The 70,913-nt window shown below is 59.2% G+C and overlaps 5 long non-coding RNA genes across 9 annotated transcripts; all 5 read right to left on the bottom strand.

The window, feature by feature from the left end:
- Nucleotides 1–13,990: 13,990 nt before the first annotated feature.
- Nucleotides 13,991–15,347, bottom strand: LOC136304725 (uncharacterized). The gene is made up of 3 exons (XR_010724761.1): nt 15,231–15,347; nt 14,396–14,618; nt 13,991–14,234 (listed from the first exon to the last, which is right to left on the bottom strand). It is a non-coding gene; the product is annotated as an uncharacterized lncRNA (long non-coding RNA).
- A 1,222-nt stretch (nt 15,348–16,569) lies between these two features.
- Nucleotides 16,570–21,597, bottom strand: LOC136304727 (uncharacterized). Of its 5 annotated transcripts, none has more exons than XR_010724765.1 (8): nt 21,487–21,597; nt 21,067–21,237; nt 19,495–20,713; nt 19,341–19,395; nt 19,208–19,250; nt 16,944–19,009; nt 16,824–16,865; nt 16,570–16,733 (listed from the first exon to the last, which is right to left on the bottom strand). It is a non-coding gene; the product is annotated as an uncharacterized lncRNA (long non-coding RNA). The 5 variants fall into 5 exon arrangements; XR_010724766.1 differs by having other exon boundaries at nt 21,067–21,222; XR_010724764.1 differs by lacking the exons at nt 21,067–21,237; nt 21,487–21,597 and adding an exon at nt 20,794–21,060 and having other exon boundaries at nt 19,495–19,670; nt 20,596–20,713.
- Nucleotides 21,598–40,695: 19,098 nt separating this feature from the next.
- LOC136304731 (uncharacterized) lies at nt 40,696–41,660 on the bottom strand. Its single transcript, XR_010724771.1, has 3 exons — nt 41,634–41,660; nt 41,354–41,505; nt 40,696–41,239 (listed from the first exon to the last, which is right to left on the bottom strand). It is a non-coding gene; the product is annotated as an uncharacterized lncRNA (long non-coding RNA).
- A 3,166-nt stretch (nt 41,661–44,826) lies between these two features.
- On the bottom strand, nt 44,827–47,079 carry LOC136304726 (uncharacterized). The gene is made up of 3 exons (XR_010724762.1): nt 46,861–47,079; nt 45,475–45,697; nt 44,827–45,313 (listed from the first exon to the last, which is right to left on the bottom strand). It is a non-coding gene; the product is annotated as an uncharacterized lncRNA (long non-coding RNA).
- Nucleotides 47,080–51,966: 4,887 nt separating this feature from the next.
- On the bottom strand, nt 51,967–53,666 carry LOC136304733 (uncharacterized). The gene is made up of 3 exons (XR_010724773.1): nt 53,595–53,666; nt 53,207–53,382; nt 51,967–52,410 (listed from the first exon to the last, which is right to left on the bottom strand). It is a non-coding gene; the product is annotated as an uncharacterized lncRNA (long non-coding RNA).
- Nucleotides 53,667–70,913: the final 17,247 nt, after the last annotated feature.

The raw sequence follows: 70,913 nt of genomic DNA, 5'->3' as shown, positions 1-70,913 counted from the left end.
GTGCCCGGGAGTGGGCTTCTGCCACTTAGAATTCTGAACACTGCTGCACTTCTCCCATAGCCAAGCTCCCAGAAGCTGGAACCCTAACTGTCCTGCGAGTGCCAAATGTCTCCTACAACCTGACATTAGGAACTTCGGGGGGTGAGTTTAGCTTCCCACAGAAGAGAGCCACTGTTCCTGCACAGAGCTCTGTGCCCGGGAGTGGGCTTCTGCCACTTAGAATTCTGAACAGTGTACTTACTCCCACAACCAAGCTGCCATGAAGCTGAAACCCTAGCTGCCCTTAGACTGCCAAACATCCCCTGCAAACTGACATCAGGAACTTGGAGGGGTGAGTTTAGCTTTCCACAGAAAAGACCCACCGTTCCTGCACAGAACTCTCGGCCACGGAGTGGGCTGCTAACTGATAAAAATAAGTTCAGCACAGGACTTCTCCCACATCCAAGCATCCAGAAGCTGGAACCCTTACTGTCCTTGGAGTGCCAAATGTCTCCTACAGCCTGACATCAGGAACCTGCTGGGGTGAGTTTAGTTTCCCACAGAAAAGACCCACAGTTCCTGCACAGAGCTCTCTGCCTCGGAGTGGGCTTCTGCCACTTAGAATTCTGAACAGTGCACATTACTCCCAGAACCAAACTGTCAGAAGCTGGAACCCTAACTGTCCTGCGAGTGCCAAATGTCTCCTACAGCCTGACATCAGGAACTTCAGGGGGTGAGTATAGCTTCCCACAGAAGAGAGCCACTGTTCCTGCACAGAGCTCTGTGCCCGGGAATGGGCTTCTGCCACTTAGAATTCTGAACACTGCTACACTTCTCCCATATCCAAGCTCCCAGAAGCTGGAACCCTAACTGTCCTTGGAGTGTCAAATGTCTCCTACAACCTGACATTAGGAACCTGATGCGGTGAGTCCAGATCCCACAGAAAAGGGGCGACGCTTCCTGCACAGAGCCCTCTGACCCAGAGAGGGCTACTGCCTGCTGAAAAAAAATTCAGCACAGGATATCTGTCAGATCCAAGCTCACAGAAACTGGAACACTTACTATCCTGCGAGTGCCAAATCTATCCTATAAACTGACATCAGGAGCCTGATGGGGGGAGTTTAGGTTCCCAAGAAAGACAGCCACCGTTCCTGCACAGAGCTCTGTGCCCCGGAGTGGGCTTCTGCCACTTAGAATTCTGAACACTGCTGCACTTCTCCCATATCCAAGCTCCCAGAAGCTGGAACCCTAACTGTCCTGCGGGTGCCAAATGTCTCCTACAACCTGACATTAGGAACTTCGAGGGGTGAGTTTAGCTTCCCACAGAAGAGACCCACAGTTCCTGCACAGAGCTCTGGGCCCCGGAGTGGGCTTCTGCCACTTAGAATTCTGAACAGTGCACATTACTCCCAGAACCAAGCTGTCAGAAGCTGGAACCCTAACTGTCCTTGGAGTGCCCAATGTCTCCTACAACCTGACATTAGGAACCTGATGCGGTGAGTCCAGATTCCCACAGAAAAGGAGCAACGCTTCCTGCACAGAGCCCCCTGACCCAGAGAGGGCAACTGCCTGCTAAAAATAAATTCAGCACAGGATATCTGCCAGATCCAACCTCCCAGAAGCTGGAACCCTAACTGTCCTTGGAGTGCCCAATGTCTCGTACAACCTGACATTAGGAACTTAGTCGGTGAGTATAGCTTTCCACAGAAGAGAGCCACTGTTCCTGCACAGAGCTCTGTGCCCAGGAGTGGGCTTCTGCCACTTAGAATTCTGAACAGTGTACTTACTCCCACAACCAAGCTGCCCTTAGACTGCCAAACACCCCCTGCAAACTGACATCAGGAACTTGGAGGGGTGAGTTTAGCTTTCCACAGAAAAGACCCACCGTTCCTGCACAGAACTCTCAGCCACGGAGTGGGCTGCTAACTGATAAAAATAAGTTCAGCACAGGACTTCTGCCAGATCCAAGAATCCAGAAGCTGGAACCCTTACTGTCCTTGGAGTGTCAAATGTCTCCTACAGCCTGACATCACGAACCTGCTGGGGTGAGTTTAGCTTCCCACAGAAAAGACCCACCGTTCCTGCACAGAGCTCTGGGCCCCGGAGTGGGCTTCTGCCACTTAGAATTCTGAACAGTGCACATTACTCCCAGAACCAAGCTGTCAGAAGCTGGAACCCTAACGGTCCTTGGAGTGCCCAATGTCTCCTAAAACCTGACATTAGGAACTTCGGGGGGTGAGTTTAGCTTCCCACGGAAGAGACCCACAGTTCCTGCACAGAGCTCTGTGCCCCGGAGTAGGTTTCTGCCACTTAGAATTCTGAACAGTGCACATTACTCGTAGAACCAAGCTCCCAGAAGCTGGAACCCTAACTGTCCTTGGAGTGCCCAATGTCTCCTACGACCTGACATTAGGAACTTAGTCGGTGAGTATAGCTTCCCACAGAAAAGACCCACCATTCCTGCACAGAGCTCTGTGCCCCGGAGTGGGCTTCTGCCACTTAGAATTCTGAACAGTGTACTTACTCCCACAACCAAGCTGCCATGAAGCTGAAACCCTAGCTGCCCTTAGACTGCCAAACATCCCCTGCAAACTGACATCAGGAACTTGGAGGGGTGAGTTTAGCTTTCCACAGAAAAGACCCCGCGTTCCTGCACAGAACTCTCGGCCACGGAGTGGGCTGCTAACTGATAAAAATAAGTTCAGCACAGGACTTCTGCCAGATCCAAGCATCCAGAAGCTGGAACCCATACTGTCCTGCGAGTGCCAAATATCTCCTACAGCCTGACATCAGGAACCTGCTGGGGTGAGTTTAGTTTCCCACAGAAAAGACCCACCGTTCCTGCACAGAGCTCTGTGCCCCGGAGTGGGCTTCTGCCACTTAGAATTCTGAACACTGCTGCACTTCTCCCATAGCCAAGCTCCCAGAAGCTGGAACCCTAACTGTCCTGCGAGTGCCCAATGTCTCCTACGACCTGACATTAGGAACTTAGTCGGTGAGTATAGCTTCCCACAGAAGAGAGCCACTGTTCCTGCACAGAGCTCTGTGCCCGGGAGTGGGCTTCTGCCACTTAGAATTCTGAACAGTGCACTTACTCCCACAACCAAGCTGCCATGAAGCTGAAACCCTAGCTGCCCTTAGACTGCCAAACACCCCCTGCAAACTGACATCAGGAACTTGGAGGGGTGAGTTAACTTTCCACAGAAGAGACCCACCGTTCCTGCACAGAACTCTCGGCCACGGAGTGGGCTGCTAACTGATAAAAATAAGTTCAGCACAGGACTTCTGCCAGATCCAAGCATCCAGAAGCTGGAACCCTTACTCTCCTTGGAGTGCCAAATGTCTCCTACAGCCTGACATCAGGAACCTGCTGGGGTGAGTTTAGTCTCCCACAGAAAAGACCCACAGTTCCGGCACAGAGCTCTGTACCCGGGAGTGGGCTTCTGCCACTTAGAATTCTGAACAGTGCACATTACTCGCAGAACCAAGCTGTCAGAAGCTGGAACCCTAACGGTCCTTGGAGTGCCCAATGTCTCTGACAACCTGACATTAGGAACTTAGTCGGTGAGTATAGCTTCCCACAGAAGAGAGCCACTGTTCCTGCACAGAGCTCTGTGCCCGGGAGTGGGCTTCTGCCACTTAGAATTCTGAACAGTGTACTTCCTCCCACAACCAAGCTGCCATGAAGCTGAAACCCTAGCTGCCCTTAGACTACCAAACACCCCCTGCAAACTGACATCAGGAACTTGGAGGGGTGAGTTTAGCTTTCCACAGAAAAGACCCACGGTTCCTGCACAGAGCTCTGTGCCCGGGAGTGCGCTTCTGCCACTTAGAATTCTGAACACTGCCGCACTTCTCCCATATCCAAGCTCCCAGAAGCTGGAACCCTAACTGTCCTGCGACTGCCAAATGTCTCCTACGACCTGACATTAGGAACTTCGGGGGGTGAGTATAGCTTCCCACGGAAGAGACCCACAGTTCCTGCACAGAGCTCTGTGCCCCGGAGTGGGCTTCTGCCACTTAGAATTCTGAACAGTGTACTTACTCCCACAACCAAGCTGCCATGAAGCTGAAACCCTAGCTGCCCTTAGACTGCCAAACATCCCCTGCAAACTGACATCGGGAACTTGGAGGGGTGAGTTTAGCTTTCCACAGAAAAGACCCACCGTTCCCGCACAGAACTCTCGGCCACGGAGTGGGCTGCTAACTGATAAAAATAAGTTCAGCACAGGACTTTCGCCAGATCCAAGCATCCAGAAGCTGGAACCCTTACTGTCCTTGGAGTGCCAAATGTCTCTTACAGCCTGACATCAGGAACCTGCTGGGGTGAGTTTAGTTTCCCACAGAAAAGACCCACCGTTCCTGCACAGAGCTCTGGGCCCCGGAGTGGGCTTCTGCCACTTAGAATTCTGAACACTGCTGCACTTCTCCCATATCCAAGCTGCCATGAAGCTGGAACCCTAACTGTCCTTGGAGTGCCAAATGTCTCCTACAACCTGACATTAGGAACCTGATGCGGTGAGTCCAGATTCCCACAGAAAAGGAGCAACGCTTCCTGCACAGAGCCCTCTGACCCAGAGAGGGCAACTGCCTGCTAAAAATAAATTCAGCACAGGATATCTGCCAGATCCAACCTCCCAGAAGCTGGAACCCTAACTGTCCTTGGAGTGCCCAATGTCTCCTACAACCTGACATTAGGAACGTAGTTGGTGAGTATAGCTTTCCACAGAAGAGAGCCACTGTTCCTGCACAGAGCTCTGTGCCCGGGAGTGGGCTTCTGCCACTTAGAATTCTGAACAGTGTACTTACTCCCACAACCAAGCTGCCATGAAGCTGAAACCCTAGCTGCCCTTAGACTGCCAAACACCCCCTGCAAACTGACATCAGGAACTTGGAGGGGTGAGTTTAGCTTTCCACAGAAAAGACCCACCGTTCCTGCACAGAACTCTCGGCCACGGAGTGGGCTGCTAACTGATAAAAATAAGTTCAGCACAGGACTTCTGCCAGATCCAAGCATCCAGGAGCTGGAACCCTTACTGTCCTTGGAGTGCCAAATGTCTCCTACAGCCTGACATCACGAACCTGCTGGGGTGAGTTTAGCTTCCCACAGAAAAGACCCACCGTTCCTGCACAGAGCTCTGTGCCCCGGAGTGGGCTTCTGCCACTTAGAATTCTGAACAGTGCACATTACTCCCAGAACCAAGCTGTCAGAAGCTGGAACCCTAACTGTCCTTGGAGTGCCCAATGTCTCCTACAACCTGACATTAGGAACTTCGGGGGGTGAGTATAGCTTCCCACAGAAGAGAGCCACTGTTCCTGCACAGAGCTCTGTGCCCGGGAATGGGCTTCTGCCACTTAGAATTCTGAACAGTGTACTTACTCCCACAACCAAGCTGCCATGAAGCTGAAACCCTAGCTGCCCTTAGACTATCAAACACCCCCTGCAAACTGACATCAGGAACTTAGAGGGGTGAGTTTAGCTTTCCACAGAAAAGACCCACGGTTCCTGCACAGAGCTCTGTGCCCGGGAGTGGGCTTCTGCCACTTAGAATTCTGAACACTGCCGCACTTCTCCCATATCCAAGCTCCCAGAAGCTGGAACACTAACTGTCCTGCGACTGCCAAATGTCTCCTACGACCTGACATTAGGAACTTCGGGGGGTGAGTTTAGCTTCCCACGGAAGAGACCCACAGTTCCTGCACAGAGCTCTGTGCCCCGGATTAGGCTTCTGCCACTTAGAATTCTGAACAGTGCACATTACTCGCAGAACCAAGCTCCCAGAAGCTGGAACCCTAACTGTCCTTGGAGTGCCCAATGTCTCCTACGACCTGACATTAGGAACTTAGTCGGTGAGTATAGCTTCCCACAGAAGAGAGCCACTGTTCCTGCACAGAGCTCTGTGCCCGGGAGTGGGCTTCTGCCACTTAGAATTCTGAACAGTGCACTTACTCCCACAACCAAGCTGCCATGAAGCTGAAACCCTAGCTGCCCTTAGACTGCCAAACACCCCCTGCAAACTGACATCAGGAACTTGGAGGGGTGAGTTTAGCTTTCCACAGAAAAGACCCACCGTTCCTGCACAGAACTCTCGGCCACGGAGTGGGCTGCTAACTGATAAAAATAAGTTCAGCACAGGACTTCTGCCAGATCCAAGCATCCAGGAGCTGGAACCCTTACTGTCCTTGGAGTGCCAAATGTCTCCTACAGCCTGACATCACGAACCTGCTGGGGTGAGTTTAGCTTCCCACAGAAAAGACCCACCGTTCCTGCACAGAGCTCTGTGCCCTGGAGTGGGCTTCTGCCACTTAGAATTCTGAACAGTGCACATTACTCCCAGAACTAAGCTCTCAGAAGCTGGAACCCTAACTGTCCTTGGAGTGCCCAATGTCTCCTACAACCTGACATTAGGAACTTCGGGGGGTGAGTTTAGCTTCCCACAGAAGAGAGCCACTGTTCCTGCACAGAGCTCTGTGCCCGGGAGTGGGCTTCTGCCACTTAGAATTCTGAACAGTGCACATTGCTCCCAGAACCAAGCTGTCAGAAGCTGGAACCCTAACTGTCCTGCGAGTGCCAAATGTCTCCTACGACCTGACATTAGGAACTTCGGGGGGTGAGTTTAGCTTCCCACAGAAGAGAGCCACTGTTCCTGCACAGAGCTCTGTGCCCGGGAGTGGGCTTCTGCCACTTAGAATTCTGAACAGTGTACTTACTCCCACAACCAAGCTGCCATGAAGCTGAAACCCTAGCTGCCCTTAGACTGCCAAACATCCCCTGCAAACTGACATCAGGAACTTGGAGAGGTGAGTTTAGCTTTCCACAGAAAAGACCCACCGTTCCTGCACAGAACTCTCAGCCACGGAGTGCGCAGCTAACTGATAAAAATAAGTTCAGCACAGGACTTCTGCCAGATCCAAGCATCCAGAAGCTGGAACCCTTACTCTCCTTGGAGTGCCAAATGTCTCCTACAGCCTGACATCAGGAACCTGCTGGGGTGAGTTTAGTTTCCCACAGAAAAGACCCACAGTTCCTGCACAGAGCTCTGTGCCCGGGAGTGGGCTTCTGCCACTTAGAATTCTGAACACTGCTGCACTTCTCCCATAGCCAAGCTCCCAGAAGCTGGAACCCTAACTGTCCTGCGAGTGCCAAATGTCTCCTACAACCTGACATTAGGAACTTCGGGGGGTGAGTTTAGCTTCCCACAGAAGAGAGCCACTGTTCCTGCACAGAGCTCTGTGCCCGGGAGTGGGCTTCTGCCACTTAGAATTCTGAACAGTGTACTTACTCCCACAACCAAGCTGCCATGAAGCTGAAACCCTAGCTGCCCTTAGACTGCCAAACATCCCCTGCAAACTGACATCAGGAACTTGGAGAGGTGAGTTTAGCTTTCCACAGAAAAGACCCACCGTTCCTGCACAGAACTCTCGGCCACGGAGTGGGCTGCTAACTGATAAAAATAAGTTCAGCACAGGACTTCTGCCAGATCCAAGCATCCAGAAGCTGGAACCCTTACTCTCCTTGGAGTGCCAAATGTCTCCTACAGCCTGACATCAGGAACCTGCTGGGGTGAGTTTAGTTTCCCACAGAAAAGACCCACAGTTCCTGCACAGAGCTCTCTGCCTCGGAGTGGGCTTCTGCCACTTAGAATTCTGAACAGTGCACATTACTCCCAGAACCAAACTGTCAGAAGCTGGAACCCTAACTGTCCTGCGAGTGCCAAATGTCTCCTACAGCCTGACATCAGGAACTTCAGGGGGTGAGTTTAGCTTCCCACAGAAGAGAGCCACTGTTCCTGCACAGAGCTCTGTGCCCGGGAATGGGCTTCTGCCACTTAGAATTCTGAACACTGCTGCACTTCTCCCATATCCAAGCTCCCAGAAGCTGGAACCTTAACTGTCCTTGGAGTGTCAAATGTCTCCTACAACCTGACATTAGGAACCTGATGCGATGAGTCCAGATCCCACAGAAAAGGGGCGACGCTTCCTGCACAGAGCCCTCTGACCCAGAGAGGGCTACTGCCTGCTGAAAAAAAATTCAGCACAGGATATCTGTCAGATCCAAGCTCACAGAAACTGGAACCCTTACTATCCTGCGAGTGCCAAATCTATCCTATAAACTGACATCAGGAGCCTGATGGGGGGAGTTTAGGTTCCCAAGAAAGACAGCCACCGTTCCTGCACAGAGCTCTGTGCCCCGGAGTGGGCTTCTGCCACTTAGAATTCTGAACACTGCTGCACTTCTCCCATATCCAAGCTCCCAGAAGCTGGAACCCTAACTGTCCTGCGAGTGCCAAATGTCTCCTACAACCTGACATTAGGAACTTCGGGGGGTGAGTTTAGCTTCCCACAGAAGAGACCCACAGTTCCTGCACAGAGCTCTGTGCCCTGGAGTGGGCTTCTGCCACTTAGAATTCTGAACAGTGCACATTACTCCCAGAACCAAGCTCCCAGAAGCTGGAACCCTAACTGTCCTTGGAGTGCCCAATGTCTCCTACAACCTGACATTAGGAACTTCGGGGGGTGAGTTTAGCTTCCCACAGAAGAGAGCCACTGTTCCTGCACAGAGCTCTGTGCCCGGGACTGGGCTTCTGCCACTTAGAATTCTGAACAGTGTACTTACTCCCACAACCAGGCTGCCATGAAGCTGAAACCCTAGCTGCCCTTAGACTTCCAAACACCCCCTGCAAACTGACATCAGGAACTTGGAGGGGTGAGTTTAGCTTTCCACAGAAAAGACCCACCGTTCCTGCACAGAACTCTCGGCCACGCAGTGGGCTGCTAACTGATAAAAATAAGTTCAGCACAGGACTTCTGCCAGATCCAAGCATCCAGAAGCTGGAACCCTAACTGTCCTTGGAGTGCCAAATGTCTCCTACAGCCTGACATCAGGAACTTGGAGGGGTGAGTTTAGCTTCCCACAGAAGAGAGCCACTGTTCCTGCACAGAGCTCTGTGCCCGGGAGTGGGCTTCTGCCACTTAGAATTCTGAACAGTGCACATTACTCCCAGAACCAACATGTCAGAAGCTGGAACCCTAACTGTCCTTGGAGTGCCAAATGTCTCCTACAACCTGACATTAGGAACCTGATGCGGTGAGTCCAGATCCCACAGAAAAGGGGCGACGCTTCCTGCACAGAGCCCTCTGACCCAGAGAGGGCTACTGCCTGCTAAAAAAAAATTCAGCACAGGATATCTGCCAGATCCAAGCTCCCAGAAGCTGGAACCCTTACTGTCCTGCGAGTGCCAAATCTATCCTATAAACTGACATCAGGAGCCTGATGGGGGGAGTTTAGGTTCCCACGAAAGACAGCCACCGTCCCTGCACATAGCTCTGTGCCGGGGAGTGGGCTTCTGCCTTCTGAAAATAAGTCCAGCACAGGATATCTGCCAGATCCAAGCTGCCAGAAGCTGAAACACTAACTGTCTTTGGAGTGCCCAATGTCTCCTACAACCTGACATTAGGAACTTCGGGGGGTGAGTTTAGCTTCCCACAGAAGAGACCCACAGTTCCTGCACAGAGCTTTGTGCCCCGAAGTGGGCTTCTGCCACTTAGAATCCTGAACACTGCTGCACTTCTTCCATATCCAAGCTCCTAGGAGCTGGAACACTTATTGTCCTTGGGGTGCCAAATCTGTCCTATAAACTGACATCAGGAGCCTGATGGGGAGAGTTTAGGTTCCCACGAAAGACAGTCACCGTTCCTGCACAGAGCTCCGTGTTCGGGAGTGGACTTCTGCCATTTAGAATTCTAAACAGTGCACATTACTGCCAGAACCAAGCTGTCAGAAGCTGGAACCCTAACTGTCCTTGGAGTGCCAAATGCCACCTGCAAACTGACATCAGGAACCTACTGGGGTGAGTTTAGCTTCCCAGAGAAAAGACCCACTGTTCCTGCACAGAGCTGTGTGCCCCGGAGTGGGCTTCTGCCACTTAGAATTCTGAACAGTGCACATTACTCCCAGATCCACGCTGTCAGTAGCTGGAAGCCTGGCTCCCCTTAGACTGCCAAATGGCTCCTTAAAACTGACAATCGGATCCAGGGAGGTGTGTTTAGTTTCCCCAGAAAAGGGGTCCCCGTTCCTGCACAGAGGTCTGTGCCCCGGAGTGAGCTTCTGCCACTTACAATTCTGAACAGTGCACATTACTCCCATAACCAAGCTGCCAGAAGCTGAAACCCTGGCTGCCCTTAGACTGCCAAACACCTGCAAACTGACATCAGGAACTTGGAGGGGTGAGTTTAGCTTCCCACAGAAGAGACCCACCGTTCCTGCACAGAGCTCTGTGCCCCGGAGTGGGCTTCTGCCACTTTCAATTCTGAACACTGCTGCACTTTACTCCCAGGTCCAAGCTGGCAGTAGCTGCAACCTTGACTCCCCTTAGACTGCAAAATGACTGTAACCGAGTTGCACATAGTGAACAGCACAGAAAAATGAAACAACACGGATGTGAACGTCCAGAAAATCTAACTGTTAAGTAAGAACCATCTGTAAGCATCACTGTTTATTAACTATCGCTACCATTGTCTGTATACAGCTGTATGTTGCTTCTATAAAGACATAAGTGTGTGGAATGTATGTGTTCCTAGAGTTAGAATTCAATTTGTTTTGGTAAGTTTATGATATGGGGATAAGACATAGAATGCCCTAGGGTGAGTTTATGCCGCTTGTATCCCCAGTCGCTTGTTCTGGACCTTTAAGACTGATTTTGAGAGCTAAGCAAGAAAGAAAATGGGTGCAGTTTGTTTTAAGAAAATTACTTTCACTCCTCTGAATACCCTCTCTCATATATTCAGCTCAAGCACAGACAGACTGCAGCACAAAGATGTGCTTTGCTCTTAGTTTCAGCTAGTTAGGGCAGAGAAGTTCCCTCGCTATTTGTTTTCCTTTTTCTTAGGACTGTTTAAACCTGCTGCAGACTGAAAAACCCAGAGCAGCGCCGAGAGCTGGCACCTGCAGCCCACGGGGCCTGCACCTGAGCATTTTATCAACACCAGAACAGCTGATAAGAGACCAAAAGAGCTCAGCTACAGCCCACAGCAAAGACTTTCTGAAGTTACCATCTCGCTTCAAAATAACAAAAAGTTTTATTATTTCATATTATTCATTCTTTATGCTTGCGACCACTTTGTTTGTTAAACAAATAGGTTTTCCCACTTTTCTCCAAAGAAATTCTTTGCAAAAGCAGTTTAAAAGAAAGAGACTGTTTAGGTTTACTTTCCAGAAGAACCCCATTCAAAGGTTTCCTCTCAAATTTACCCTAAACCCCGACAGCAACAAACAAATCAAACTACACAACAAAGAAGTCACAAATAAATTTCAATTAAAAACACCAAAACAAATCATTCCTAACTCAAGAAACCCATAAACCTCAAACCATCAAAACAAAAATACCACTTATAAATACACACAAAACCAAAAAAATCAATGTAACTATAAACAATACCTTTCAAATGATCCATAAGTATAAAACATATACTGCAATCAAACAAGCCAAATAAATTAACCCCTATACTATAATAAACAATAATCCAATTACAAATATTAGGAAACACAAAAAATTACCTACATTCCACTACCTCAACCCACCAAAACAAACACTACATACTCACCATGATAAAAGCCACCGCTAAACAAATAACCTCCCCTATACCTCACCCTACAGCCACTTCCACCATTGTAAACCTTAGAAAACATTTCCTTTAAAAATACAATATCTCACCAAAAAAAAATATTTCAACAATAAAACTCAGTTCAAAAACAATCTGATCGACATGTAAACTAAGAAACCTACCACCAAATAAATAGACCGTATCCCTTAGCATACACCATCTACAAACAAAATAAAACTACACAAAAAATTATTGAAAACCACCTTAAAACAACTAAACAGAAAAAAACTTTTAAAAATATTAAAATTGCATCTAACAAAACCTCCACCGGCCAGGCTGGCCCTAGGTAATCTGAATCCCTACATACAATAAACAAAAACAAAACCCCAATCGCACGTATCAGAAGCCTATTTAAAAAAAAAAAAAAAAAAGTTACTTAAATTAATTCTACCTCAAATACAAACAAACCCATCCATACAGTTACCTTCGCTCAAAAACCAAATTACAGGCAATAAATAATACCAAAAAATAAAACAAAACACTATGTACCACCAAAGAATGCAATATTGAATAAAAGCACCATATAAGTAATAAAGTAATAAAAGCACCGCATAGAAGTACCACTATTTATTAAAATCCCAGGTGAAGGGGGATTCCCCCAGTTTGAACACAGACAATAAAAGGAGTTTCTTTCCTCAATTTAAACTCTTTTGTCCTCAAAACCCCCTTTTTTTTTTTTCTAGGGACGCCAGGGAAGGATTGGGAAGACAAAATTGAAAGGGAAAAGGAGAAAAGTCCCCCCTACAAATCCACACCGGCTCACCTGCTCCTGCTGCCCGGCACAAAGGTTTGTCCCTCGGCATCTCCTGAAGCAATACTCCATATCCGAGGGTTCCCCCAAACTCTGTAAGACGAGCTCGCCATCATCCCGTAAGACACTCCAGAGAGCCTCGCAGAAGCTGCTCCCTCCGGCAGCTCCACGCTAGAGTGAGCTGAGGCTCCCCGCGTAAGCAGCTCGGGCAGGAGCCACCCGCCCCTCATTATCCTTTACAGCTCACGCCTGCGGCTGCTCTGTCCCCTCGTTATCCTAACAGCTCACGCCTGCAGCTGCTGCCAGCCCGAGGGTGAGGGCGGGGCAGAGGGAACTTGCTGCAGACATTTCACTGTTTGCACCGACACACTGGGGCACCGGGCTTTGCTTGCTAGGGATAAGCAAAAATTAAAGAGTTGACTTTTCTTGTTGTCATCATCCTTGAAGAAAGGAAAAATATATCAGGACTCGTGTGACTTCTCTGTGAACACAAAGTGCAAGGAACTTGGGAGGGGGAGGTCTTAAAACAACACCGGTTTCCTATAGCAGCAGCTGCTTTTGGTGCACACTGAAGCTTCTCTAGGCTTGTTTCAACGCTCTGCAGCAGTTAAGAGAGTACCACCTATTTAGGGGATACTGTAAAAGCTTTAGCTTTTCTAGAGATTTTCTCACCCCTTAAGACTGTATTTTATATTTCTATTTTTGTTACTTATATTTTTCTATTTTTGTATTTATTTAATTTGTGTTGACTTGTTTATTTTTTAAACTATATGAATTCATTTACCTAACACATCAGAACCACAATGAATTAAAATTAAATTAGCCTCGTTTTCTAAGGGGTAAAGATTTAATTTTTATTTAATAATGTTGGTATGTTTTCTCTGTCATTGTTTTTTCTTGGGGGGCAGTGTTTGTAGGGGCTTTTGTTTTGGTTTTTGTTTTTCTGTTTGCTTTGTTTTGGAGTTCTTTGTTAATAAACAAAGAGGTTCAGAGAGGCACAAAATAAAATGTCAACTTTGTTTTATTGCTACCTCTGAAATACAACTCAACACCAAGTTATTGCTGGTAATACTGTGTATGGGTAGAATGAGACCTGTTAAGGGGTTGAAAGGAAAAAAGTGGCAGCATGGTGCTGAATAGCTCCTGCTTTACCAACATGAATTTGGTAAATTTCCTTGGAAATGTGCCCTACAATGTACAAAAACTCCAATTAGGATGGAAAACTGGAAAAAAAAAATATATTCTCTTACTAGAATCAGAGAGAGAAAAAACATCAAATAAAAGGAAGAAATAACATCTAAATCCCAGCTTGCCTGGAAAACAAGCTTAGGCATTTCTAACACTGCAAACTTTTGGAACAGTCATCAAGTTGGTGGAAGTTCATGGAACAAATTTAAATCTGCTTCCTCTGCTCTAATTTTAAAGGGAAGTGGAAATTCAACAGGTCCAGCTACTCCTATCCAAGAATGATCTGTGTTTTGTGGGAGTAACAATGCAAAGAAACTCGAATCTTACTTGTATTTGACATCGGAAACTCTCAGCAGAGTTGGGAAGTTTCAGTGGAACAAAAGCACCACACTTCCTGCAATAACAAAATTGGACTCGGCAAGTCAGGAATTTTATTTACACATCCACGGACGAGGAGGGGGATGACACCAGGAATACACTCCAGCTGAAAGCAAGGATTTATTGGAAAAGGCAGGAAATCAAACTGACAGTCTCTGTCCAGTTATGGCCAGGCAATTATCCAGGAGTCAGAAAGAAAAGTGGGAACCTTGGACTGGGATAAGGCCTTCCAGTGGCTTCACTTCCTACTGGCTCTCTCCTTTTCGCCAACTACCTGCAAGAGGAAAAGCAACAGGAATAAAGTCTCAAACAGGATGGCCTTGGTCCAGGCAGACTGAAATGCAGCTCCCAGCGAGGGAGGCCAGGCTGTGCCTCGGGGAGCTCCGGGAATCTGGGATTGCCCGTGGGATTAAAGGGCTGGAAAAGCACACCCACCTGCCAGGTTCAGTGCTGGGACAGAGCAAGGCTGGGGCTCGGGGGCAGCAGTCAGAGCTGGGACTGCAGGAGAACACCCCAAACCCGGGTTAAACATCCGGCACGACACGCAGCACGCTCCGGGAGAAACTCGGGTGGGAGAAGCCCCGGGATGCTCCACGTTCCTTGCCCTTGGCAGCTGTGCCAGGGCCTCCCTCAGAATGCTGACCTCACCGTGCAGCTCCTACAAAATAGGAGAACTTATGGGAATCGCCCAGCAATCCATGGACTTCCAGTTATTAAGAACCACAGCTGCAGCGAAAGGTGTACAAACTCTACTGCAAACCAGTAGGTCTGAGGAGACGCAGGGATTTATTCCAGAGGTGGCATGTTGGTGTTACTACTTTAAGCTCCTGCCGCTAGAACATATTTGTACAATAAAAACATTATTGAGGCAGCTAAATTAAAATTAGATTTTTTACAGTAAAGTCAGCCAAAAAAGAGAGTCTCAAAATTAAGATATAGGCCACACAGTTATTTAAAAAAAAAGTTCTCATTCATGAGCATAACCTGCCAGCCTCTCATGTTTTCAGTCCTTACCATTTATTTTTACCAAGGTGATGATTAAAACCGTGTAAAAAGCTCAAAAAAAAAAAAATCCAGGACAAGGCAGGTGTTTTCCCAAGTACCCTCAGTGTGGAGCTGTGTCAACCACAAGTGTTTGCTCCCTCAGCCCAGCCCGGAGCAGGCTCCAGCTGCTGCCCAGGGGGGTTACCAAGGGACTCACTTGTTTCAAGCTGTAAATGCAGGTGGCCTGCACTGGAGTGCCAAAAAATGTGAAATATGTGACTCTCACCTTGAATAGCGATCGATCTTCTCAGGGGAGCCCCTCACCCAGGATGGGGGGCTCTGCCACGGATTTCATCCCTCTGCATCTGAAAGAAAGTTGGGACAAAAGTCAGAGTGCTGCAGGATACCTTGACAGCTCCACACATCTTGTGCCAATCTAGGAATACCCTCGACAGTCTAACTACACCCCACATCACAAATTTCAAGCCCCCGGCACTATTACCCTCGTACCCCTACACCCAGACTAAGCAGCAAGGCAGAGCAGCTCCCGGCCAAACACACACCAACACCCGTGACACAGCACAGGACAAACGAGGGGACACAACAGGGACAGAAAACTCTGGGCAAGAAGAATGACCCTGAGGGTCCAGAGAACTCGGAATGAGATGACCTAGGTAAGATGGAAGGTGAGCTGGCCAGGCTCAGAGAACCCTGCAGGAACAAGATGCCATCGGGATGACTTATCCCAAGAAACGCAGAGATGGATGCCCGAGAATCCTACGGTCAGAATCCTCTACCTGCCTTTGCATTCTCACAAGACCTAACCCGCCGGAATGGATCAGGGCGGTGCACGGCTGTCAATACAGCTCAGAACAAGACCTGAAAAGGCATCGGACTGGATGCTTGTGAAGAGAGATGGATTCTGATGAGTGTCCGAGCAGCTGAGACAAAGGCACCTGGCTGAGGAGCACAGAGATCAGAAATGCTAAGACTGATGCCAGGGGTTTTGATAGGCCCCTCAAAGGGCTAAGTGAAAAGACAGCACACACAAGACACCCAAAGGACAGAGAGCACAACAGACAAGTGACACAACACACACCAGGACTGCTCTGCCCTGCACACCTCGGCACTGTGATCCAGAATGAGACCTTCCCTTGATGTAGCCTAAGGGGTCACATCTTGGACATCCCTGTCACCAAAAATGACTCAAAAAATCCCTCCCAGTGGCCCCTGATCCCACACCCCGCTTTCAAGCCCTCCCTGGCTCCGAGCCCTCCACTTATCTCTCGGACGTCTAGGGAGGTGAATCCACGCTGGGTGCCAAAGAAGGCCGCCTCTCCCTCAGGGAAATTCCTGCTGCTGCTGGGCTGTTGTCTCCTACACAGCTACAATAAAGAAAACCAAACATCAAAGCATAATCTTAGCAGCACATCAGCCAGAAACCAGCAATTCTGCTACTCACTGTCTCCTAAGCTTGCCCGTGTCCTCGGCCCCGTGCTTCAGCTGCGCTCAGAGGCCAACGCCGGCGTCGCAGGGTCTGCCTGGGTAAAGAGCAGACAAGGTGACGTGGCAGCGCTGGAACTTGAGGGGACCATCCCTCCTTCTCCTCCCTGACTCACCTCAACTCCTCGGCCGTTATCCAAGACTACCTGGATGGGGCCTTCACAAGGAGAAGATCAAGGCTCCATCACAGACTCCTGGAATGCTCCCGGAGGGCTCACGGGTGAGGTGACCCGGGTCTGTCGTCCGGTTGGTGAGAGGGGAGCTCGGCCTCCTGCGAGTGGACTCCCTAAAACACACAATAACGGAGGCTTAGAGTTGCACCAGCGAGTGAGGCTTGAACAATAGCAACTGCTTCTGTCCACCCATCACTGCTCACCTCGCCCACGTCAGCTTGACTGCTGAGATCCGGCTTTACCACCTAAAAATAAAGACAAAGAACAGAGCTGTAACACAGCCATCATTTACACCTCCCCTGCAAACACAAACAGGGACTGACCTTCTCAGGGGAGCCCCTCACCCAGGATGGGGGGCTCTGCCACAGATTTCATCTCTCTGCATCTGAAAGAAAGTTTGGACAAAAGTCAGAGTGCTGCAGGATACCTTGACAGCTCCACACATCTTGTGCCAATCTAGGAATACCCTCGACAGTCTAACTACACCCCACATCCCCACATCACAAAATGCAAGTCCCCGGGACTCATCCTATTACTTCTACACCCAGACTGAGCATCAAGGCAGAGCAGCTCCCAGCCAAACACACACCAACACCCGTGACACAGCACAGGACAAACGAGGGGACACAACAGGGACAGAAAACTCTGGGCAAGAAGAATGACCCTGAGGGTCCAGAGAACTCAGAATGAGATGACCTAGGTAAGATGGATGGTGAGCTGGCCAGGCTCAGAGAACCCTGCAGGAACAAGATGCCATCGGGATGACTTATCCCAAGAAACGCAGAGATGGATGCCCGAGAATCCTACGGTCAGAATCCTCTACCTGCCTTTGCATTCTCACAAGACCTAACCCGCCGGAATGGATCAGGGCGGTGCACGGCTGTCAATACAGCTCAGAACAAGACCTGAAAAGGCATCGGACTGGATGCTTGTGAAGAGAGATGGATTCTGATGAGTGTCCGAGCAGCTGAGACAAAGGCACCTGGCTGAGGAGCACAGAGATCAGAAATGCTAAGACTGATGCCAGAGGTTTTGACAGGCCCCTGAAAGGACTAAAGGAAAAGACAAGACACCCAAAAGACACAGAGTGCACAAGAGACACAACACACCCTGGGACTGCTCTGCCCTGCACACCTCAGCCCTGTGATTCAGAATGAGACTTTCCCTTCATGTAGCCTAAGGGGTCACATCTGGGACATCCCCAGCTCCAAACCCGACTGAAAAAATCCCTCCCGGTGACCCCTGCCCTGGCACCTTGCTTTCATCCCCTCCCTAGTTCCGAGCCCTCCACTTATCTCTCAGACGTCTGGGAAGGTGAATCCACGCTGGGTGCCAAAGAAGGCCGCCTCTCCCTCAGGGAAATTCCTGCTGTCGCTGGGCTGCTGTCTCCTAGTCAGCTACAATAAAGAAAACCAAATATCAAAGCATAATCTTAGCTGCACATCAGCCAAAAACCAGCAGCTCTGCTATTCACCGTCTCTTAAGCAGGACCGGGTCCTCGGGCCCCGTGTGTGCTTCAGCTGAGCTCGGAGGCTGACGCTCGCAGCACCAAAGCCTTAGAGGCATTACTGGCACCGAGCCCACCCACCGTGGCCTCCATTAGGGCTGTGAGCATCCCCGGTTAGAGCAGGACAGGAACGCAGGGTGGACATCCCCGGTGAACCTCAACCCTGCGGACTCGGCCCCACCACTGTCACTTCCTGCCTGGCCCTAGCTTAGGGTTACTGCCTGCACCTCTCAGGACTTCTGGCATTGTCTAGCATTAAGATTGCTGCCTGCACCTGCTCTCAGGGAAACAGTGTTGGCAGCAGCGCTGTGAGGGCCGGGATACCTGTACTCTGACTTGTATCCTAGGCTATACCCCCGATTTTCACTGTGTGTTCTCTAGACCTCGAGTCCTTTACTTCTCAAGCCCTCCTTCAGCCTCTGTGTGCCACTGTAAACTCCCCCTGCTGAACCCTACTAACCCTACGCCTTGCAACTAGCATTGTTCCTAATCAGGACGCTCCTGGGCCAGGAATCCCCTGCTGCAGCCTAACCCTGTGGACTCTAAAAGAAGGCCAATAATGTGAAGCTCCCTAGAACATGGAGATGGGTCAGAACTGCCCCGCCCAGCAAAGGCTCTGGTGAAGCTGAGGAGAAACCCTCATCCTTTACTTTTGAAGGGACCACCCCACTAGGGCCTTCTCTTCTAAGGTAACTTTAAATCACCTCCCGGGACTGAAAAGGTTTTTTCCCTTCTCCTGACCACCAGCCCCAACACTTAGCTTTTGGAACACGAGTGGAATGTCCGTCCTCGACAGAACGTTCTCAGCATCTCAGACATGTTCTCAGCATCCGCTTTGGGGCTGCCGTATCCAGACTTTGTCTCCGCACCTCCTCGCGCTACCTAGGATCACAAAACAGGAAATGTGACTATCCCCCTCCAGAAGAGTAATCCCCAGGGCTCCTCTGCACCGCTGCCCCAGCTCCCCCTCAGATCTTCACTCCACTCCAGAGGCTGACAGGAGTGGACCCAGCAAAAGGAAAAAGTAAATGCTGAGCGCATCGCTCACCTATGGGTCACCCTGCCTAAAGGGCAACTCACCGGCTCTCTCTATTCCTTAGCACGCCTGGGACAGCAGTGGCACCTGCAAAGAAACAAAAGAAGCAAAAAATCATGCTGAGTTACTGTGAAACAGCAACCTCCCCAGTCTGACTGAAGCATGCCACAAGTATACCTTAATGCTGCACCCATCTGGCCTCTGGGGCCAGCACATCTGGCAAGGGGACAACCTAAAGTAAAAAAAAAAAAGAACAGTGAATGCTTAGAGTTGCACCAGCAAGTGAGACTTGAACAATAGCAACTGCTTCTGTCCACCAGTCACTGCTCACCTTGCCCACGTCAGCTTGACTGCTGAGATCCAGCTCCACCTCTGGGAATTCCTTGCTGTCACCAGACTGCTGTCTCTTAGTCAGGTACCATAGAGAAAACCAAATGCTGATGTACAATCTCAGCGGATCTGTTGGCCGGTCAGTGAGGGGGTCTCCCTGTAATACCAGTGGACCACCTAAAACACACAAACAATAATGGAGGCTTACAGCTGCACCAGAAACACCACTACCCTGACCACACAAATACAAGAATACTAGAAAAGAAAAAACAAAAAATAATGCAGCAAAAAAAGCCAACTCTTATTACTATAAGTCCAACTACCAAATATAATAAAAATAACCCCCATGTCCAATCCCCTCAAAAAAACTTCAAAATATATACCCGCAACCCCCTCAATCCTAAAACTAAAAGATCCATTCAACTATAAACAGCATCTCCCAAATTTTCCATAATTATAGAACACACACTAAAACCAAACAAGCTAAATAAATAAATCCCTGTAATACAATAAACAATAATTGAATTATAAATATTAGAAAACCCTAATAAATTAGCTACATCACACTACCCCAAACCCATCAAAACAAATACTACACACTCACCATAATAAAAACCACCACCAAAAAAATAAAAACCTCCTTTACATCTCACACTACAGCCAATTACACCATTGTAAACCTTAGAAAACACACCCTCAAAAAACACTGTATCTCACCAAAAACAATTCAACAGAACTCAGTTCAAAAATACTCTGACCGACATGTAAACTACAAAACCTAACACGAAAAAGAAACCATATCTCTCACCATACACCATCTACAAACAAGATAAAGCTACACAATAAATCATTCAAAGCCACTAAACAGAAAAAATAGCCCTACCCAACTTGAATCCCTACATATCACACACAAAACCCCAATACCACGTATCAGAAGTCTAGCAAAAAAAGCTACTTAAATTAATTCTACCTCAAATACAAACAACTCCTCCAACAAAGTTATCCTCACTCAAAAACCAAATTACACATAACATCAAAAATCAGACAAAACACTACACGCCACCCAAGAGCATAATACTTAATAAAAACCACATAGAAATACCACAACTCATTAAAAATCCAGGTGGAAAGTTTTCTTCAGTTTGAATACTGACAACCACAGAAGAAGAGTTTCTTCACTGAATTTGAACTCCTTTTCTCTCCATAACTCCTTTTATTTCCTGGGAGCACCACAGAGAAATTAGTAAGACAAAGCTGCAAAGAAAAAAAAAATCTCCCCTACAAACCCATGCTGGCTTACCTGCTACTGCTGTCCGGCACAAAGAAACCCCCCACATCCACGTGCTCCTGCAGGCGCTGTAAGAAGCTTTCCCACCACCGCAGAAACCACGCTGAGCTCCTCACGGCCCGATGCCAAAGTGAACTCGGGCTCCTCTATTAAACCGCCCCCGGCTAGAACCGGCCCCTCATTATCCTTTACAGCTCACACTTGTGGCGGCTCTGCTGCCCTCCTCATCCTGACGGTCACACCTGGGGCTGCTCTGTCCCCTCACCATCCTGTGACAGCTCTCACCTGCAGCTGCTGCCAGTCCGAGTGTCGGGGCAGGGGAAGAGGGGACTTGTGCTCATCCCCGGAGAATTCGTTGTCCGCACCTGACGCGCTGGGGCACCGGGCTTTCCTTGATAGGGATAACGACCCCTCTTCTCCTGCACGTGCCCAAGGCTGAAACTGGGATTCCACCTCCTAAATTCTGTATGTGTGAGGGTCATAATCCCCAAGGAAATCCCCCCGCAATCGTTACCCTCCATTTACAATTTTTCCTTTGGAATCGTTGCTAACTTGTCTTTCTGTGCAAGGGTTCCAAACGTTTATTGGGAGTTCAGTAGCCGGGTTGGCTTGTTTATAACATAGCTGACAATCCCAGGCTCAATCCAAACACCCAGAGATACAGGGAAATATGGAGACAGTTTATAAATATTGCCCAACCCTTACCCTGAATTCTTCATCACACATCCTCGGAGCAGATTTACTCCATCCTTTCTTCCCAGCAGCACCTCTCCAGCACAAATCTCACTTCTCACAACTGTTTCTTCCCACAAACCAAACAGAACTCTACTACGAGGCGAGGCGGGGAGGGGCGAGGCCGGTCTCGGGGCAGAGCCCCCGGGCCCTCAGGCCGGGCCGGGGGGACCGGAGCAGAGCCCGGGCCGGGTTGGAGCCGGAGCCGGTCTGAGGGCGGAGGCCCCGGGCCCTCAGCGCGGGCCGGGGGGCGGGCGCGATTCCCGGGGCCCGCTGTCCAATCAGCACTGCCGATGCCTCAGCGAGCCCGCCAATCGCGGGGATTCAAAAGGGTGGCGGAAGTAGCTGCTGCTCTATGGGTTCGGTGCGGAACGCCCCGGTGGGGTCCCGGCGCCGTGCACTTGGGACCCGCCCCGCGCCCCTGAAGCCGCGCCCCCGGTACTGCCCGGCCCCGGCTGCCTCCGGGCCCCGCCTCACAGAGCCCCGGCTCCGCCCCGGCTCCGCCCCGACCCCGCCCCGGCTCCGCCCCTGCTCCGCCCCGAGCCCGCCCCGGCTCCGCCCCGAGCCCGCCCCGGCTCCGCCCCGGCTCCGCCCCAGCTCCGCCCCGAGCCCGCCCCGGCTCCGCCCCGGCTCCGCCCCGGCTCCGCCCCGAGCCCGCCCCGGCTCCGCCCAAAGCCCGCCCCGGCTCCGCCCCGGCTCCGCCCAAAGCCCGCCCCGGCTCTGTCCCGAGCCCGCCCCGGCTCCGCCCCGAGCCCGCCCCGGCTCCGCCCCGAGCCCGCCCCGGCGCCCCGCGCTGCCCGGGATGGGGGCGGGACCATCGCCCGCGGCCCCGCCCCGCCCCTCGAACCTGAGCCGAGCCGAGGTTGCTCGCGGCCCTGCGAGGAGCCAGGCGGGGCCGGGAATGGGAGCGGGCGTTGTGGTTCGGGTCCTGTCAGTGTCGGTTGCGGCTCCCGAGCGGTGCGGCCCCCCTCGGCGGGCGGGCTGTGGGTCTCGGGGCCTGAGGACCGGGCTGGCGTTGCGGTCGGGATCGGGACCGGGATCGCTGCGGGCGGCAGGAGCCGCTCCTGCTCCGCCTGCAGCCGGAGCTGCGCTGGAGTCCTGGCGGGGCTCTGGGCACGGGAGGACGGCGGCGGCAATTTCCTCTCATAACCTCTGATATCGACCCCCCCACAGCATCATTGATCCCCACCCGAGTGTCACTGACCCCCCCAATGTCATTGATGCCCCCCCAATATTCCATTGATCTTCCCTCAGCGTCGCTGACCCCCCCCAAAATTCCATTGATCCCCTCCACTTGATCCCGCCCTTTTTCTCCCCTCACGTTTCCCGCCCTTTTTCTCCCCTCACGTTTCCCGCCCTTTTCTCCCCTCACGTTTCCCGCCCTTTTTCGTGGGGAACCACCCCTGAGGGGTCCTGTGGAAGGATTCTGGAGGTCCGAGGGGTGAATTTGGGGTTTGGAGGGAGGTTTTGGGGGGTCCCAGGGATGGATTTGGGGGTTTTTGGGGGTCCAAGGGATGGATTTGGGGGTCCCGGGGTGGATCTGGGGTCCTGGGGAGGTTTTGGGGGGTCCCAGGGGTGGATTTGGGGTTCATGGGGAAGGGTTTGGGGGTTTTTTGGGGCCTCAGGGCTGAATTTGGGGTCCGGGGAGAGGTTTTGGGGTTTTTTTTGGGACCCAGGGGTGAATTTTAGGTCTGGGGAGGGTTTTTTGGGGGTCCCTCACCTGCAGGGCGTCGCAGGGGTGGCAGGGGGAGGGGGGCAGCGGGGGGGGCCCAGCGCCCACCCCCCCTTGGGCTTCAGGAGGGCGTCGATGAGACCGAAACAGCTCGGGGGGGGGTTCAAAAACGGGGGGGGGGCACGGGCTGGAACCCCCCAGTGCCCCCCAAACCACCCCCAGGGCCCCCCCCGACCTCCAGGAGCCCGCAAAACCCTCCTCAGGTTCCTTTGATGCCTCAAATGGGCCGCCCAAACCTCCCGAAGATCCCCCAAAAACACCCAAAGCAGCCCCCAGGACTCCCCCCAGGCCCCCCAAAACCCCCCAAACCCCTCCAGGACAACTCGGGACCCCCAGGACCCCCCAAAATCCGCCCCCCCCCTCCCCCTGAGGCCTCATTTGACCCGCTCCACGTTGCGGACAGGCACCAGCTGATCAAGCCACAAGCACCAGCACCTGCGGGACTGGGATGGACTGGGAGCACTGGGAGGGTGATCAGAGAGAACTGGGATGGACGGGGAGTGGACTGGGACGAACTGGCAGGCGTGTGGGGGTCCATGGTGGGCACACGGTGCCTTACTGGTCTGTACTGGGATGGGTCTAATGGCCCCAGGGGAGGGGGTGTGGCCACACTGGTCCAGACTGGGAGGGGTGTCACCATGGCGCCGGAGGCGGAGTCGAGGATACGAGCGAGGCAGGGACACCTGGGGGACAGCCAGGGCACCCCCAGGGACACCTAAAGGACAGCCAGGGCACCCCAGGGACACCTAGGGGACAGCCAGGGCACCCACAGGGACACTCAGGGCACCCCAGGGACACCTAGGGGACATCAAGGGCACCCCAGAGGCCGCCACGGCACCCCACAGATAGCCACGGAACCCCCAGGGACACCTAAGGGACAGCCAGGGCACCCCCAGGGACACCTAAGGAACAGCAAGGGCACCCCCAGGGACACCTATGGGACAGCCAGGGCAGCCCAGGGACACCTAGGGGACAGCCAGGGCCCCCCAGGGACACCTAGAAGACAGCCAGGGCACCACAGGAACAGCCAGGGCACCCCCGGGGACACCCAGGGGACCCCAGGGACACCTAGGGGACAGCCAGGGCACCCCCAGGGACACCTAGGGGACAGCCAGGGCACTCCCAGGGACACCTAGGGGACAGGCAGGGCACCCTTGGGACAGCCAGGGCTCCCGCAGGGACAACTAGGGGACAGCCAGGGACCCCCAGGGACACCTAGGTGACAGCCAGGGCACTCCCAGGGACACCTAGGGGACAGCCAGGGCCCCACAGGGACAGCCAGGGCCCCCCAATGGACAGCAAGGGCACCTCCAGGGACACCTAAGGGACAGCCAGGGCACCCCAGGGACAACTACGGGACAGCCAGGGCACCCCAGGGACACCTAGGGGACAGCCAGGGCCCCCACAGGGACAGCCAGGGCCCCCCCAGGGACAGACAAGGTACCCCTAGGGACACATAAGGGACAGCCAGGGCCCTGACAGGGACACCCAGGGCACCCCCAGGGACACCTAGGGGACAGGCAGGGCACTCCAGGGACACCTAGGGGACAGGCAGGGCACCCCCAGGGACACCTAGGGGACAGGCAGGGCACCCCCAGGGACACCTAGGGGACAGCAAGGCACCCCAGGGACACCCTGGGCACCCCCAGGGACACATAAGGGACAGCCAGGGCACCCCAAGGAGAGCCAGGGCACCCCCAGGGACATCTAAGGGACAGCCAGGGTACCCCAGGGACACCAAGGGGACAGCCAGGGCACCCCCAGGGACACCTAGGGGACAGCTAGGGCACCCCAGGGACAGCCAGGGCCCCCCCAGGGATAGCCAGGGCATCCCCGGGGACACCTAGGGGACAGCCAGGGCACCCCAGGGACACCCAGGGCACCCCCAGGGACACCAAGGGGACAGCCAGGGCACCTCCAGGGACACCTATGGGACAGCCAGGGCACCCCCAGGGACACCAAGGGGACAGCCAGGGCACCTCCAGGGACACCTAGGGGACAGGCAGGTCACCCCCAGGGACACCAAGGGGACAGCCACGGCACCCCAGGGACACCTAGGGGACAGCCAGGGCACCCCAGGGACAGCCAGGGTACCCCCAGGGACCCCTGGGGGACAGCCTGGGCACCCCCAGGGACAGCCGGGGCACCCCTAGAGCACCTCAGGGACACCCAGGGCACCCCCAGGGACACGTAGGGGACAGCTAGGGCACACCAGGGACAGCCAGGGCACCCCCAGGGACACCTAGGGGACAGCCAGGGCACCCCAGGGACACCCAGGGCACCCCCAGGGACACCTAGGAGACAGCCAGGGCACTCCCAGGGACACCTAGGTGACAGCCAGGGCACTCCCAGGGACACCTAGGGGACAGGCAGGGCACCCCAGGGACAGCCAGGGCACCCCCTGGGACACCTAGGGGACAGTCAGGGCCTCCGCAGGGACACTCAGGGAACCCCCAGGGACACCAAGGGGAAAGCCACGGCGCCCCCAAGGACAGCCAGCGCATTCCCAGGGACACCTAGGGGACAGCCAGGGCACCCCCAGGGACACCTAAGAGACAGCCAGGGCAGCCCTGGGACACCTAGGGGACAGCCAGGGCACCCCAAGGGACACCTAAAGGACAGCCAGGGCACCACAGGAACAGCCAGGGCCCCCCAATGGACAGCAAGGGCACCTCCAGGGACACCTAAGGGACAGCCAGGGCACCCCAGGGACAACTACGGGACAGCCAGGGCACCCCTAGGGACACCTAAAGGAAAGCCTGGATACCCCAGGGACAGCCAGGGCACCCCAGGGACACCTAGGGGACAGCCAGGGCCCCCACAGGGACAGCCAGGGCCCCCCCAGGGACAGACAAGGTACCCCTAGGGACACATAAGGGACAGCCAGGGCCCTGACAGGGACACCCAGGGCACCCCCAGGGACACCTAGGGGACAGGCAGGGCACCCCCAGGGACACCAGGGCATCCCCAAGGACACCTAGGGGACAGCCAGGGCACCCCCAGGGACACCTAGGGGACAGCCAGGTCACCCGCAGGCACGCCTAGGGGACAGCCAGGGCACCCCAGGGGCAGCCAGGGCACCCCCAGGGACCGTTAGGGGACAGCCAGGGCACCCCAGGGACAGCCAGGGCACCCCCTGGGACACCTAGGGGACAGTCAGGGCCTCCGCAGGGACACTCAGGGAACCCCCAGGGACACCAAGGGGAAAGCCACGGCGCCCCCAAGGACAGCCAGCGCATTCCCAGGGACACCTAAGAGACAGCCAGGGCAGCCCTGGGACACCTAGGGGACAGCCAGGGCACCCCAAGGGACACCTAAAGGACAGCCAGGGCACCACAGGAACAGCCAGGGCACCCCCGGGGACACCCAGGGGACCCCAGGGACACCTAGGGGACAGCCAGGGCACCCACAGGGACACCCAGGGCACCCCCAGGGACACCTAGGGGACAGCCAGGGCACTCCCAGGGACACCTAGGGGACAGGCAGGGCACCATTGGGACAGCCAGGGCTCCCCCAGGGACAACTAGGGGACAGCCAGGGACCCCCAGGGACACCTAGGTGACAGCCAGGGCACTCCCAGGGACACCTAGGGGACAGCCAGGGCACCCCCAGGGACACCTATAGGAAAGCCTGGGCACCCCAGGGACAGCCAGGGAACCCCAGGGACACCTAGGGGACAGCCAGGGCACCCCCAGGGACACTTAGGAGACAGCAAGTGCACCCCAGGGACAGCCAGGGCACCCCCAGGGACACCCAGGGCACCCCGAGGGACACTTGGGGACAGCCAGGGCATCCCCAGGGAACTCTGAGGGACAGCCAGGGCACTCCCAGAGACACCTAGGGGACAGCAAGGGCACCCCAGGGACAGCCAGGGCATCCCCAGGGACACCTAAGGGACAGCCAGGGAACCCCCAGGGACACCTAGGGGAAAGCCTGGGCATGCCCCGGGACACCCAGGGACACCTAGGGGACAGCCAGGGCACCCCCAGGGACACCTAGGGGACAGCCAGGGCAGCCCCAAAGACACTTAGGGGACAGCAAGGGCACCCCAGGGACAGCCAGGGCACCCCCAGGAACACCTAGGGGACAGTCAGGGCAGCCCTGGGACACCTAGGGGACAGCCAGGCCCCCCCAAGGGACAGCCAGGGCACCCCCAGGGAGACCTAAGGGACAGCCAGGGCACCCCAGGGTCAGCCAGGGCCCCCACAGGGACACCTAGGGGACAGCCAGGGCCCCCGATGGGACACCCAGGGAACCCCCAGGGACACCGAGGGGACAGCCACGGCCCCCCCAGGGACAGCCAGGGAACCCCCAGGGACACCGAGGGGACAGCCAGGGCCCCGACAGGGACACCCAGGGCACCCCCAGGGACACCTAGGGGACAGCCAGGGCACCCCCAGGGACACCTAAAGGACAGCCAGGGCACCCCCAGGGACAGACAAGGCACCCCTACGGACACCTAAGGGACAGCCAGGGCACCCCCAGGGACACCTAGGGGACAGCCATGGCACCCCCAGGGAAAGACAAGGCACCCCCAGGGACACCTAGGGTATAGCCAGGGCCCCCCAGGGACAGCGAGGGCCCCCCAAGGGACAGCCGGGGCACCCCCAGGGAGACCTAAGGGACAGCCAGGGCACCCCAGTGACTCCAGAGCACCCCCAGTGACACCTATGGAACAGCCAGGGCGCCCCAGGGACAGCCAGAGCCCCCACAGGGACACCCAGGGAACCCCCAGGGACAACTAGGGGACAGCCTCGGCCCCCTCAGGGACAGCCAGGGCACCCCCAGGGACACCTAGGGGACAGCCAGAGTACCCCCAGGGACACCTAGGGGACAGCCAGGGCACCCTAGGGATACCTAGGGGACAGCAAGGCACCCCAGGGACAGTCAGGGCCCCCGCAGGGACACCCAGGGAACCCCCAGGGTCACCTAGGGGACAGCCACGGCCCCCCCAGGGACAGACAAGGCACCCCCAAGGACAGACAAGGCACACCCAGGGACACCTAGGGGACAGCCAGGGTGTCCCTGGGACAGCCAGGGCCCCCCAAGGGAAAGGCAGGGCACCCCCAGGGAGACCTAAGGGACAGCCAGGGCACCACAGGGACACCTAGAAGACAGCCAGGGCCCCCACAGGGACAGCCAGGGACCCCCAAGGGACAGAGAAGGCACCCAAAGGGACACGTAGGGTACAGCCAGGGCAACCCCAGGGACAGCCACGGCCACACCAGGGGCAGCCAGGGCCGCCCCAGGGAGAGCCAGAGCATCCCCAGGGCACCGCCACGGACACCAAGGAAACCCCCAGGGACAGATAGAGGACACCCAGGTAACCCCAGGGACACCTAGGGGACAGCAAGGGCACCTCAGGGACAGCCAGGGCACCCCCAGGGACACCTAGGGGATAGCCAGGGCACCCTAGGGACTCCCTGGCCACGCCAGGGACCACCAGGGCACCCCCAGGGACACCCAGGGCACCCCAAAGGACACCTAGGAGGCAGCCAGGGCACCCCCAGGGACAGCCAGGGCACCCCCAGGGAAACTTAGGGGACACCCAGGGCACCCCCAGGGACATCCACGGCACCCCCAGGGACATCTAGGGGACAGCAAGGGCCCCCCAGAGACAGCCAGGGCACCCCCTAGGGACACCTAAAGGACACCCAGGGAACCCCCAGGGACACCTAGGGGATACCCTGGGCATGCCCAGGGACACCCAGGGCCACCTCGGGGAATGCCTGGGCACTCCGAGGGCCACCCAGGGCACCCTCAGGGATACCTTAGGGACAGCCAGGGCACCCCCAGGGATACCAGGGCACCCCTAGGGACACCCAGGGAACCCCCAGGGACACCTAGGGGAGAGCCAGGGTACTCCCAGGGACACCTAGGGCACAGCCAAGGCACCCCCAGGGACACCTTCGGGACAGCCAGGGCACCCGAAGGACACCTAGGGGACAGCCCGGGGACCCCAATGCACACCTAGGGGATAGCCAGGGCATCCCAGGGACAATCAGGCCCCCCCCAGGGACACCTAGGGGACAGCCAGGGCACCCCCAGGGACACTTAGGAGACAGCAAGTGCACCCCAGGGACAGCAAGGGCACCCCCAGGGACAGCTAGTGGACAGCCTGAGCACCCCCAGAAACACATAAGGGACAGCCAGGGCACCCCCAGGGACACCCAGGGCACACCAAGGGACACCTAGGAGGCAGCCAGGGAACCCCCAGGGACACCCAGGGCACCCTGAGGGACACCTAGGAGGCAGCCAGGGAACCCCCAGGGACAGCCAGGGCACCCTCAGGGACACTTGGGGACAGCCAGGGCATCCCCAGGGAACTCTGAGGGACAGCCAGGGCACTCCCAGAGACACCTAGGGGACAGCAAGGGCACCCCAGGGACAGCCAGGGCATCCCCAGGGACACCTAAGGGACAGCCAGGGAACCCCCAGGGACACCGAGGGGAAAGCCTGGGCATGCCCCGGGACACCCAGGGACACCTAGGGGACAGCCAGGGCACCCCCAGGGACACCTAGGGGACAGCCAGGGCAGCCCCAAAGACACTTAGGGGACAGCAAGGGCACCCCAGGGACAGCCAGGGCACCCCCAGGAACACCTAGGGGACAGTCAGGGCAGCCCTGGGACACCTAGGGGACAGCCAGGGCCCCCCAAGGGACAGCCAGGGCACCCCCAGGGAGACCTAAGGGACAGCCAGGGCACCCCAGGGTCAGCCAGGGCCCCCACAGGGACACCTAGGGGACAGCCAGGGCCCCCGATGGGACACCCAGGGAACCCCCAGGGACACCGAGGGGACAGCCACGGCCCCCCCAGGGACAGCCAGGAAACCCCCAGGGACACCGAGGGGACAGCCAGGGCCCCGACAGGGACACCCAGGGCACCCCCAGGGACACCTAGGGGACAGCCAGGGCAACCCCAGGGACACCTAAAGGACAGCCAGGGCACCCGCAGGGACAGCCAGGGCCCCCCAAGGGACAAACAAGGCACCCCCAGGGACACGTAGGGTACAGCCAGGGCACCCCCAGGGACACCAAGTGGACAGCTACGGCGCCCCAAGGGACAGCCAGCACACCCCCAGGGACACCTAGGGGACAGCCAGGGCACCCCCAGGGACACCTAAGGGACAGCCAGAGCACCCCCAGGGAAAGCCAGGGCCCCCCAAGGGACAGACAAGGCACCCCTACGGACACCTAAGGGACAGCCAGGGCACCCCCAGGGACACCTAGGGGACAGCCATGGCACCCCCAGGGAAAGACAAGGCACCCCCAGGGACACCTAGGGTATAGCCAGGGCCCCCCAGGGACAGCCAGGGCCCCCCAAGGGACAGCCGGGGCACCCCCAGTGACACCTATGGAACAGCCAGGGCACCCCAGGGACAGCCAGAGCCCCCACAGGGACACCCAGGGAACCCCCAGGGACAACTAGGGGACAGCCTCGGCCCCCTCAGGGACAGCCAGGGCACCCCCAGGGACACCTAGGGGACAGCCAGAGTACCCCCAGGGACACCTAGGGGACAGCCAGGGCACCCTAGGGATACCTAGGGGACAGCAAGGCACCCCAGGGACAGTCAGGGCCCCCGCAGGGACACCCAGGGAACCCCCAGGGTCACCTAGGGGACAGCCACGGCCCCCCCAGGGACAGACAAGGCACCCCCAAGGACAGACAAGGCACACCCAGGGACACCTAGGGGACAGCCAGGGTGTCCCTGGGACAGCCAGGGCCCCCCAAGGGAAAGGCAGGGCACCCCCAGGGAGACCTAAGGGACAGCCAGGGCATCCCCAGGGACACCAGAGCACCCCCAGGGACACTTAGGGGACAGCCAGGGCCCTCCCAGGGACACCAGGGTACCCCCAGGGCCCTCCCAGGGACAGACAAGGCACCCCTAGGGACACCTATGGGACAGCCAGGGACCCCCAGGGACAGCCAGGGCACCCCCAGGGACACCTAGGGGACAGCCAGGGCACCCCAGGGACGCCTTGGGGACAGCAAGGCACCCCAAGGACACCTAGGGGACAGCCAGGGCACCCCAGGGACACCTAGGGGACAGCCAGGGACAGCCAGGGCACCCCCAGGGACTCCAGGGCATCCCCAGGGACACCTAGGGGACAGCCAGGGCACCCCCAGGTACAGCCAGGGGACAGCCAGGGCCCCCCCAGAGGTTGAAGGGGCCCCCCCGCTCCAAACCCAGCACGGCTGCCTGCGTTGCGGCCCCCCAAAAACCCATGGCCTCCCCCCGAGCTGATATCGACCCCCCCACAGCATCATTGATCCCCACCCGAGTGTCACTGACCCCCCCAATGTCATTGATGCCCCCCCAATATTCCATTGATCCTTCCTCAGCGTCGCTGACCCCCCCCAAAATTCCATTGATCCCCTCCACTTGATCCCGCCCTTTTTCTCCCCTCACGTTTCCCGCCCTTTTTCTCCCCTCACGTTTCCCGCACTTTTTCGTGGGGAACGACCCCTGAGGGGTCCTGTGGAAGGATTCTGGAGGTCCGAGGGGTGAATTTGGGGTTTGAAGGGAGGTTTTGGGGGGTCCCAGGGATGGATCTGGGGGTTTTTGGGGGTCCAAGGGATGGATTTGGGGGTCCCGGGGTGGATCTGGGGTCCTGGGGAGGTTTTGGGGGGTCCCAGGGGTGGATTTGGGGTTCATGGGGAGGGGTTTTTGGGGGTTTTTTGGGGCCTCAGGGCTGAATTTGGGGTCCGGGGAGAGGTTTTGGGGGTTTTTTGGGGTCCCAGGGGTGAATTTGGGGTCCGGGGAGGGGTTTTTTGGGGTCCCTCACCTGCAGGGCGTCGCGGGGGTGGCAGGGGGAGGGGGCAGCGGGGGGGGCCCAGCGCCCACCCCCCCTTGGGCTTCAGGAGGGCGTCGATGAGACCGAAACAGCTCGGGGGGGGGGGGGGGGGGGTCAAAAACGGGGGGGGGTCACGGGCTGGAACCCCCCAGTGCCCCCCAAACCACCCCCAGGGCCCCCCCGACCTCCAGGAGCCCGCAAAACCCTCCTCAGGTTCCTTTGATGCCTCAAATGGGCCGCCCAAACCTCCCGAAGCCCCCCCAAAAACACCCACAGCAGCCCCTTGAGACTCCCCGCAGACCCCCCAAAACCCCCCAAACCCCTCCAGGACAACTCGGGACCCCCAGGACCCCCCAAAATCTGCCCACCCCTCCCCCTGAGGCCTCATTTGACCCGCTCCACGTTGCGGACAGGCACCAGCTGATCAAGCCACAAGCACCAGCACCTGCGGGACTGGGATGGACTGGGAGCACTGGGAGGGTGATCAGAGAGAACTGGGATGGACGGGGAGTGGACTGGGACGAACTGGCAGGCGTGTGGGGATCCATGGTGGGCACACGGTGCCTTACTGGTCTGTACTGGGATGGGTCTAATGGCCCCAGGGGAGGGGGTGTGGCCACACCGGTCCAGACTGGGAGGGGTGTCACCATGGCGCCGGAGGCGGAGTCGAGGATACGAGCGAGGCAGGGACACCTAGGGGACAGCCAGGGCACCCCCAGGGACACCTAATGGACAGCCAGGGCACCCCAGGGACAGCCAGGGCCCCCCAGGGACACCTAGAAGACAGCCAGGGCCTCCACAGGGACAGCCAGGGCCCCCCAAGAGACAGACAAGGCACCCCCAGGGACACCTAGGGGACAGCCAGGGCCCCCCAATGGACAGCAAGGGCACCTCCAGGGACACCTAAGGGACAGCCAGGGCACCCCAGGGACAACTACGGGACAGCCAGGGCACCCCTAGGGACACCTAAACGAAAGCCTGGGTACCCCAGGGACAGCCAGGGCACCCCAGGGACACCTAGGGGACAGCCAGGGCCCCCACAGGGACAGCCAGGGCCCCCCCAGGGACAGACAAGGTACCCCTAGGGACACATAAGGGACAGCCAGGGCCCTGACAGGGACACCCAGGGCACCCCCAGGGACACCTAGGGGACAGGCAGGGCACCCCCAGGGACACCAGGGCATCCCCAAGGACACCTAGGGGACAGCCAGGGCACCCCAGGGAAAGCCAGGGCACCCCAGGGACACCAAGGGGACAGCCAGGGCACCCCCAGGGACACCTAGGGGAAAGCCAGGTCACCCGCAGGCACGCCTAGGAGACAGCCAGGGATCCCCAGGGACAGCCAAGGCACCACCAGGGACACCTAGGGGACAGACAGGGCACCCCAGGGGCAGACAGGGCACCCCCAGGGACCGTTAGGGGACAGCCAGGGCACCCCAGGGACAGTCAGGGCCTCCGCAGGGAACCCCCAGGGACACCAAGGGGACAGCCAGGGCACCCCCAGGGACATCTAAGGGACAGCCAGGGTACCCCAGGGACACCAAGGGGACAGCCAGGGCACCCCCAGGGACACCTAGGGGACAGCTAGGGCACCCCAGGGACAGCCAGGGCCCCCCCAGGGATAGCCAAGGCATCCCCGGGGACACCAAGAGGACAGCCAGGGCACCTCCAGGGACACCTATGGGACAGCCAGGGCACCCCCAGGGACACCAAGAGGACAGCCAGGGCACCTCCAGGGACACCCAGGACACCCCCAGGGACACCAAGAGGACAGCCAGGGCACCTCCAGGGACACCTATGGGACAGCCAGGGCACCCCCAGGGACACCAAGGGGACAGCCAGGGCACCTCCAAGGGACACCTATGGGACAGCCAGGGCACCCCCAGGGACACCAAGAGGACAGCCAGGGCACCTCCAGGGACACCCAGGACACCCCCAGGGACACCAAGAGGACAGCCAGGGCACCTCCAGGGACACCTATGGGACAGCCAGGGCACCCCCAGGGACACCAAGGGGACAGGCAGGGCACCTCCAGGGACACCTATGGGATAGCCAGGGCACCCCCAGGGACACCAGGGTACACCCAGGGCCCCCCCAGGGCCCCCCCAGGGACAGACAAGGCACCCCTAGGGACACCTATGGGACAGCCAGGGACCCCCAGGGACAGCCAGGGCATTCCCAGGGACACCTAGGGGACAGCCAGGGCACCCCAGGGACGCCTTGGGGACAGCAAGGCACCCCAAGGACACCTAGGGGACAGCCAGGGCACCCCAGGAACAGCCAGGGCACCCCCGGGGACACCCAGGGGACCCCAGGGACACCTAGGGGACAGCCAGGGCACCCACAGGGACACCCAGGGCACCCCCAGGGACACCTAGGGGACAGCCAGGGCACCCCCAGGGATACCAGGGCACCCCTAGGGACACCCAGGGTACTCCCAGGGACACCTAGGGCACAGCCAAGGCACCCCCAGGGACACCTTCGGGACAGCCAGGGCACCCGAGGGACACCTAGGGGACAGCAAGGACACCCTCAGGGACACCTAGGGGACAGCCCGGGGACCCCAATGCACACCTAGGGGATAGCCAGGGCATCCCAGGGACAGTCAGGCCCCCCCCAGGGACACCTAGGGGACAGCTAGGGCACCCCCAGGGACACTTAGGAGACAGCAAGTGCACCCCAGGGACAGCCAGGGCACCCCCAGGGACACCCAGGGCACCCCGAGGGACACTTGGGGACAGCCAGGGCATCCCCAGGGAACTCTGAGGGACAGCCAGGGCACTCCCAGAGACACCTAGGGGACAGCAAGGGCACCCCAGGGACAGCCAGGGCATCCCCAGGGACACCTAAGGGACAGCCAGGGAACCCCCAGGGACACCTAGGGGAAAGCCTGGGCATGCCCCGGGACACCCAGGGACACCTAGGGGACAGCCAGGGCACCCCCAGGGACACCTAGGGGACAGCCAGGGCAGCCCCAAAGACACTTAGGGGACAGCAAGGGCACCCCAGGGACAGCCAGGGCACCCCCAGGAACACCTAGGGGACAGTCAGGGCAGCCCTGGGACACCTAGGGGACAGCCAGGCCCCCCCAAGGGACAGCCAGGGCACCCCCAGGGAGACCTAAGGGACAGCCAGGGCACCCCAGGGTCAGCCAGGGCCCCCACAGGGACACCTAGGGGACAGCCAGGGCCCCCGATGGGACACCCAGGGAACCCCCAGGGACACCGAGGGGACAGCCACGGCCCCCCCAGGGACAGCCAGGGAACCCCCAGGGACACCGAGGGGACAGCCAGGGCCCCGACAGGGACACCCAGGGCACCCCCAGGGACACCTAGGGGACAGCCAGGGCACCCCCAGGGACACCTAAAGGACAGCCAGGGCACCCCCAGGGACAGACAAGGCACCCCTACGGACACCTAAGGGACAGCCAGGGCACCCCCAGGGACACCTAGGGGACAGCCATGGCACCCCCAGGGAAAGACAAGGCACCCCCAGGGACACCTAGGGTATAGCCAGGGCCCCCCAGGGACAGCGAGGGCCCCCCAAGGGACAGCCGGGGCACCCCCAGGGAGACCTAAGGGACAGCCAGGGCACCCCAGTGACTCCAGAGCACCCCCAGTGACACCTATGGAACAGCCAGGGCGCCCCAGGGACAGCCAGAGCCCCCACAGGGACACCCAGGGAACCCCCAGGGACAACTAGGGGACAGCCTCGGCCCCCTCAGGGACAGCCAGGGCACCCCCAGGGACACCTAGGGGACAGCCAGAGTACCCCCAGGGACACCTAGGGGACAGCCAGGGCACCCTAGGGATACCTAGGGGACAGCAAGGCACCCCAGGGACAGTCAGGGCCCCCGCAGGGACACCCAGGGAACCCCCAGGGTCACCTAGGGGACAGCCACGGCCCCCCCAGGGACAGACAAGGCACCCCCAAGGACAGACAAGGCACACCCAGGGACACCTAGGGGACAGCCAGGGTGTCCCTGGGACAGCCAGGGCCCCCCAAGGGAAAGGCAGGGCACCCCCAGGGAGACCTAAGGGACAGCCAGGGCATCCCCAGGGACACCAGAGCACCCCCAGGGACACTTAGGGGACAGCCAGGGCCCTCCCAGGGACACCAGGGTACCCCCAGGGCCCTCCCAGGGACAGACAAGGCACCCCTAGGGACACCTATGGGACAGCCAGGGACCCCCAGGGACAGCCAGGGCACCCCCAGGGACACCTAGGGGACAGCCAGGGCACCCCAGGGACGCCTTGGGGACAGCAAGGCACCCCAAGGACACCTAGGGGACAGCCAGGGCACCCCAGGGACACCTAGGGGACAGCCAGGGACAGCCAGGGCACCCCCAGGGACTCCAGGGCATCCCCAGGGACACCTAGGGGACAGCCAGGGCACCCCCAGGTACAGCCAGGGGACAGCCAGGGCCCCCCCAGAGGTTGAAGGGGCCCCCCCGCTCCAAACCCAGCACGGCTGCCTGCGTTGCGGCCCCCCAAAAACCCATGGCCTCCCCCCGAGCTGATATCGACCCCCCCACAGCATCATTGATCCCCACCCGAGTGTCACTGACCCCCCCAATGTCATTGATGCCCCCCCAATATTCCATTGATCCTTCCTCAGCGTCGCTGACCCCCCCCAAAATTCCATTGATCCCCTCCACTTGATCCCGCCCTTTTTCTCCCCTCACGTTTCCCGCCCTTTTTCTCCCCTCACGTTTCCCGCACTTTTTCGTGGGGAACGACCCCTGAGGGGTCCTGTGGAAGGATTCTGGAGGTCCGAGGGGTGAATTTGGGGTTTGAAGGGAGGTTTTGGGGGGTCCCAGGGATGGATCTGGGGGTTTTTGGGGGTCCAAGGGATGGATTTGGGGGTCCCGGGGTGGATCTGGGGTCCTGGGGAGGTTTTGGGGGGTCCCAGGGGTGGATTTGGGGTTCATGGGGAGGGGTTTTTGGGGGTTTTTTGGGGCCTCAGGGCTGAATTTGGGGTCCGGGAAGAGGTTTTGGGGGTTTTTTGGGGTCCCAGGGGTGAATTTGGGGTCCGGGGAGGGGTTTTTGGGGGTCCCTCACCTGCAGGGCGTCGCGGGGGGTGGCAGGGGGAGGGGGCAGCGGGGGAGGCCCAGCGCCCACCCCCCCTTGGGCTTCAGGAGGGCGTCGATGAGACCGAAACAGCTCGGGGGGGGGGGGGGGGGGTCAAAAACGGGGGGGGGTCACGGGCTGGAACCCCCCAGTGCCCCCCAAACCACCCCCAGGGCCCCCCCGACCTCCAGGAGCCCGCAAAACCCTCCTCAGGTTCCTTTGATGCCTCAAATGGGCCGCCCAAACCTCCCGAAGCCCCCCCAAAAACACCCACAGCAGCCCCTTGAGACTCCCCGCAGACCCCCCAAAACCCCCCAAACCCCTCCAGGACAACTCGGGACCCCCAGGACCCCCCAAAATCCGCCCCCCCCTCCCCCTGAGGCCTCATTTGACCCGCTCCACGTTGCGGACAGGCACCAGCTGATCAAGCCACAAGCACCAGCACCTGCGGGACTGGGATGGACTGGGAGCACTGGGAGGGTGATCAGAGAGAACTGGGATGGACAGGGAGCGGACTGGGACGAACTGGCAGGCGTGTGGGGGTCCATGGTGGGCACACGGTGCCTTACTGGTCTGTACTGGGATGGGTCTAATGGCCCCAGGGGAGGGGGTGTGGCCACACCGGTCCAGACTGGGAGGGGTGTCACCATGGCGCCGGAGGCGGAGTCGAGGATACGAGCGAGGCAGGGACACCTAGGGGACAGCCAGGGTACCCCCAGGGACACCTAAAGGACAGCCAGGGCACCCCAGGGACACCTAGGGGACAGCCAGGGCACCCACAGGGACACTCAGGGCACCCCAGGGACACCTAGGGGACATCAAGGGCACCCCAGAGGCAGCCACGGCACCCCACAGATAGCCAGGGAACCCCCAGGGACACCTAAGGGACAGCCAAGGCACCCCCAGGGACACCTAAGGAACAGCCAGGGCACCCCCAGGGACACCTATGGGACAGCCAGGGCACCCCCAGGGACACCTATAGGAAAGCCTGGGCACCCCAGGGACAGCCAGGGACACCTAGGGGACAGCCAGGGCCCCCCAGGGACACCTAGAAGACAGCCAGGGCCCCCTCAGGGACAGCCAGGGCCACCCAAGGGACAGCAAGGGCACCTCCAGGGACACCAAAGGGACAGCCAGGGCACCCCTACGGACACCTAAAGGAAAGCCTGGGTACCCCAGGGACAGCCAGGGCACCCCAGGGACACCCAGGGCACCGCCAGGGAAAGCTAGGGGACAGCCAGGGCACCCACAGGGACACCCAGGGCACCCCCAGGGACACCTAGGGGACAGCAAGGCACCCCAGGGACACCCTGGGCACCCCCAGGGACACATAAGGGACAGCCAGGGCACCCCAAGGAGAGCCAGGGCACCCCCAGGGACATCTAAGGGACAGCTAGGGCACCCCCAGGGACACCAAGGGGACAGCCAGGGCACCTCCAGGGACACCTATGGGACAGCCAGGGCACCCCCAGGGACAGCCGGGGCACCCCCAGGGACACCTAGGGCACAGCCAGGGCACCCCAGGGACACCCAGGGACAGCTAGGGGACAGCCAGGGCAGCCCCAGGGATACTTAGGGGACAGCCAGGGCCCTCTCACGGACACCAGGGTACCCCCAGGGGCCCCCCAGGGACAGACAAGGCACCCCTAGGGACACCTATGGGACAGCCAGGGACCCCCAGGGACAGCCAGGGCACCCCCAGGGACACCTAGGGGACAGCCAGGGCCCCCCAGGGACACCTAGGAAGACAGCCAGGGCCCCCCCAGGGACAGACAAGGTACCCCTAGGGGACAGCCAGGGCACCCCCAGGGACACCTAAGAGACAGCCAGGGCACCCCAGGGACAACTAGGGGACAGCCAGGGCACCCCCAGGGACACCTAGGGGACAGCCATGGCATCCCAGGGACAGTCAGGTCCCCCCAAGGGACACCTAGTGGACAGCCCGTGGACCCCAACGGACACCTAGGGGACAGCCAGGGCACTCCAGGGACACCTAGGGGACAGCCAGGGCAACCCCAGGGACAGCCAGAGCACCCCAGGGACACCTAGGGGACAGCCAGGGCGCCCCCAAGGCCACCTAGGGGAAAGCCAGGGCACCCAGAGCTCCAAGTGCTCTCCAAGGCAGGCTCAAAACCCTTACCAACGATTGGCTTTAATAAAGCAACTCACACAAAGTCACCAGCACCACACGGTTGGTCTGTAACGGCTGCAACAAAATATGCCCTCCTGGAAGCAGTTCAGCACTTACTGATCACTTCTTTGTTTTGGCACTTCCCAGCCAGGGCCTGCGGGGCCTCCTGCAGATGCAGGTCTTCGCTGACAAGGCTCCACTTGTGCAGCAGCAGCAGGATTAGGGGCAGGAGCAGGAGCAGCTCCCTGAAATTTTAGAAAATATTAGAAAAATACAGGCAAAAATCTCACCTCTGTCCTCCCCTAAGAACATCCCTAGGACATCATCCCAGTTTTTCCCAGCTAGGAGCTGCAAGGAATTCAGGCAGGGGAATTGACATCAGGGAACAGCTTTGTAAAGTCAAAGGCAGAAAGAGAAGATCCACCAGCAAAGGGCAGGAAAGGGGAAAGGTTTCTGAAAACATTTCTGCAGTCTAATTAATAATTATTTCTGCTTCCCCAGCGAGAAGAACACAAACTCACAGCCATTCAGGCCTGACAGTCCCCTGCAGCCAGAGCTCAGCACACATCCACAGAAGCAAGTCCAGCATCTGAAAGAAAAAAAAAAAAAAAAAAAAAAAAAAAAAAAAACACAATCAAACCAGAAGGAAAAGGTGATTTCTTTGGCTTCAAAGTTATTTCAAGTTCTTAAAGCCCAACACAGCTGATAGGAGAAACAGAGTCAGGGCTCCTGGCAGACAGAGGGTGTTTTCCCCCCCAGGGGACTGCAGAGGAATTGTCTGGGACTTGGACTGTCCCTCGGGGTGACACCAGTTGCTGTGACTTTTATCATTCCATATGTTTGACTCCCAAAACTTCCCAGCCCAGGGGCTTGAGCTGACAGGGCAGCACAAAGATTGTTCTCTGTGTGGTGCCCAGATTTGGGGTTCACTGTCACCTTTGCTAGTTTAGATGAATTATACCCACGGCCCCGAATTCCCTGCTCAGTTCCTGCTGCAATAACCTCACAGTGCCTCACAGAGCATGGATATTCCCACGCAGAGCTGCTGCTTGAATGCCAGATGTGTCAGGAACCAGCAGAGCTTCCAAGGAAGCTCAGCAGGATGGGGACAGGATAGGTTTCTATTCCATAGATTTGGTTAATTCTAACCCTCATCCCCTGGGGGTCACCTGTCAGATTTCCCTGGAATTCAGCCACCCCCTGAGCTCGGGCTCCAGGTGATGTTTCAGAGCAGGAGAAGGCACTGGCCGGCCTGTGCTGAGGCAGCCCCTGTGCCCTCGGGAGGACACAGCTCCCTGCAGGAGCTCAGCTCCTTTCCGAGCCCCAGCAGTGGCCTCTGCAAGTGCCTTTCCCTCAGGCAAGGGATGCCCATCCCTGCCTTCAGCACACCTCCAGTGGGACCCACCTGCAAAAGCTTTCCATCACTTCTGCACTCCGGCTGGCTCCCTGGAAAAGTCCAGACTTCATCCAAACGAAACTCCATCCCACTCAAACCTTTGATTTTGAGGCATCTCCGAGGGCCGTTGCTCTGGATTTAATTTCTGTGAGGGAGGAGCACCTTGGCTTTAATGCTGCCGATGGGTGATGTCCTCAGGCTGAAAGGGAGGGGATTTGGGGTGGCCAGGACATCCCTGGCAACTGTGTGGGAGCTCCGGGAGGTGGGAATTGCTGTCTGAGCCCCTCTGCAGACAGCCCGAGCCGCCGTTCCCGGGCAATGCCAGCTGTTCCCTGGGGAGCTCTTGGGCTGTGGGTGCCTCTGTCCGGGCTGCAGCATCTCCCCGTGCCCGGCGGGAGCAGCCCCTGGCCGAGGAGCCGCGGCAGCCCCGGGGCCGTGTCCGTGCCAGCCCCGAGCCCGGCCCCGGGCCCTGCGTTTGGCCGCCGCTGCCACGGGCGGGGCCCCGCAGGCACAGCTCCTCCCCTGCACATCATCCCAGGGCTGCTGGCCCCGCTGGGGCTGCCGGCCTCCTTCCTCCCTGCGCCTCCGGGCACCCGGGACACCTGCAGGAAACACCGAGGGACACTGCAGGCGGCACGGGGGGGCACCGAGGCCTCCGGCCAGAAAAGCAGCCCCGGCCTCAGCAGCTGCCATCAGTTTGGCCCGGCAACACTCACCTGCAGGAAACGCCCCTGTGCGGGTGGGACCGGCCCTGCCTCTCTCCAGAACTTTGGCCGTGGAAGAAGGGAAGCCTCAGGACTTGTCCTGCTCCTTTCCGCCCAGAAAGAGACTTTGTGTAAGTACTTTTACGGCAGCTGTTGAGTAAATCCTGGAAAGGACAGGAAATCAGCGTCACTGGAAGAGCTTTGTGTGACCTGCCAGCCAGTTCTGCCCTCGAGCCATTCCAGGGGCTGCTGTGTGAAGCAGCTTTGGCAGAGAAGGCGGCACTGCACTTACCTTAGTGGGGCCAAGCGTTGCCATCCTTTGGAGGTCCATCCCCATAATGCAGAGATTGGTTCAGCTGCTTGGAGCAGAGTCCGGGTAATGCCAAGGTGCTGAGTTCGATTCTCAAACGGTCCGTCTGCTTGAGAGTCAGATTTTAGGATCCCTCTCAGGCTCAGTATATCCTGTGACCTGGAAATAAGAGGAAAATTCTCGGCTGAGTTTTAATAAAACAGCTTTTGCCATTGCAGGGTGTGAGCTGCACTCGGCGATTTTCGGCCGCGATGAGCCCCACGAGCATTCCGCCCTTCCTTGCCGCCATCTTGGTTGCGTCTGAGGCCACTTCCGGTCCCGCCGGCATCTTTTTTGCGGCACCGCTAAGGCCCCCGGCAGGTGTTTACACAGACGCCTGACTAAATCCACGAATCCGAACCCGGAGGCGGCGCGGATGAGCACATGGCCGGTGTCTGCACACCTGGAAACGCCGCGGAAAATTGCGCCCGGGCGGCGCTGTAGTCGGGGTTTTTGTGCAGGCATCTGCGTAAACGCCTACAGGGTCCTTATTTTTTCCCGCCCTTTTGGCCGCCCTTTTTGGAAGGTCGGGCGCCTCGCGCCTCGGCGCCATTTTGTGAGGGGCGACGCGTGACTTCCGCTTTTCCTTGCCGCCATCTTGGTTGCTCCTGAGGCCACTTCCGTCTCGGCCGCCATGTTCTTTGTGGCTCGGCATAGGCCGCCGCCAGGTGTTTACACAGACGCCTGACTAAATCCACGAATCCGAACGCAAGCGCGTCGCGACTGAGCACACGGCCCGTGTCCCCACACCTGGAAACGCCGCGGAAAATTGCCCCCGGGCGGCGCCGTAGTCGGGGTTTTGTGCAGGCAGCTGCATAAACACCTATAGGGTCCTTATTTTTCCCGCCCTTTTGGCCGCCCTTTTTAGAAGGTCAGGCGCCTCGCGTCTCGCCGCCATCTTGGTAGTGGAACCCACTAAAATGCCCCCTCGGCCGCTCACACAAGCGCCTGACTCAATGGACTGCCGCCCGCGGCGCCGCTGCGCCCCCATCCCGTGTCCGCACACCCGCAGACGCCGCGGAAAATCGCGCCCGGACGGCTCCGGGGTCCGGGTGGCGCGCGCAGGCAGCCGGCTGCCACGCGCCCGGGCTCCTTGCCTTTTTCCCTCCCTTTCGGCCCCGAGCTGCGGGCGGGCGGGCGGCAGCGCCGCCCCCGAGCTCACAATGCGGGGCTGCCACGCGCGTCGGGGACGGGCGGGGGGGGGACAGCTGCACTACCGCTCTTTGCCCACAGGGTGGCAGCACTGCCGCACGGCTCCGGCGGGACGGTCATGGGGGACAGCTGCACTACCGCTCTTTGCCCACAGGGTGGCAGCATTGCCGCACAGATCAGGCGGGACGGGCGGGAGGGACAGCTGCACTACCGCTCTTTGCCCACACTGTGGCAGCATTGCCGCACAGATCGGGCGGGCCGGGCGGGGGGGAAGCTGCACTACCGCTCTCTGCCCACAGGGTGGCAGCACTGCCGCGCGGCGGCGCGGAGCGGAGCCATAAACGAACGTGCCCAGGAATGCCCTTCCGAACAGCCTCCGGAATAAATGGCCCAAAAGACCCCCGAGCACACCTGCGAGAGCCCTGCCAGCAACCAGACCGAAACAAAAAAGCCTTTCGTTCAGGCTCTATTTCAATATTTTTTATCTTTGTGATTCTGATATTTACATTAATCATTACAATTCAGCTTTTATATTATGTACATTATACATCATGTATTATGTTTATTATACTATTATATTTATTATATATATAAAGTATAGAAAGTTATATATAAAATAATTTATTATTTATTATGTAATGTTATAAATAATAATACATTTCATTGAAATATCATGATTATGTACATTATAGATGTTTATATTATGTATATTATATATATTTATAAAACGTGTAGTATGTAATAATATATTGTGTATTTATTATTTATATTATTTTTCATATCCTATACTTTTTGTTATTTTTCTTTTTCATTATTTTTTAATTCGTTTGTTTATATTTTAAACGATATTTTACACTAGATGAATTCATTAACCTAACACATCAGAAACACAATTAATTTGAATTAAATGAGCCTGGTTTTCTAAGGGGTAAAGTTTTAATCTTTATTCAAATAATATGGGCATGTTTTCTCTTTCTCTATGGTTTTTTTTTGGTGGGTTGCGGGGGAGTTTAGTTTGTGGGTTTTCTTTTTTTGTTCGCTTTGTTTTGGAGTTCTTTGCTAATAAACAAGCAGGGTCGGAGAGTTCAAAATAAAACGTCTACTTTGTTTTTATTGCCCCCTCTGAAATACGCCTCGACAGCCTGGACAGCAGGCTGCTGCTGGTAACACTGTGCACGGGTAGGAGGAGACCTGGTCGGGGCTGGGAAGGAAAAAACGGCACCACGGTGGTCACAGCTTTCTCCCTTCAGGAGTTTTATGGAGCAGAAAATACAGAGCTTTTGCCAACTGCGCTCTCTATGACATCCCGACGTCCAGCGGGCACGGAGGTCATTTCTCATCTTTCTTGCCAACAGCCAAACCCCCAGGCGCCCGGGGGAAGAAAGAGTATGGGGAAAAAAAAAAGGAACAAAGAAAACATGAAAAAATAAACCAAAACTATAGAAAATAATAAATAAAATTAAAATACCAAAAGAAAAAAATTTCAAAGTAACAAAAAAGTGGAAAAAAAATTTAAACAAAAAATTAAAATAAAAAACTAAAAGTAGTTTTAACAAGTAAATAAATAGCTAAAGAAAAAAATATAAAAATTAAAAAACGGAAGAAAAAGTCTTTGAAAAACCACAAAACGCAACATGAGAAACCACAACAAAAGAGCATAAAAAAACAAAAATAACAAGAAATAAAATACAAAATTAAATAAATGCAGCTTTCACCTCCTGCCACTGCCTAAAAAAGCACCATGGCTTTCCTCAATTATGCAGCAATAAGGGAAACAAACCCAGTGCCCCCCAGAACAGAAGGTTTTCTAGACAATTCCCACTTTTGCTTGGAAACAAATTCTATTTTAGTGGGAAGCTCATTTTGGACAAACACCCAAATGTGCCAAGGTAGGAAAGAACCAGCCCCCTGTGTCCAAGGAACAGCAGCTAGGCCTGGATTCAGGTTTTAATGGCATTTATGTAATTAAAAATGCAGTAAATTGAACTTTACAAAGAGATGAATCATGGCAAATAAATACTTCAACGTTTTCTTGGGAATTCACAGAATTTTGTGGAGATGGTGCTGGACAATTCCTGATTTACCAACATTAATTGGGTAAATTTCCTTGGAAATGTGCTCTACAAGGTGCAAAAATTCCAATTAGGATGGAAAATTGGAATAAATAAATATTCCCTTACTAAAATCAGAGAGAAAATCAGAGTTATTCCTTCAAATAAAAGGAAGGAATAACATCTAAATCCAAGCTTGCCTGGAAAACAAGCTCAGGAATTTCTAACATTGAAAACTTCTGCAAGAGTCATGAAGTTGGTGAAAGTTCATGGAATGATGATTTAAAATCTGCTTCCTCTGCTCTAATTTAAAGGGAAGTGGGAATTCAACAGGTCCAGTTACTCCTATCCAACCTTGGACTGGGATAAGGCCTTCCAGTGGCTTCACTTCCTACTGGCTCTCTCCTTTTTGCCCACAACCTGGAAGAGGAAAAGCAACAGGAATAAAGTCTCAAACAGGATGTCCTTGGTCCAGGCAGACTGAAATGCAGCTCCCAGCGAGGGAGGCCAGGCTGTGCCTCGGGGAGCTCCGGGAATCTGGGATTGCCCGTGGGATTAAAGGGCTGGAAAAGCACACCCACCTGCCAGGTTCAGTGCTGGGACCGAGCAAGGCCGGGGCTCGGGGGCAGCAGTCAGAGCTGGGACTGCAGGAGAACACCCCAAACCCGGGTTAAACATCCGGCACGACACGCAGCACGCTCCGGGAGAAACTCGGGCGGGAGAAGCCCCGGGATGCTCCACGTTCCTTGCCCTTGGCAGCTGTGCCAGGGCCTCCATCAGAATGCTGACCTCACCGTGCAGCTCCTACAAAATAGGAGAACTTATGGGAATCGCCCAGCAATCCATGGACTTCCAGTTATTAAGAACCACAGCTGCAGCGAAAGGTGCCCAAACTCTACTGCAAACCAGCAGGTCTGAGGAGACGCAGGGATTTATTCCTGAGGGGACACAAGGATCCCTCAGCCAGCCAGGATTTCTCCCAGGCTCTTCCCACTGCTCTCTGAGGACACAAACAGCAGTTTTTCCCTGGAGTTCCCCTTTCCAACAATGCCAAGACTCATGTTCTCCTCCAACCCCAGGTTCAGGAAGAAAAGTAGGAATATTATCACTGCACAGACTGTCCAGGAGGGTGTGACTGAGGCAGCAGCACCAGCTCCCACTCCACTGCTGCTCTGGATTCCTGAGCAGCTCCTTTCCATCCTGCCCTTCCCAGCACCATTCCCTGGGTGCCATGTCCACAGACACCTTCTCCATGCAGCTTAAAACCCACAGACACCAACAGAAAGGAGATCAAAAATCAATTCACATGCTGCTAGTCAGAGAGAATGGGAGAGGCCTAAAAATCTGCATTTATTTTAGAACACTAGAGCAATTTCTTCATGACCCTGACTATCAGTGATGGGCAGATAAACACCTTCTTTAACTTACTACCTGCAAAAACATCAAGTTTCAAGTTTAGTAAAGATAAAATTTTGCTGCAAAAATAAAAGAGGTGGGATGTTGGTGTTAGTGCTTTAACCTTCGGACATTAGCGGGTATTTGTAAAACAAATTCATTATTGAAGCAGCTAACTTGAAAATAAGGGGGTTTTACAATAAAGTTGACCAAAAAAGAGTCTCAAAATTAAGATATAGGTTGCACAAATATTTAAGAAAAAAAAAGTTGTCTTTCATGCATATAACCTGCCAGCCTCTCATGTTTTCAGTCCTTACCATTTATTTTTACTAAGGTGATGACTAAAACCTTGTCAAAAGCTCAAAAAAAAAAACAATCCAGGACAAGGCAGGTGTTTTCCCAAGTACCCCCAGTGTGGAGCTGTGTCAGCCACAAGTGTTTGCTCCCTCAGCCCAGCCCGGAGCAGGCTCCAGCTGCTGCCCAGGGGTTACCAAGGGACTCACCTGTTTCAAGCTGTAAATGCAGGTGGCCTGCACTGGAGTGCCAAAAAATGTGAAATATGTGACTCTCACCTTGAATAGCGATCGATCTTCTCAGGGGAGCCCCTCACCCAGACTGGGGGGCTCTGCCACGGATTTCATCCCTCTGCATCTGAAAGAAAGTTGGGACAAAAGTCAGAGTGCTGCAGGATACCTTGACAGCTCCACACATCTTGTGGCAATCTAGGAATACCCTCTACAGTCTAACTACACCCCACATCACAAATTTCAAGCCCCCGGCACTATTACCCTCGTACCCCTACACCCAGACTGAGCATCAAGGCAGAGCAGCTCCAGGCCAAACACACACCAACACCCGTGACACAGCACAGGACAAACGAGGGGACACAACAGGGACAGAAAACTCTGGCAAGAAGAATGACCCTGAGGGTCCAGAGAACTCGGAATGAGATGACCGAGGTAAGATGGAAGGTGAGCTGGCCAGGCTCAGAGAACCCTGCAGGAACAAGATGCCATCGGGATGACTTATCCCAAGAAATGCAGAGATGGATGCCCGAGAACCCTACGGTCAGAATCCTCGACCTGTCTTTGCATTCTCACAAGACCTAACCCGCCGGAATGGATCAGGGCGGTGCATGGCTGTCAATACAGCTCAGAACAAGACCTGAAAAGGCATCGGACTGGATGCTTGTGAAGAGAGATGGATTCTGATGAGTGTCCGAGCAGCTGAGACAAAGGCACCTGGCTGAGGAGCACAGAGATCAGAAATGCTAAGACTGATGCCAGAGGTTTTGACAGGCCCCTGAAGGGCTAAGGGAAAAGACAGCACACACAAGACACCCAAGACACAGAGTGCACAACAGACACAACACACACCAGGACTGCTCTGCCCTGCACACCTCGGCACTGTGATCCAGAATGAGACTCTCCCTGGATGAAACCTAAGGGGTCACAGCTTAGACATCCCTGTCTTCAAACCTGACTCAAAAAACCTTGCTAGTGACCCCACACTCTTCTTTCATGCCCTCTACGGCTCTGAGCTCTCCACTTATCTCTCAGATGTCTGGGGAGGTGCATCCACGCCGGGTCCCAAAGAAGGCTGCCTCTCCCTCGGGGAAATTCCTGCTGTGACCAGGCTGGTGTCTCCTCGTCAGCTACAATAAAGAGAACTAAACGTGACCCTGTGCTCTTAGCAGCACATCAGCCAGAAACCAGCAATTCTGCTACTCACAGTCTCCTAAGCTTGCCTGTGTCCTCGGCCCTGTGCTTCAGCTGCGCTCAGAGGCCAACGCCGGCGTCGCAGGGTCTGGTCTAAAAATAAAGACAAAGAACAGAGCTGTAACACGGCCACCATTTACACCTCCCCTGCAAATCAAAACAGTGACCGACCTTCTCAGGGGAGCCCCCTCACCCAGGATGGGGGGCTCTGCCACAGATTTCATCCACCTGCATCTGAAAGAAAGTCAGAACAACAGTCAGAGTGCTGCAGGATACCTTGACAGCTCCACATATCTTGTGGAAATCTAGGAATACCCTCGACAGCCCTGCTACACTCCACATCACAAATTTCAAGCCCCCGGCACTATTATCCTATTACCCCTACACCCAGACTGAGCATCAAGGCAGAGCAGCTCCCAGCCAAACACACACCAACACCCGTGACACAGCACAGGACAAACGAGGGGACGCAACAGGGACAGAAAACTCTGGGCAAGAAGAATGACCCTGAGGGTCCAGAGAACTCGGAATGAGATGACCGAGGTAAGATGGAAGGTGAGCTGGCCAGGCTCAGAGAACCCTGCAGGAACAAGATGCCATCGGGATGACTTATCCCAAGAAATGCAGAGATGGATGCCCGAGAACCCTACGGTCAGAATCCTCTACCTGCCTTTGCATTCTCACAAGACCTAACCCGCCGGAATGGATCAGGGCGGTGCACGGCTGTCAGTACAGCTCAGAACAAGACCTGAAAAAGCATCGGACTGGATGCTTGTGAAGAGAGATGGATTCTGATGAGTGTCCGAGCAGCTGAGACAAAGGCACCTGGCTGAGGAGCACAGAGATCAGAAATGCTAAGACTGATGCCAGGGGTTTTGATAGGCCCCTCAAAGGACAAAAGGAAAAGACAAGACACCAAACAGACAGAGTGCACAACAGACAAGTGACACAACACACACCAGGACTGCTCTGCCCGGCACACCTCGGCACTCTGATCCAGAATGAGACTTTCTGTAGCCTAAGCGGTCACTTCTTGGACATCCCTGTCACCAAAAATGACTCAAAAAATCCCTCCCGGTGGCCCCTGATCCCACACCCCGCTTTCAAGCCCTCCCTGGCTCCGAGCCCTCCACTTATCTCTCGGACGTCTAGGGAGGTGAATCCACGCTGGGTGGCAAAGAAGGCCGCCTCTCCCTCAGGGAAATTCCTGCTGTTGCTGGGCTGTTGTCTCCTACACAGCTACAATAAAGAAAACCAAACATCAAAGCATAATCTTGGCAGCCCATCACCCAAAACCCGACAATTCTGCTACTCACTGTCTCCTAAGCTTGCCCGTGTCCTCGGCCCCGTGCTTCAGCTGCGCTCAGAGGCCAACGCCGGCGTCGCAGGGTCTGCCTGGGTAAAGAGCAGACAAGGTGACGTGGCAGCGCTGGAACTTGAGGGGACCATCCCTCCTTCTCCTCCCTGACTCACCTCAACTCCTCGCCCGTTATCCAAGACTACCAGGATGGGGCCTTCACAAGGAGAAGATCAAGGCTCCATCACAGACTCCTGGAATGCTCCCGGAGGGCTCACGGGTGAGGTGACCCGGGTCTGTCGTCCGGTTGGTGAGAGGGGAGCTCGGCCTCCTGCGAGTGGACTCCCTAAAACACACAATAACGGAGGCTTAGAGTTGCACCAGCGAGTGAGGCTTGAACAATAGCAACTGCTTCTGTCCACCCATCGCTGCTCACCTCGCCCACGTCAGCTTGACTGCTGAGATCCGGCTTTACCACCTAAAAATAAAGACAAAGAACAGAGATGTAACACGGCCATCATTTACACCTCCCCTGCAAATCAAAACAGTGACTGACCTTCTCAGGGGAGCCCCTCACCCAGACTGGGGGGCTCTGCCACAGATTTCATCCCTCTGCATCTGAAAGAAAGTTCGGACAAAAGTCAGAGTGCTGCAGGATACCTTGACAGCTCCACACATCTTGTGGCAATCTAGGAATACCCTCTACAGTCTAACCACACCCCACATCACAAATTTCAAGCCCCCGGCACTATTACCCTCGTACCCCTACACCCAGACTGAGCATCAAGGCAGAGCAGCTCCCGGCCAAACACACACCAACACCCGTGACACAGCACAGGACAAACGAGGGGACGCAACAGGGACAGAAAACTCTGGGCAAGAAGAATGACCCTGAGGGTCCAGAGAACTCGGAATGAGATGACCGAGGTGAGAAGGAAGGTGAGCTGGCCAGGCTCAGAGAACCCTGCAGGAACAAGATGCCATCGGGATGACTTATCCCAAGAAATGCAGAGATGGATGCCCGAGAACCCTACGGTCAGAATCCTCGACCTGTCTTTGCATTCTCACAAGACCTAACCCGCCGGAATGGATCAGGGCGGTGCACGGCTGTCAGTACAGCTCAGAACAAGACCTGAAAAGGCATCGGACTGGATGCTTGTGAAGAGAGATGGATTCTGATGAGTGTCCGAGCAGCTGAGACAAAGGCACCTGGCTGAGGAGCACAGAGATCAGAAATGCTAAGACTGATGCCAGGGGTTTTGACAGGCGCCTGAAAAGACTAAAGGAAAAGACAAGACACCCAAAAGACACAAAGTGCACAACAGACACAACACACCCTGGGACTGCTCTGCCCTGCACACCTCAGCACTGTGATCCAGAATGAGACTTTCCCTTATTGTAGCCTAAGGGGTCACATCTGGGACATCCCCATCTCCAAACCCGACTCAAAAAATCCCTCCCGCTGACCCCTGCCCTGGCACCCCGCTTTCATCCTCTCCCTAGTTCCGAGCCCTCCACTTATCTCTCAGATGTCTGGGGAGGTGAATCCACGCTGGGTCCCAAAGAAGGCCGCCTATGCCTCTGGGAAATTCCTCCTGTCACTTGCCTGCTGTCTCCTAGTCAGCTACAATAAAGAAAACCAAACATCAAAGCATAATCTTAGCTGCACCTCAGCCAAAAACCAGCAGCTCTGCTACTCACCGTCTCTTAAGCAGGACCGGGTCCTCGGGCCCCGTGTGTGCTTCAGCTGAGCTCGGAGGCTGACGCTCGCAGCGCCAAAGCCTTAGAGGCATTACTGGCACTGAGCCCACCCACCGTGGCCTCCATTAGGGCTGTGAGCATCCCCGGTTAGAGCAGGACAGGAACGCAGGGTGGACATCCCCGGTGAACCTCAACCCTGCGGACTCGGCCCCACCACTGTCACTTCCTGCCTGGCCCTAGCTTAGGGCTACTGCCTGCACCTCTCAGGACTTCTGGCATTGCCTTGCCATTAGGATTGCTGCCTGCACCTGCTCTCAGGGAAACAGTGTTGGAAGCAGCACTGTGAGGACCGGGATACCTGTACTCTGACTTGTATCCTAGGCTGTACCCCTGATTTTCACTGTGTGTTCTCTAGTCCTTCAGTCCTTTACCTCAGCCTCTGTGTGTATCACTGTAACCTCCCCCCTTCTGAACCCTGCTTCTTCAGAGCCCTAGACCTTGCAGCCGGGGACGCTCTGCACCATTAGGGTCCCAAGAGCTGTCCCGCACGCAGGACAGGTACATCCACAGTTGTTCCCTGCCTACCCTAAGAAACGTGGCCCTGAGACAGGGCAGAGGCTGACAGAGCCGAACTCTTTGCGGTGGCAAAAGGCACGAAGCCTTACCAACCGCCGCCTCGAGAGGGAAATCAGGAGCACTTCCACCGGCTGCGGAGAGACAGGGAATCCCAGGGTGGGTGGGGCGGGAAACCCCCGTTATCCCCAGCCCTGCTGGATCCTGCTCCCCACTATCGCTTCCTGCCTGGCCCTAGCCTGACAGTGTCTGCACAGGTCAGAGCTTCTGGTGTGTTCCTGCACTAGGGCTGCTGCCTGCACCTGCTCTCAGGGGAAGTGTGCTGGTAGCAGTGCTGTGAGGGCCGCTACACCTGTACTCTGACTTGTATCCTAGCCTGTTCCCCTGGTTTTCACCGTGTGTCCTCTAGTCCTTGAGTCCTTTACCTCAGCCTCTGTGTGTGTGGCTACACCTCCCCCCTTCTAAACCCAACTTCTTTAGAGCCCTACACCTCGCAGCCAGGCCTTCTGGCATTGTCCTGCATAAGGGCTCCTGCCTGTACCCGCACTCAGGGAAACGGGCATGTCTTTAGGGCTACTCCTTCGGGTTTGGGTCGGGCTGGTACACCTGTACTCTCAATTGGCACATCTTGGACATCCCTATCTCCAAACCTGACTCAAAAACACCTCCTGACAAGTCCTGACCCAGCACTCCACTTTCATCCCCTCTGTGGCTCTGAACCCTCCACTTATCTCTTGGACGTCTGGGGATGAGAATCCATGTCGGGTGCCACAGAAGGCCGCCTCGCCCTCTGGGAATTTCCTGCTGTCACCGGGCTGCTGTCTCTTATTCGGCTACAAGAAATAAAACAAACATCGATGTATGATCTCAGCAGATCTGTTGGCCAATCGGTCAGGGCGTAAGACAAGTGGACCACCTCAAACACACAAACAATAACATAAGCTGAAGAGTTACACCGGAAACACCACTACACTTAACTGCATAAATACATAAATTTTCAAACAGACAACCCCAAAAAAATTCCAGCAAAAAAAGCCAACTCTTATCACCCCCAGTCAAACTACTGAATATAATAAAAACAACCCCACGTCCAATCCCCTCAATAATACTCCAGAACACATACCCAGAGCGCCCCCAAAGTTAAAGACCTCCCGCTAGCCAAATAAAAAGGAAAAAGCCCATGTCTTGCAACCTATATTAATTCATTAACTTAAAGCTTTAAAAATAAACATTAAAGTTTAAACCTTTAGATAACACTAGCACACAATAGACGCCAATCCCATCACTACATGCCAAACCAAAACTTATTTCAACCTTTTGTGCTGCTGCTGCTCGGCACAAAGGTTTGTCCCTCAGCACCTCCTGAAGTAATGTTCCACGCCCAAGGCCTCCCCCAGCCCCTGTGAGATGAACTCACCATCCTTCCATGAGCCTCACCTGGGAGCCCAGCATAAACCCCTCTCCTCCCGCAGCTCCGTGCCAAACTGAGCTCGGGCTCCCCTCTTAAAGCAGTGCTGGCAGGACCTGCCCCCTCATTATCCTTTACAGCTTACACCTGTCCCCTCATCAGTGTGACAGCTCTCACCTGGGGCTGCTCTGTCCCCTCAATCAGCCTGTGACAGCTCTCACCTGCAGCTGCTGCCAGTCCCTGCCGCTCATTTCCTGGACATTGCACTGTGTGCACTGACACGCTGGGGCACCGGGCTTTCCTTGCTGTGAATAAGGATCCCTCTTCTCCTGCACGTGCCCAAGGCTGAAACTGGGATTCCACCTCCTAAATTCCGTTTGTGTGAGGTTCACAATTCCTAAGGAAATTTCCCAGCAATCGTTACCCTTCATTTACATTTTCTCCTTTGGAATCATTACTACCTTGTCTTTCTGTGCAAGGGTTTCCAAACGTTCATTGGGAGTTCAGTAGCCGGGTTGGCTTGTTTATAACATAGCTGACAATCCCAGGCTCAATCCAAACACCCAGAGATACAGGGAAATATGGAGACAGTTTATAAATACTGCCCACCTCTGACCCTGAATTCTTCATCGCACATCCTTGGAGCAGATTTACTCCATCCTTTCTTCCCAGCAGCACCTCTCCAGCACAAATCTCACTTCTCACACCTGTTTCTTCCCACAAACCAAACAGAAATCTACTACAGGGCGAGGCGGGGAGGGGCAAGGCCGGTCTCGGCGCAGAGCCCCCGGGCCCTCAGGCCGGGCCGGGGGGACCGCAGCAGAGCCCGGGCCGGGTTGGAGCCGGAGCCGGTCTGAGGGCGGAGGCCCCGGGCCCTCAGCGCGGGCCGGGGGGCGGGGGCGGTTCCCGGGGCCCGCTGTCCAATCAGCACTGCCGATGCCTCAGCGAGCCCGCCAATCGCGGGGATTCAAAAGGGTGGCGGAAGTAGCTGCTGCTCTATGGGCTCGGTGAGGAACGCCCCGGTGGGGTCCCGGCGCCGTGCACTTGGGACCCGCCCCGCGCCCCTGAAGCCGCGCCCCCGGTACTGCCCGGCCCCGGCTGCCTCCGGCCCCGCCTCACAGAGCCCCGGCTCCGCCCCGGCCCCGCCCCGAGCCCGCCCCGGCTCTGCCCCTGCTCCGCCCCGAGCCCACCCCGAGCCCGCCCCGGCTCCGCCCCGGCTCCGCCCCGAGCCCGCCCCAGCTCCGCCCAGAGCCCGCCCCGGCTCCGCCCCAACTCCGCCCCGAGCCCGCCCCGGATCCGCCCCGGCTCCGCCCCGAGCCCGCCCCGGCTCCGCCCCGAGCCCGCCCCGGCTCCGCCCCGAGCACGCCCCGGCTTGGGGGCGGGACCATCGCCCGCGACCCCGCCCCGCCCCTCGAAGCTGAGCCGAGCCGAGGTTGCTCGCGGCCCTGCGCGGAGCCAGGCGGGGCCGGGAATGGAAGCGGGCGTTCTGGTTCGGGTCCTGTCAGTGTCGGCTGCGGCTCCCGAGAGGTGCGGCCCCCCCCGGCGGGCGGGCTGTGGGTCTCGGGGCCTGAGGCCCAAGCTGGCGTTGCGGTCGGGATCGGGACCGGGATCGCTGCGGGCGGCAGGAGCCGCTCCTGCTCCGCCTGCAGCCGGAGCTGCGCTGGGGTCCTGCCGGGGCTCTGGGCACGGGAGGACGGCGGCGGCGATTTCCTCTGATAACCTCTGATATCGACGCCCCCACAGCATCATTGATCCCCACCCGAGTGTCACTGACCCCCCCAATGTCATTGATGCCCCCCCAATATTCCATTGATCTTCCCTCAGCGTCACTGACCCCCCCCAATATTCCACTGATGTCCCCACTTGATCCCGCCCTTTTTCTCCCCTCACGTTTCCCGCCCTTTTTCTCCCCTCACGTTTCCCGCCCTTTTTCTCCCCTCACGTTTGCCGCACTTTTTCGTGGGGAACGACCCCTGAGGGGTCCTGTGGAAGGATTCTGGAGGTCCGAGGGGTGAATTTGGGGTTTGGAGGGAGGTTTTGGGGGGTCCCAGGGATGGATTTTGGGGTTTTTGGGGGTCCAAGGGATGGATTTGGGGGTCCCGGTGTGGATCTGGGGTCCTGGGGAGGTTTTGGGGGGTCCCAAGGGTGGATTTGGGTTTCATGGGGAGGGGTTTGGGGGTTTTTTGGGGCCTCAGGGGTGAATTTGGGGTCCGGGGAGAGGTTTGGGGGGTTTTTCGGGGTCCCAGGGGTGAATTTGGGGTCTGGGGAGGGGTTTTTGGGGGTCCCTCACCTGCAGGGCGTCGCGGGGGTGGCAGGGGAGGGGGCAGCAGGGGGGGCCCAGCGCCCACCCCCCCTTGGGCTTCAGGAGGGCGTCGATGAGACCGAAACAGCTCGGGGGGGGGAGGTCAAAACCGGGGGGGGTCACGGGCTGGAACCCCCCAGTGCCCCCCAAACCACCCCCAGGGCCCCCCCGACCTCCAGGAGCCCGCAAAACCCTCCTCAGGTTCCTTTGATGCCTCAAATGGGCTGCCCAAACCTCCCGAAGATCCCCCAAAAACACCCAAAGCAGCCCCCAGGACTCCCCCCAGACCCCCCAAAACCCCCCAAACCCCTCCAGGACAACTCGGGACCCCCAGGATCCCCCAAAATCCGCCCCCCCCCTCCCCCTGAGGCCTCGTTTGACCCGCTCCACGTTGCGGACAGGCACCAGCTGATCAAGCCACAAGCACCAGCACCTGCGGGACTGGGATGGACTGGGAGCACTGGGAGGATGATCAGAGGGAACTGGGATGGACGGGGAGTGGACTGGGACGAACTGGCAGGCGTGTGGGGGTCGATGGTGGGCACACGGTGCCTTACTGGTCTGTACTGGGATGGGTCTAATGGCCCCAGGGGAGGGGGTGTGGCCACACTGGTCCAGACTGGGAGGGGTGTCACCATGGCGCCGGAGGCGGAGTCGAGGATACGAGCGAGGCAGGGACACCTAGGGGACAGCCAGGGCACCCCCAGGGACACCTAAAGGACAGCCAGGGCACCCCAGGGACACCTAGGGGACAGCCAGGGCACCCACAGGGACACTCAGGGCACCCCAGGGACACCTAGGGGACATCAAGGGCACCCCAGAGGCAGCCACGGCACCCCACAGATAGCCAGGGAACCCCCAGGGACACCTAAGGGACAGCCAGGGCACCCCCAGGGACACCTAAGGAACAGCAAGGGCACCCCCAGGGACACCTATGGGACAGCCAGGGCAGCCCTGGGACACCTAGGGGACAGCCAGGGCACCCCCAGGGACACCTATAGGAAAGCCTGGGCACCCCAGGGACAGCCAGGGAACCCCAGGGACACCTAGGGGACAGCCAGGGCCCCCCAGGGACACCTAGAAGACAGCCAGGGCACCACAGGAACAGCCAGGGCACCCCCGGGGACACACAGGGGACCCCAGGGACACCTAGGGGACAGCCAGGGCACCCCCAGGGACACCTAGGGGACAGCCAGGGCACTCCCAGGGACACCTAGGGGACAAGCAGGGCACCCTTGGGACAGCCAGGGCTCCCCCAGGGACAACTAGGGGACAGCCAGGGACCCCCAGGGACACCTAGGTGACAGCCAGGGCACTCCCAGGGACACCTAGGGGACAGGCAGGGCACCCTAGGGTCAGCCAGGGCTCCCCCAGGGACAACTAGGGGACAGCCAGGGAACCCCCAGGGACACCTAGGGGACAGTCAGGGCACTCCAGGGACACCTAGGGGACAGCCAGGGCACCCCCAGGGACACCTAGGGGACAGGCAGGGCACCCCCAGGGACACCTAGGGGACAGCAAGGCACCCCAGGGACACCCTGGGCACCCCCAGGGACACATAAGGGACAGCCAGGGCACCCCAAGGAGAGCCAGGGCACCCCCAGGGACATCTAAGGGACAGCCAGGGTACCCCAGGGACACCAACGGGACAGCCAGGGCACCCCCAGGGACACCTAGGGGACAGCTAGGGCACCCCAGGGACAGTCAGGGCCCCCCCAGGGATAGCCAGGGCATCCCCGGGGACACCTAGGGGACAGCCAGGGCACCCCAGGGACACCCAGGGCACCCCCAGGGACACCAAGGGGACAGCCAGGGCACCTCCAGGGACACCTATGGGAAAGCCAGGGCACCCCCAGTGACACCAAGGGGACAGCCAGGGCACCTCCAGGGACACCTAGGGGACAGGCACGTCACCCCCAGGGACACCAAGGGGACAGCCACGGCACCCCAGGGACACCTAGGGGACAGCCAGGGCACCCCAGGGACAGCCAGGGTACCCCCAGGGACACCTAGGGGACAGCCAGGGCACTCCCAGGGACACCTAGGTGACAGCCAGGGCACTCCCAGGGACACCTAGGGGACAGGCAGGGCACCCTAGGGTCAGCCAGGGCTCCCCCAGGGACAACTAGGGGACAGCCAGGGAACCCCCAGGGACACCTAGGGGACAGTCAGGGCACTCCAGGGACACCTAGGGGACAGCCAGAGCACCCCAAGGACAGCCAGGGCACCCCCAGGGACACCTCGGGGACAGGCAGGGCACCCCCAGGGACACCTAGGGGACAGGCAGGGCACCCCCAGGGACACCTAGGGGAAAGGAAGGGCACCCCCAGGGACACCTAGGGGACAGCCAGGGGCCCCCAGGGACACCTAGGGGACAGGCAGGGCACCCCCAGGGACACCTAGGGGACAGGCAGGGCACCCCCAGGGACACCTAGGGGAAAGGAAGGGCACCCCCAGAGACCCCTAGGGGATAGCCAGGGCACCCCAGGGACACCTAGGGGACAGACAGGGCACCCCCAGGGGCAGCCAGGGCACCCCCTGGGACACCTAGGGGACAGTCAGGGCCTCCGCAGGGACACTCAGGGAACCCCCAGGGACACCAAGGGGACAGCCACGGCGCCCCCAAGGACAGCCAGCGCATTCCCAGGGACACCTAGGTGACAGCCAGGGCACCCCCAGGGACACCTAAGAGACAGCCAGGTCAGCCCTGGGACACCTAGGGGACAGCCAGGGCACCCCAAGGGACACCTAAAGGACAGCCAGGGCACCACAGGAACAGCCAGGGCACCCCCGGGGACACCCAGGGGACCCCAGGGACACCTAGGGGACAGCCAGGGCACCCACAGGGACACCCAGGGCACCCCCAGGGACACCTAGGGGACAGCCAGGGCACTCCCAGGGACACCTAGGGGACAGGTAGGGCACCCTTGGGACAGCCAGGGCTCCCCCAGGGACAACTAGGGGACAGCCAGGGACCCCCAGGGACACCTAGGTGACAGCCAGGGCACTCCCAGGGACACCTAGGGGACAGGCAGGGCACCCTAGGGTCAGCCAGGGCTCCCCCAGGGACAACTAGGGGACAGCCAGGGAACCCCCAGGGACACCTAGGGGACAGGCAGGGCACCCCAAGGACAGCCAGGGCACCCCCAGGGACACCTCGGGGACAGGAAGGGCACCCCCAGGGACACCTAGCGGACAGGCAGGGCACCCCCAGGGACACCTAGGGGACAGCAAGGCACCCCAGGGACACCCTGGGCACCCCCAGATACACATAAGGGACAGCCAGGGCACCCCAAGGAGAGCCAGGGCACCCCCAGGGACATCTAAGGGACAGCCAGGGTACCCCAGGGACACCAAGGGGACAGCCAGGGCACCCCCAGGGACACCTAGGGGACAGCTAGGGCACCCCAGGGACAGCCAGGGCCCCCCCAGGGATAGCCAGGGCATCCCCGGGGACACCTAGGGGACAGCCAGGGACACCCAGGGCACCCCCAGGGACACCTAGGGGACAGCCAGGGACCCCCAGGGACAGCCAGGGCACCCCCAGAGACACCTAGGGGACAGCCAGGGCACCCCAGGGACGCCTTGGGGACAGCAACGCAGCCCAAGGACACCTAGGGGACAGCCAGGGCACCCCAGGGAAAGCCAGGGCACCCCAGGGACACCTAGGGGACAGCCAGGGACCCCCAGGGACAGCCAGGGCACCCCAGGGACACCTAGGGGACAGCCAGGGACCCCCAGGGACAGCCAGGGCATCCCCAGGGACACCTAGGGGACAGCCAGGGCACCCCCAGGTACAGCCAGGGGACAGCCAGGGCCCCCCCAGAGGTTGAAGGGGCCCCCCCGCTCCAAACCCAGCACGGATGCCTGCGTTGCGGCCCCCCAAAAACCCATGGCCGCCCCCCGAGCTGATATCGACCCCCCAAAGCATCATTGATCCTCACCCGAGTGTCACTGACCCCCCTAATGTCATTGATGCCCCCCCAATATTCCATTGATCCTTCCTCAGCGTCGCTGACCCCCCCCAAAATTCCATTGATCCCCTCCACTTGATCCCGCCCTTTTTCTCCCCTCACGTTTCCCGCCCTTTTTCTCCCCTCACGTTTCCCGCACTTTTTCGTGGGGAACGACCCCTGAGGGGTCCTGTGGAAGGATTCTGGAGGTCCGAGGGGTGAATTTGGGGTTTGGAGGGAGGTTTTGGGGGGTCCCAGGGATGGATTTGGGGGTTTTTGGGGGTCCAAGGGATGGATTTGGGGGTCCCGGGGTGGATCTGGGGTCCTGGGGAGGTTTTGGGGGGTCCCAGGGGTGGATTTGGGGTTCATGGGGAGGGGTTTGGGGGTTTTTTGGGGCCTCAGGGGTGAATTTGGGGTCCGGGGAGAGGTTTTGGGGTTTTTTTGCGGTCCCAGGGGTGAATGTGGGGTCTGGGGAGGGGTTTTTGGGGGTCCCTCACCTGCAGGGCGTCGCGGGGGTGGCAGGGGGAGGGGGCAGCGGGGGGGGCCATGCGCCCACCCCCCCTTGGGCTTCAGGAGGGCGTCGATGAGACCGAAACAGCTCGGGGGGGGGAGGGGGTCAAAAACGGGGGGGGGGTCACGGGCTGGAACCCCCCAGTGCCCCCCAAACCACCCCCAGGGCCCCCCCGACCTCCAGGAGCCCGCAAAACCCTCCTCAGGTTCCTTTGATGCCTCAAATGGGCCGCCCAAACCTCCCGAACCCCCCCAAAAACACCCACAGCAGCCCCTTGAGACTCCCCGCAGACCCCCCAAAACCCCCCAAACCCCTCCAGGACAACTCGGGACCCCCAGGACCCCCCAAAATCCGCCCCCCCCTCCCCCTGAGGCCTCATTTGACCCGCTCCACGTTGCGGACAGGCACCAGCTGATCAAGCCACAAGCACCAGCACCTGCGAGACTGGGATGGACTGGGAGCACTGGGAGGGTGATCAGAGAGAACTGGGATGGACGGGGAGTGGACTGGGACGAACTGGCAGGCGTGTGGGGGTCCATGGTGGGCACACGGTGCCTTACTGGTCTGTACTGGGATGGGTCTAATGGCCCCAGGGGAGGGGGTGTGGCCACACTGGTCCAGACTGGGAGGGGTGTCACCATGGCGCCGGAGGCGGAGTCGAGGATACGAGCGAGGCAGGGACACCTAGGGGACAGCCAGGGCACCCCCAGGGACACCTAAAGGACAGCCAGGGCACCCCAGGGACACCTAGGGGACAGCCAGGGCACCCACAGGGACACTCAGGGCACCCCAGGGACACCTAGGGGACATCAAGGGCACCCCAGAGGCAGCCACGGCACCCCACAGATAGCCAGGGAACCCCCAGGGACACCTAAGGGACAGCCAGGGCACCCCCAGGGACACCTAAGGAACAGCAAGGGCACCCCCAGGGACACCTATGGGACAGCCAGGGCAGCCCTGGGACACCTAGGGGACAGCCAGGGCACCCCCAGGGACACCTATAGGAAAGCCTGGGCACCCCAGGGACAGCCAGGGAACCCCAGGGACACCTAGGGGACAGCCAGGGCCCCCCAGGGACACCAAGAAGACAGCCAGGGCACCACAGGAAAAGCCAGGGCACCCCCGGGGACACCCAGGGGACCCCAGGGACACCTAGGGGACAGCCAGGGCACCCCCAGGGACACCTAGGGGACAGCCAGGGCACTCCCAGGGACACCTAGGGGACAGGCAGGGCACCATTGGGACAGCCAGGGCTCCCCCAGGGACAACTAGGGGACAGCCAGGGACCCCCAGGGACACCTAGGTGACAGCCAGGGCACTCCCAGGGACACCTAGGGGACAGCCAGGGCCCCACAGGGACAGCCAGGGCCCCCCAATGGACAGCAAGGGCACCTCCAGGGACACCTAAGGGACAGCCAGGGCACCCCAGGGACAACTACGGGACAGCCAGGGCACCCCTAGGGACACCTAAAGGAAAGCCTGGATACCCCAGGGACAGCCAGGGCACCCCAGGGACACCTAGGGGACAGCCAGGGCCCCCACAGGGACAGCCAGGGCCCCCCCAGGGACAGACAAGGTACCCCTAGGGACACATAAGGGACAGCCAGGGCCCTGACAGGGACACCCAGGGCACCCCCAGGGACACCTAGGGGACAGGCAGGGCACCCCCAGGGACACCAGGGCATCCCCAAGGACACCTAGGGGACAGCCAGGGCACCCCCAGGGACACCTAGGGGACAGCCAGGTCACCCGCAGGCACGCCTAGGGGACAGCCAGGGCACCCCAGGGGCAGCCAGGGCACCCCCAGGGACCGTTAGGGGACAGCCAGGGCACCCCAGGGACAGCCAGGGCACCCCCTGGGACACCTAGGGGACAGTCAGGGCCTCCGCAGGGACACTCAGGGAACCCCCAGGGACACCAAGGGGAAAGCCACGGCGCCCCCAAGGACAGCCAGCGCATTCCCAGGGACACCTAAGAGACAGCCAGGGCAGCCCTGGGACACCTAGGGGACAGCCAGGGCACCCCAAGGGACACCTAAAGGACAGCCAGGGCACCACAGGAACAGCCAGGGCACCCCCGGGGACACCCAGGGGACCCCAGGGACACCTAGGGGACAGCCAGGGCACCCACAGGGACACCCAGGGCACCCCCAGGGACACCTAGGGGACAGCCAGGGCACTCCCAGGGACACCTAGGGGACAGGCAGGGCACCATTGGGACAGCCAGGGCTCCCCCAGGGACAACTAGGGGACAGCCAGGGACCCCCAGGGACACCTAGGTGACAGCCAGGGCACTCCCAGGGACACCTAGGGGACAGCCAGGGCACCCCCAGGGACACCTATAGGAAAGCCTGGGCACCCCAGGGACAGCCAGGGAACCCCAGGGACACCTAGGGGACAGCCAGGGCCCCCCAGGGACACCTAGAAGACAGCCAGGGCACCACAGGAACAGCCAGGGCACCCCCGGGGACACAGAGGGGACCCCAGGGACACCTAGGGGACAGCCAGGGCACCCACAGGGACACCCAGGGCACCCCCAGGGACAACTAGGGGACAGCCAGGGAACCCCCAGGGACACCTAGGGGACAGTCAGGGCACTCCAGGGACACCTAGGGGACAGGCAGGGCACCCCCAGGGACACCTAGGGGACAGGCAGGGCACCCCCAGGGACACCTAGGGGACAGCAAGGCACCCCAGGGACACCCTGGGCACCCCCAGGGACACATAAGGGACAGCCAGGGCACCCCAAGGAGAGCCAGGGCACCCCCAGGGACATCTAAGGGACAGCCAGGGTACCCCAGGGACACCAAGGGGACAGCCAGGGCACCCCCAGGGACACCTAGGGGACAGCTAGGGCACCCCAGGGACAGCCAGGGCCCCCCCAGGGATAGCCAGGACATCCCCGGGGACACCAAGGGGGCAGCCACGGCACCCCAGGGACACCCAGGGCACCCCCAGGGACACCAAAGGGACAGCCAGGGCACCTCCAGGGACACCTATGGGACAGCCAGGGCACCCCCAGGGACACCAAGGGGACAGCCAGGGCACCTCCAGGGACACCTAGGGGACAGGCAGGTCACCCCCAGGGACACCAAGGGGGCAGCCACGGCACCCCAGGGAAACCTAGGGGACAGCCAGGGCACCCCAGGGACAGCCGGGGCACCCCTAGAGCACCTCAGGGACACCCCGGGCACCCCCAGGGACACGTAGGGGACAGCTAGGGCACACCAGGGACAGCCAGGGCACCCCCAGGGACACCTAGGGGACAGCCAGGGCACCCCAGGGACACCCAGGGCACCCCCAGGGACACCTAGGGGACAGCCAGGGCACTCCCAGGGACACCTAGGTGACAGCCAGGGCACTCCCAGGGACACCTAGGGGACAGGCAGGGCACCCCAGGGACAGCCAGGGCACCCCCTGGGACACCTAGGGGACAGTCAGGGCCTCCGCAGGGACACTCAGGGAACCCCCAGGGACACCAAGGGGAAAGCCATGGCGCCCCCAAGGACAGCCAGCGCATTCCCAGGGACACCTAGGGGACAGCCAGGGCACCCCCAGGGACACCTAAGAGACAGCCAGGGCAGCCCTGGGACACCTAGGGGACAGCCAGGGCACCCCAAGGGACACCTAAAGGACAGCCAGGGCACCACAGGAACAGCCAGGGCACCCCCGGGGACACCCAGGGGACCCCAGGGACACCTAGGGGACAGCCAGGGCACCCACAGGGACACCCAGGGCACCCCCAGGGACACCTAGGGGACAGCCAGGGCACTCCCATGGACACCTAGGGGACAGGCAGGGCACCATTGGGACAGCCAGGGCTCCCCCAGGGACAACTAGGGGACAGCCAGGGACCCCCAGGGACACCTAGGTGACAGCCAGGGCACTCCCAGGGACACCTAGGGGACAGCCAGGGCACCCCCAGGGACACCTATAGGAAAGCCTGGGCACCCCAGGGACAGCCAGGGAACCCCAGGGACACCTAGGGGACAGCCAGGGCCCCCCAGGGACACCTAGAAGACAGCCAGGGCACCACAGGAACAGCCAGGGCACCCCCGGGGACACCCAGGGGACCCCAGGGACACCTAGGGGACAGCCAGGGCACCCACAGGGACACCCAGGGCACCCCCAGGGACACCTAGGGGACAGCCAGGGCACTCCCAGGGACACCTAGGGGACAGGCAGGGCACCCTTGGGACAGCCAGGGCTCCCCCAGGGACAACTAGGGGACAGCCAGGGACCCCCAGGGACACCTAGGTGAAAGCCAGGGCACTCCCAGGGACACCTAGGGGACAGGCAGGGCACCCTTGGGACATCCAGGGCTCCCCCAGGGACAACTAGGGGACAGCCAGGGAACCCCCAGGGACACCTAGGGGACAGTCAGGGCACTCCAGGGACACCTAGGGGACAGGCAGGGCACCCCCAGGGACACCTAGGGGACAGGCAGGGCACCCCCAGGGACACCTAGGGGACAGCAAGGCACCCCAGGGACAGCCAGGGCCCCCCCAGGGATAGCCAGGGCATCCCCGGGGACACCTAGGGGACAGCCAGGGCACCCCAGGGCCACCCAGGGCACCCCCAGGGACACCAAGGGGACAGCCAGGGCACCTCCAGGGACACCTATGGGACAGCCAGGGCACCCCCAGGGACAGCCAGGGTACCCCCAGGGACCCCTAGGGGACAGCCTGGGCACCCCCAGGGACAGCCGGGGCACCCCTAGAGCACCTCAGGGACACCCAGGGCACCCCCAGGGACACTTAGGGGACAGCTAGGGCACACCAGGGACAGCCAGGGCACCCCGAGGGACACCTAGGGGACAGCCAGGGCACCCCCAGGGACAGCTAGGGGACAGCCAGGGCATCCCCAGGGACACCGGAGCACCCCCAGGGACACTTAGGGGACAGCCAGGGCCCTCCCAGGGACAGACAAGGCACCCCTAGGGACAGCTATGGGACAGCCAGGGACCCCCAGGGAAAGCCAGGGCACCCCCAGGGACACCTAGGGGACAGCCAGGGCACCCCAGGGACGCCTTGGGGACAGCAAGGCACCCCAAGGACACCTAGGGGACAGCCAGGGACCCCCAGGGACAGCCAGGGCACCCCCAGGGACTCCAGGGTATCCCCAGGGACACCTAGGGGGACAGCCAGGGCACCCCCAGGGACACCTAAAGGACAGCCAGGGCACCACAGGAACAGCCAGGGCACCCCCGGGGACACCCAGGGGACCCCAGGGACACCTACTGGACAGCCAGGGCACCCACAGGGACACCTATGGGACAGCCAGGGCACTCCCAGGGACACCTAGGGGACAGGTAGGGCACCCTTGGAACAGCCAGGGCTCCCCCAGGGACAACTAGGGGACAGCCAGGGACCCCCAGGGACACCTAGGTGACAGCCAGGGCACTCCCAGGGACACCTAGGGGACAGGCAGGGCACCCTAGGGTCAGCCAGGGCTCCCCCAGGGACAATTAGGGGACAGCCAGGGAACCCCCAGGGACACCTAGGGGACAGTCAGGGCACTCCAGGGACACCTAGGGGACAGCCAGAGCACCCCAAGGACAGCCAGGGCACCCCCAGGGACACCTCGGGGACAGGCAGGGCACCCCCAGGGACACCTAGGGGACAGGCAGGGCACCCCCAGGGACACCTAGGGGACAGCAAGGCACCCCAGGGACACCCTGGGCACCCCCAGATACACATAAGGGACAGCCAGGGCACCCCAAGGAGAGCCAGGGCACCCCCAGGGACATCTAAGGGACAGCCAGGGTACCCCAGGGACACCAAGGGGACAGCCAGGGCACCCCCAGGGACACCTAGGGGACAGCTAGGGCACCCCAGGGACAGCCAGGGCCCCCCCAGGGATAGCCAGGGCATCCCCGGGGACACCTAGGGGACAGCCAGGGCACCCCAGGGACACCCAGGGCACCCCCAGGGACACCTAGGGGACAGCCAGGGACCCCCAGGGACAGCCAGGGCACCCCCAGAGACACCTAGGGGACAGCCAGGGCACCCCAGGGACGCCTTGGGGACAGCAACGCAGCCCAAGGACACCTAGGGGACAGCCAGGGCACCCCAGGGAAAGCCAGGGCATCCCCAGGGACACCTAGGGGACAGCCAGGGCACCCCCAGGGAAAGCCAGGGCACCCCAGGGACACCTAGGGGACAGCCAGGGACCCCCAGGGACAGCCAGGGCACCCCCAGGGACTCCAGGGCATCCCCAGGGACACCTAGGGGACAGCCAGGGCCCCCCCAGAGGTTGAAGGGGCCCCCCCGCTCCAAACCCAGCACGGATGCCTGCGTTGCGGCCCCCCAAAAACCCATGGCCGCCCCCCGAGCTGATATCGACCCCCCCACAGCATCATTGATCCTCACCCGAGTGTCACTGACCCCCCCAATGTCATTGATGCCCCCCCAATATTCCATTGATCCTTCCTCAGCGTCGCTGACCCCCCCCAAAATTCCATTGATCCCCTCCACTTGATCCCGCCCTTTTTCTCCCCTCACGTTTCCCGCCCTTTTTCTCCCCTCACGTTTCCCGCACTTTTTCGTGGGGAACGACCCCTGAGGGGTCCTGTGGAAGGATTCTGGAGGTCCGAGGGGTGAATTTGGGGTTTGGAGGGAGGTTTTGGGGGGTCCCAGGGATGGATTTGGGGGTTTTTGGGGGTCCAAGGGATGGATTTGGGGGTCCCGGGGTGGATCTGGGGTCCTGGGGAGGTTTTGGGGGGTCCCAGGGGTGGATTTGGGGTTCATGGGGAGGGGTTTGGGGGTTTTTTGGGGCCTCAGGGCTGAATTTGGGGTCCGGGGAGAGGTTTTGGGGTTTTTTTGCGGTCCCAGGGGTGAATGTGGGGTCTGGGGAGGGGTTTTTGGGGGGTCCCTCACCTGCAGGGCGTCGCGGGGGTGGCAGGGGGAGGGGGCAGCGGGGGGGGCCCAGCGCCCACCCCCCCTTGGGCTTCAGGAGGGCGTCGATGAGACCGAAACAGCTCGGGGGGGGGGGGGGGGGTCAAAAACGGGGGGGGGTCACGGGCTGGAACCCCCCAGTGCCCCCCAAACCACCCCCAGGGCCCCCCCGACCTCCAGGAGCCCGCAAAACCCTCCTCAGGTTCCTTTGATGCCTCAAATGGGCCGCCCAAACCTCCCGAAGCCCCCCAAAAAACACCCACAGCAGCCCCTTGAGACTCCCCACAGACCCCCCAAAACCCCCCAAACCCCTCCAGGACAACTCGGGACCCCCAGGACCCCCCAAAATCCGCCCCCCCCTCCCCCTGAGGCCTCATTTGACCCGCTCCACGTTGCGGACAGGCACCAGCTGATCAAGCCACAAGCACCAGCACCTGCGGGACTGGGATGGACTGGGAGCACTGGGAGGGTGATCAGAGAGAACTGGGATGGACGGGGAGTGGACTGGGACGAACTGGCAGGCGTGTGGGGGTCCATGGTGGGCACACGGTGCCTTACTGGTCTGTACTGGGATGGGTCTAATGGCCCCAGGGGAGGGGGTGTGGCCACACTGGTCCAGACTGGGAGGGGTGTCACCATGGCGCCGGAGGCGGAGTCGAGGATACGAGCGAGGCAGGGACACCTGGGGGACAGCCAGGGCACCCCCAGGGACACCTAAAGGACAGCCAGGGCACCCCAGGGACACCTAGGGGACAGCCAGGGCACCCACAGGGACACTCAGGGCACCCCAGGGACACCTAGGGGACATCAAGGGCACCCCAGAGGCCGCCACGGCACCCCACAGATAGCCACGGAACCCCCAGGGACACCTAAGGGACAGCCAGGGCACCCCCAGGGACACCTAAGGAACAGCAAGGGCACCCCCAGGGACACCTATGGGACAGCCAGGGCAGCCCAGGGACACCTAGGGGACAGCCAGGGCCCCCCAGGGACACCTAGAAGACAGCCAGGGCACCACAGGAACAGCCAGGGCACCCCCGGGGACACCCAGGGGACCCCAGGGACACCTAGGGGACAGCCAGGGCACCCCCAGGGACACCTAGGGGACAGCCAGGGCACTCCCAGGGACACCTAGGGGACAGGCAGGGCACCCTTGGGACAGCCAGGGCCCCCCAATGGACAGCAAGGGCACCTCCAGGGACACCTAAGGGACAGCCAGGGCACCCCAGGGACAACTACGGGACAGCCAGGGCACCCCAGGGACACCTAGGGGACAGCCAGGGCCCCCACAGGGACAGCCAGGGCCCCCCCAGGGACAGACAAGGTACCCCTAGGGACACATAAGGGACAGCCAGGGCCCTGACAGGGACACCCAGGGCACCCCCAGGGACACCTAGGGGACAGGCAGGGCACTCCAGGGACACCTAGGGGACAGGCAGGGCACCCCCAGGGACACCTAGGGGACAGGCAGGGCACCCCCAGGGACACCTAGGGGACAGCAAGGCACCCCAGGGACACCCTGGGCACCCCCAGGGACACATAAGGGACAGCCAGGGCACCCCAAGGAGAGCCAGGGCACCCCCAGGGACATCTAAGGGACAGCCAGGGTACCCCAGGGACACCAAGGGGACAGCCAGGGCACCCCCAGGGACACCTAGGGGACAGCTAGGGCACCCCAGGGACAGCCAGGGCCCCCCCAGGGATAGCCAGGGCATCCCCGGGGACACCTAGGGGACAGCCAGGGCACCCCAGGGACACCCAGGGCACCCCCAGGGACACCAAGGGGACAGCCAGGGCACCTCCAGGGACACCTATGGGACAGCCAGGGCACCCCCAGGGACACCAAGGGGACAGCCAGGGCACCTCCAGGGACACCTAGGGGACAGGCAGGTCACCCCCAGGGACACCAAGGGGACAGCCACGGCACCCCAGGGACACCTAGGGGACAGCCAGGGCACCCCAGGGACAGCCAGGGTACCCCCAGGGACCCCTAGGGGACAGCCTGGGCACCCCCAGGGACAGCCGGGGCACCCCTAGAGCACCTCAGGGACACCCAGGGCACCCCCAGGGACACGTAGGGGACAGCTAGGGCACACCAGGGACAGCCAGGGCACCCCCAGGGACACCTAGGGGACAGCCAGGGCACCCCAGGGACACCCAGGGCACCCCCAGGGACACCTAGGGGACAGCCAGGGCACTCCCAGGGACACCTAGGTGACAGCCAGGGCACTCCCAGGGACACCTAGGGGACAGGCAGGGCACCCCAGGGACAGCCAGGGCACCCCCTGGGACACCTAGGGGACAGTCAGGGCCTCCGCAGGGACACTCAGGGAACCCCCAGGGACACCAAGGGGAAAGCCACGGCGCCCCCAAGGACAGCCAGCGCATTCCCAGGGACACCTAGGGGACAGCCAGGGCACCCCCAGGGACACCTAAGAGACAGCCAGGGCAGCCCTGGGACACCTAGGGGACAGCCAGGGCACCCCAAGGGACACCTAAAGGACAGCCAGGGCACCACAGGAACAGCCAGGGCCCCCCAATGGACAGCAAGGGCACCTCCAGGGACACCTAAGGGACAGCCAGGGCACCCCAGGGACAACTACGGGACAGCCAGGGCACCCCAGGGACACCTAGGGGACAGCCAGGGCCCCCACAGGGACAGCCAGGGCCCCCCCAGGGACAGACAAGGTACCCCTAGGGACACATAAGGGACAGCCAGGGCCCTGACAGGGACACCCAGGGCACCCCCAGGGACACCTAGGGGACAGGCAGGGCACCCCCAGGGACACCAGGGCATCCCCAAGGACACCTAGGGGACAGCCAGGGCACCCCCAGGGACACCTAGGGGACAGCCAGGTCACCCGCAGGCACGCCTAGGGGACAGCCAGGGCACCCCAGGGGCAGCCAGGGCACCCCCAGGGACCGTTAGGGGACAGCCAGGGCACCCCAGGGACAGCCAGGGCACCCCCTGGGACACCTAGGGGACAGTCAGGGCCTCCGCAGGGACACTCAGGGAACCCCCAGGGACACCAAGGGGAAAGCCACGGCGCCCCCAAGGACAGCCAGCGCATTCCCAGGGACACCTAAGAGACAGCCAGGGCAGCCCTGGGACACCTAGGGGACAGCCAGGGCACCCCAAGGGACACCTAAAGGACAGCCAGGGCACCACAGGAACAGCCAGGGCACCCCCGGGGACACCCAGGGGACCCCAGGGACACCTAGGGGACAGCCAGGGCACCCACAGGGACACCCAGGGCACCCCCAGGGACACCTAGGGGACAGCCAGGGCACTCCCAGGGACACCTAGGGGACAGGCAGGGCACCATTGGGACAGCCAGGGCTCCCCCAGGGACAACTAGGGGACAGCCAGGGACCCCCAGGGACACCTAGGTGACAGCCAGGGCACTCCCAGGGACACCTAGGGGACAGCCAGGGCACCCCCAGGGACACCTATAGGAAAGCCTGGGCACCCCAGGGACAGCCAGGGAACCCCAGGGACACCTAGGGGACAGCCAGGGCCCCCCAGGGACACCTAGAAGACAGCCAGGGCACCACAGGAACAGCCAGGGCACCCCCGGGGACACAGAGGGGACCCCAGGGACACCTAGGGGACAGCCAGGGCACCCACAGGGACACCCAGGGCACCCCCAGGGACAACTAGGGGACAGCCAGGGAACCCCCAGGGACACCTAGGGGACAGTCAGGGCACTCCAGGGACACCTAGGGGACAGGCAGGGCACCCCCAGGGACACCTAGGGGACAGGCAGGGCACCCCCAGGGACACCTAGGGGACAGCAAGGCACCCCAGGGACACCCTGGGCACCCCCAGGGACACATAAGGGACAGCCAGGGCACCCCAAGGAGAGCCAGGGCACCCCCAGGGACATCTAAGGGACAGCCAGGGTACCCCAGGGACACCAAGGGGACAGCCAGGGCACCCCCAGGGACACCTAGGGGACAGCTAGGGCACCCCAGGGACAGCCAGGGCCCCCCCAGGGATAGCCAGGACATCCCCGGGGACACCAAGGGGGCAGCCACGGCACCCCAGGGACACCCAGGGCACCCCCAGGGACACCAAAGGGACAGCCAGGGCACCTCCAGGGACACCTATGGGACAGCCAGGGCACCCCCAGGGACACCAAGGGGACAGCCAGGGCACCTCCAGGGACACCTAGGGGACAGGCAGGTCACCCCCAGGGACACCAAGGGGGCAGCCACGGCACCCCAGGGACACCTAGGGGACAGCCAGGGCACCCCAGGGACAGCC

The sequence above is a fragment of the Chamaea fasciata genome, unplaced genomic scaffold, assembly GCF_029207755.1.
Source record: "Chamaea fasciata isolate MVZ Bird 193981 ecotype frontalis unplaced genomic scaffold, bChaFas1.0.hap1 SCAF_152, whole genome shotgun sequence".
In the NCBI taxonomy this organism is placed as follows: domain Eukaryota; kingdom Metazoa; phylum Chordata; class Aves; order Passeriformes; family Sylviidae; genus Chamaea; species Chamaea fasciata.
This window is presented reverse-complemented; position numbering and strand designations above follow the sequence as displayed.